This window comes from Cibotium barometz, chromosome 16, assembly GCF_041138505.1.
Source record: "Cibotium barometz isolate CiBa-2024 chromosome 16, ASM4113850v1, whole genome shotgun sequence".
Lineage (NCBI taxonomy): Eukaryota > Viridiplantae > Streptophyta > Polypodiopsida > Cyatheales > Cibotiaceae > Cibotium > Cibotium barometz.
This window is the reverse complement of record NC_141061.1, coordinates 56,218,019-56,290,107: the sequence shown is the minus strand read 5'-3', so window position 1 is coordinate 56,290,107 and position 72,089 is coordinate 56,218,019. Positions and strand designations below refer to the sequence as shown.

Here is a 72,089-nt window from a genome sequence, read left to right as displayed (position 1 = left end):
AAGCTTTAAACTTATTACCTCTACCTTATACCCGTTTATGCCATTCACTTTAGGGGGGGTTGTTAGCCCTTCGCCTCAAGAATTCCTAGTGTGAACAATCTTACTCACATAGGCACTTTTTACCCTGTGTTGGTAGGAGGTTTTTTCCCGTGTGAACACACTCTAGTGTGTTGGGCACATTAGTATCTTTATGTTATGTTGTGGTTGAGTAGAGAAGAAGAAGATAGAAAAAAATTCAGCTATCCATCTCTCTTGTGTCTTGCTCTCTCTTGTGTGTGTGTGTTTGCTTGCTAGGTTTTGAAGCTCTCCCTCTCCCCCACATTCTCTTTATGGTATCAGAGCCTGGTTCGTGTGAGAGCTAAGGAGGCAAGCAAGAGGAAAGAACAAGCAAGGAAGGAAGCGATATTACACGGGTAAGAGCACCATCATCTCTTTCCCCTTCTTGGTTTAGGTACAACACCCCCTCAGTAACTCTGGGAGCTACACATCCCCAATTGAGGAGTTGTCTTCATACCTTAAGTGTGCATAAGGTATGTGAAGGATGCCAACTTGGTGAGCAGGCCAAACATGCTTTCCCACATGAAAAGCATGTTAGCGCAATGCCATTGGATGTCATACATTTAGATGTATGGGTACCGACCAAGACTGCAACAATTGTAGATTGCAGGTACTAATGTTACATTCATTGATGACCACACTAGGAAAGTGTGGGTTTATTTCCTCATGAAGGAGAAAAGTGAGGTGTTGCTCACTTTTAGAATTTAAAGCCTTGGTCGAGAAGGAAAAATGCATGCAAATAAAATGCCTAAGATGAGATGGTGGGGGAGAATATTTATCGAATGAGTTTAGCAATTTCCTGAGGAAGCAGGGAATCAAGAGGCAGTTTACGTGCAGGTACACTCCACAATAGAATCGTGTTGTAGAAAGGAAAAACAGACACATTGCAGAAGTGGCATGTGCCTTGATGGTGGATGAAAAGAATATGCCACATTACTTTTGGGCAGAAGGAATAGCAACTGTTGTGTGCATTATGAACAGGATACTTGTTATAGCTGTTCATGGGTATGACTCCTGAACAGAAGTTTACTGGCATAAGATCGGATGTGTCTCACTTGAAAGTGCTTGGGTTTATTACATATGTACATGTTCCTGATGAAGTGAGAACAAAGTTGGATGCAAAGGTAGAGAAATGCATCTTCATTAGTTATGGTATGGAGCAAAAAGCTTATAGATGCTATAACCCTACCACTCATGAGATGCGAGTAAGCAGAGATGTTGTCTTTGATGAGATGAGTAGCTAGTATGCACCAGTAGTGAAGGCAACAAAAGATGCAAATGTAAGAAGTGCGGATGTTGCACCACATGTAGAGCAGCAAAATCACATGTGCTGACTAGACTTGGGGAGTCCTCGAGCAATAGTGGATCCAATGTTAGCCCATGGTCAGGCAGGTTGAGGAATGATTCAGGTACACATGTATCATAGAAATGGAAGAAAAAGGTAGATCAAACTTTGTGCCTAATCTGTCAGCAGGTCACTCATATGTGGATGGTGACTCTAGTGGCTCTGAGCAGAGCCTTGATGAGGAGCTTGGCATTTTGTCTGTGGTTACTCTTGGTGTAAGAAGAACCAGGGCTGTTTTGAGGACACCTCGCAGTGATCCAGGTGTACGCAGGTCTACGAGGGTTAGATACCTTGTTGATAGGTTGAGATATGATGGATATACAGCCCATCATTATGTTTACATGGTAAAAGCAATATAGGAGGCTGAGCCCAAGCAATTAGAAATAAACAATGGAAAGATACCATGGATGAGGAGATGGTAGCATTGGATGCAAATGCAACATGGAAGTTAGTGACTTTGCCTAAGGAAAAGAAGGCAATTGGATGTAAGTGGGTGTATAAAGTCAAGCACAATGCTGATGTTTCAGTGAGTAGGTACAAGGCAAGATTGGTTGCCAAGGGCTATGTGCAGACTTATGTCATAGACTATGATGTGACATTCAACCCAGTTGCAAGAATGGCAACCGTGAGAGTTGTCGTTGTTGCTATGGTTTTGTAGAGCAAAGGGTTGGCCTTTACATCAAATGGATGTAAAGAATTCTTTCTTGCATGGTGATTTTTAAGAAGAAGTGTACATGATGCAGCCACCTGGTTATGAGAGTGATTGAAAGATCCCTGTCCCCTCCGTGCAATGAATCCTGGGGTGCTAGCAGCTGAAGTAGCACTTCTTCCGCGGGGCAAGATCCTTCACTCGGGGCCTCGCCCACAAATATCTGGACAAGAGACTAATCCCTCGGTTCTTCCAAAACCGAACCCGAAAAAACTTCCCTCGCCCGGAAAGCACGTGCGATCCCTCCAGGATATTTTTACTCTAACATAGTCAAGAGCCTTAACTAACTAAACTGATCTGACTGAACCCGTAAGTATCATAGTTAGATCAAGGAAAAGACTTGCACTTGGATCATAGAGACCAGCGCTTTTCTCCTCATTGAGAGGCACAACCATTGATTCTTTTCCATAGAACAATTTTTATCTGGGATTTACTTCGTCTATCGTACCATAATAGAATTGAGTGTCATTTTAGGGATCCATCAGTCCAACCTAACCCCATCCAGTCCTGTGGGTTAGCCAACCACCCAACCACTGTAGTGATGGGATCCATTTAAGAATTTGGTTAGGTTTTGTCCCGGGTACCAGGGAAAAAATTTCTTAGACCCCTTAGCCAGATATTCATGCAAACTTAAAACTAGTCACACCACTTACACACCTAATATGAAATTGCCTTTTTCACAGATTCAGCTGTCTTTAAAAGAATCATTTAACGAAACTATAGTATCACTCATCATAACCCTCCAAAATATCTGGTTGAATCCTAATTTTCAATTTTTCCTTCATCGATGTACCTATGGCATCATTGGCAACCAGAACGCTCACCACCTGTCCACTGATTTGAGGGCCTTCTCGATAGTTCCTAGCTCATAGTACCTGGCAATATATTCACTTATAAAAATCAAAATGGAATCTCCGTTGAAGATCAGCAAGATCAACTAACAGATCCATATAAAAGAGACAAGGTCAATCAACCAGATCCATGCCCGAATTCAGAAAACAACTCTTCTCCTTGTTCCCATATCTTCCACGACGTACGTGTGGGTATCTTCGACGACCCAAAGCCCGAGCACCATATCAGCACCCTCTACAAGTCACCTAGCACTTCACTCATAGGCCGCTTCCTTGGTCACTCATCCACCATACCAGAAGCTCACCATTTAAATCAAACCGAGGCTGGTCAAGACCTCGGCGGACCTTGATACGCGAGACGTCCTCCGTTGACTCTCCGTCAACTATTGCAACGTTAACAGTTACCTGTCTCCACGACCTCATTCACAAGATGGTCAAAATGCTTCCCCAGCATTTTTGACATAAAACAGTCATTTAAAAATAGGTCATAAATACAGTTTCTATTATAAGCTCTCGTCTTTCCACATCAATCCTCATTTATTTCATATGTATTCCCATTCTCATCACACATCATTTTTCATCTCATCACATCTTTCTTCATTTATCCACATCAGATCTCATCCACTCGCATCTACCCATATCCACATCTCATCACATCATATTCATTCACATCACATATCACATTTATCATTCCAATTTACATCACATCTCATTCACTCACATCCCGATTCACATGACATCACAACTCATTCATTCATAGTTCGATTCACATCACATCACATCTATTCACGTCCATCACATTCATTTACATCACATCCATTTACATCCATCACATCACATTCATTCATATCCATCACATTCATTCATTCATATCCACCACATTCATTCTCATAACCATCCCATCACATACATTCTATCCACATTACATCACATCACTTCTATCCACATCACATCTCATTCATACACATCTCATCTCATTCATCCACATCCATCCAATCATTCACATGTATGACTACTCACATCTATCCATACATTCATATATATCACTTCACATCCACATATAATCAGATCACATCACATCTCTTACATTACATCACATTCTTTCACATACACATCCACATCCATTCTTTCACATACATCCACATCCATTCTTTCACATACTCATTCACATTTATTCTTCACATACACATCCATATCCATTCTTCACCACATACACATTCACATCCATTTTCACATACACATCCATATTCATTCTTCACATACACATTCACATCCATTCTTTACATACACATTCACATCCATTCTTTGCATGCACATTCACATCCATTCTTCACATACACATCCACATCCATTCTTTGCATACACATTCACATCCATTCTTTACATACACATCCACATCCATCCATTCATTCACATCTATCTGATTGACATCACATCTCACCATATCTATTCACATCACATCTCATTTTTATGCAAGTTTTTAGTTTGATTTTCTTTTGAATACAAGGAGTATTTCTTGAATGAGTATCCCCAAAACTTCTTGATCGGAATTCTGAATTTCATACAGAATTCCTCGAATTCTATAACCTTGATCCACAGATCAAGGTTATAGAATTGATCCACAGATCAATTCGAAGGGTCTCAAACTTAGTTTCGGATTTGGCGAAAGCTTTGAGTGTATTTTTCTAAACTGGTCACACCTTCTTTCCCCAAAACTACTGAAAGAGTTTGGTCTTGGTCATAGTTTGATTCAAGGTTCGAGTTGGATAAGATTTTTCCTGATCTATCTTTCTCGAAAAGGTTTGATAATTCAGTTACTATTTTACTGAATTTCTTTCTTTGGGGTGTGTCTTTTCTCTGAGCGTCTTGGTCTGAGCACATTTTTCTGAGCATGGCCTATATTGTGATTTCGTAGACAATTTTATCATAACATCACACACCATTTAGTCATAAAACTACCCCAAGAAGATACTATATACATTTCTACCCCACAAAGATGCCGCTAACATCACACACCCTTTACTCATAAAACTACCCTACAAAGAGGCTATATACATTTAATTACATTTCTTTCCAATAGTATTTAGGGCTTATAAGATCCCTTTATTCACAAAACTACTTTTCATGTCTACTTCATTTCAACACCCTCCACCTACATCATCCATCATTCATACTACCATGATAGATAGTGATGATGAAATGATTGCAAGTCACATGGTGAAGAATTTAGGGTGCAAATTTGCATGCATCTATGCCGAAACATTTATTAGTTGCAAGGAGATACTTCAAGATTCAATTCACCATGATGATCATTTGTACACAACTCATAGTTTTGACATGCAAACCTTAATTAAGATATGACATCATTATCACATCTCTAGCAAATAGAAAAAGTTTTATGAAACCAACATGCTCAAAATTGAATATGCGATATTGAGATTAATATTCATGGTGGGTACTCACATGATGTACTAATAGTTCTTCAATATGATTACTACATCTCTAGCAAATGAAATAGGTGTAAGACACCACAAAAGTTATGCATGTTCAATACTAGGGCATCACAAGCAAAATGAATTGCTTGAAGGGAAATACTCATGTCAAATCACTAGACTCAATGCTTGAAAGGAAAAACTCATGTCAAATCACTAGACTCAATCTTCTTTACTAATGTCATCCACATAGATATTGCGATGATGCCTTCTCTCTTTGATGGGAGCATTGAATGCAATGTCATTACACATCATCTCAGCCATAGCACCTGCATAAGAAGGCAAAAAGCTAAAATAGATTAATCAATATCAATGCCTCATTGATAATAATATTCTCCAACCAACAAATAAGTTTAAAAAGATTAAACACGAGAGTAACATACTTACTAGTCGTCTGGAAGATTAACAACCATTTCCACATCTTCGGAATCATTTAGAGTCCCATAGTTGCTTAACACATTTCCCTTTCCTTTCTGTCCATCCAAAAATGGTTGCAATATAGAATTGCAAATGTCAGGATCATTCTCAATAGATAAGCATGCTCTCCCAGAATGCACGCATGCTTTTTGCATAGAACCAGTCCCAGCACCTAAGTCCACCACATGTCCAGAAATTGGACACAAGAACTCCAAGAAGTACAACATCATGCATGGAGCCTTCTCCAATGCACCTCTCCATGGAATACTCTCTCCATGTTTTATAGTCTGCTCACTTGTTGGTAAATAATGATGAAACAAACTACTTCCAAAAGCAATTCCCAATTTGGTACCAACCACGGAAGCATTTCCAGGATTACAAACACAAGACATACCAGCCCGATGAAGAAGGCATAAAACCACAACATCCACCTAAAGATAAGAAAAGAATTAAACATATACTTAGTACAAGCCATTTCATTATATTCTTTCAACAGGTCATTGTATGACAATTGTCTCACCTTATGATCAATACCACCAACTTTGATTGTGCAATATGCATCTAAGCATTGCATGTACATTTGACATGCAAACTCCAATCTACTGATCCTAGCATAACGCTCAACCAAATGAAGAACATGAGAAGCACACATAACTAGGATCCAGCCAGAATCTGAAACAACTGTGGCCGCTACTAGCAAGGAGTAGCGTACATGGTCCTCTGTTAATAAATTCCAAGATGGAGATGTGGAATCCTCTACTCCAAGAGCTTCTAGCTGTGTAGGCAGATCAATAATGACAAAATCTACAGCCCAAGCAACACTCTTACCATTTCTTGTTTTTCTTTCACCTCCAAGACCCACAAAGTATTCCTTCATGTCTATATAGGCTTGTGTGAAGTTTGAGACAGACAATTGCTTCCCAAACTCGACATAATCATAGAACCAAACCTTGCAATGTGAAGCATCACATGTGCCACTCTGATTCAAAGTTAGAGAGGTCAATGGAATGTACAAAAAGCGGACAGACCTATCTTTCCATTTACATCCTATTAGAATGGGTGTAGACTGCAGTACCTGCACATCTGTACCCACACCACATATGTAAAGACACAAAGTGATAACAACATATGTTACACAAACAAATAATAGCCTGAAAAAAGATCAAGAGAACTTACCATTATTAGTACCAGGATTTTTTGGTGGCCTACCACCCTTCTTTAGTTCCATACTTGAATCTTTGTCCTTTTTAGTCATCTTCTCAAGTGTTTTTTGAACCTCAATGACTGCATCATCCTCATGGACTGAATTTGAGCTTGATGAACCCATCTCTCCCTTTTTATGCTGTGCGTACAGCTCTGCCTCCTCCTCGATGCAACATCCTTTTTTCATATCGAGCCACCAACGGGCAGTTCTTTCTCTCCCACTCAGAGAGCACTTGCTTCCCTTCTTTTTCTATCATGTTTGGAGAGTACATACAGAATTTTAAGTCCTGAATTTTTGTCCATACTCGACATATGGGCAACAATTTTTCAATCTTACCAACAGCTTTTAAGGATTGCAAGAATCTGCATACAATAAGAGTCTTAGTACAGAAGCGAAATACTTAAGGATGGATTTTTAATTGAAAAGGAAAAAACATGTATTGCTTACCTAAACACCAATCGTCGAGATGCCCTCATCATCTCCATTTGTCCTGTTGCAGCTGTAGCAACAGTCATTGAATCCTTTAAATCTTCATAAAGTTCAAGTCTGTTCATTGCTTGTATTTCCCCAAAATACTCTCTCAACGTAGGATCTTGAGGAAGCACAAAGCTAGCTTGTTGACTAGCAACCAAGACCTGAGAGAGTAACCTCTCAGATTCACAAAGCAATTGATCCATCCATGCCTCTTTTGCCATCCACTTTATGAATTCTCTATCAGCTTTTGGCATCCCATAACTTGTTCTCAAATTTGAATCTGACCCTAAGATTCTGAGGGTTGCTAGTTGTGTCTCCTTTGAGACTTTTGCAATGGAGATGTTATACAACTTTTCCAATGTGACAATGGATGATTTATCATCAAATGGGAGGCTCCACAAGATATTAAACCAATCTTCACCATTTGTTGGTTTGACAATAGACAGAATCTACATATAAACAGTACATGCAATCGTCACACTCAACTGTATTTTTTAATCATACAATACATGCATATCCCATACCTTGATCATTTTGTAAACAAAGATCATATGACCAATCTCAAAAAACACTTGAACACTTTAAAGAGTCAACTTTATGTTAAGAATCATTAAATTAACCATACCTTGATCATTTTTCGACCATACTTGAGATTCACATCCTTTCGAATACTTTTAAGTGATTTCTCCATATCAGCAACACTCAAATTTGGCTGAAGTTCCTTTAGCTTTGCCTCATAATCTTGCTTGTATAGTGGCTAAAATATATTCCAAAGAGATGAATGAGTACAATGAATTAGTTAGTTCTAATTTAAAAGACATCCATGACAAATGGTATGAAACTTACTGCAAATACCATTCTCCCTAGCATCAGAGATGTCAAAGGATACCAAGTACTTGATCCTTTACTGCTTTCATTTGCCCTATGCTTTTCAAGTGTCCTTTTTTCTTCCTCAGAAAAAAGTGATAAGTACTCATTCTCATCACATGAACACATTGTCTTCGTGTTGAACAAATAATCCTTGAGATTTGTTTTAATAATTGCTGTTTCATTAAGGCTGAAAAATAAAAAATACATAGCTTCAAACATATTAAGAATTGTTCACAAAACCCTTAAAAGCTCGAAAAAAGGTAACACATATAAGTAAGAACTCGCACTTACAGATTGAACCTTTGAAGAGCAGCTATTAGCTTCATTTCTGTTTCTTTCTCTGGAGTAATAAAACTTGCTAAAACTCGAATATGCCATGCCTTTGATGTCTTGAATTTCTCCTCAATTAGAGACATCCATGCAACAGTACGGTGATTCCCCTCCCACACAAAAAACATCTTTCGAGACAAAAATGACCAATCAGCATCATCAATAATCTGTGCCTCAAATTCTGCATTTACATCCCTCCAACAAGAATCCCATGATTGTTCAATTTCATCTGTCACCTCTTGTGAAACACCATCCGAAAGTGTTGTAGATAAAATAAACATTCCTTTCTATTGAATATATTTTTCTGCCTCTAGAGCTTGCTTTAGGCTATCCATATCAGTTCGTAGGCCTCTCACTCTTGTGTTTACAACACAACGACATAATGGGATCAAGGGAGCAATCTTTCCAGGATTGATTGCAAGAGATTCAATAACATCCTTCCCTTGGCCAATATCAAGTGCAGCAGGAAACTCTTGCTCAAACTCCTCATCTAGTTGTTTATCCTCTTTCTTTCTCTTCTTAGAAGATTCCTCCACAATTATATTAGTGTCTTCAAAGTCTTCCATCTCCTTATCCTCTTCAACTTCAATTTCAACCTCTTTTTGAATCTCTAAATTTGGTGTAGATTCCACTTGCAAACTTCTCTTGCTACTTGTCCTTCCACCTCTCTTGCCTCCTCGTTCTCCTCTTCCACCTCTCCCCCTCCTCTCAGAAGTTCTTAATTTTACCATCCTGCCAATGTGACAAAGATGCATTTAAAAAAAGAAGTCATCACATGGCATAGAATAGACTTACAAGGTCAATTAAGTCCCAGCATTACTTCAGTAGCATGCAAAGAATTACCCCCCCTCCTCTCAGAAGTTCTTAATTTTACCATCCTGCCAATGTGACAAAGATGCATTTAAAAAAAGAAGTCATCACATGGCATAGAATAGACTTACAAGGTCAATTAAGTCCCAGCATTACTTCAGTAGCATGCAAAGAAACCCCAAGAGGCTTCAAAATAGAAAATACCTGAAGCTTGATCGTGATGCTGCTAATTGAAGTTGCACTTGACGAGATGATGGGGCTTGAGGAGACTAGCTGGACAACAAAAGCATACAAGAAAAAGTTATTAAGCATACAAGAACAAGTTATTAACCTTAAAAGCGTACAATCATACTTGTAAATCTAAGAGATGAAAGATCACTAAACTTTTGATATGCTTACATGTTCATAGATATGAGTTGTGGCTTCTTGTTTTGGACAAAACTCATGTATATCCTCCTCGTCTCAAGCACCCTAAGTAACATGTATGGTATCTCTCCTCAATCTACTTATATATGCTAAGCCCAAAATCCTTTGAGGAGATCTACACCCCCATATGCAATGTTATACTATCTTACAAGCTACCGGGCATCTAGGGTCTGCACCCCTAAGTAACATGTATGGTATCTCTCCTCAATCTACTTATATATGCTAAGCCCAAAATCCTTTGAGGAGATCTACACCCCCATATGCAATGTTGTACTATCTTACAAGCTCCCGGGCATCTAGGGTCTGCACCAAAAATAGCTCTCCATGGGGAGGCCACCATGTAAAGCTCAAATGGGCCAATAGAAAAGCCTGAGACTTGGAACTCCAAATGGAGACTCAATTTGGTTCTTAGCAAGATAGAGACTTCAACATAAAGTGTCCCTACTCTCTATTCACAAGGAAGGGCGACAAGTTTGGGTTTTGACTTGTCGGACTTTTGGATGGAGTTTTTGTGGAAACCATGGCCAACCATTTAGGAGTAGTGAGTGAAGATGGAGAAATGCCTGGATCACCAATTTACCAAAACCAAACAAAGTATTACACATACTTGAGGCCCTAATAATTATGGAGAGAATCAACAAAAAAGGGGGGGTATCTTACTTCAAGAAGGATGGATAGTTCTTTGTATCCTAAATTTAAGGACTCTTGTTGTCTAATGTTACATCAAGGTTTTTGGAAGATCTACATACCACGCCAAAGAACACACATAGTAGTTATATGTGTAAATGGCTAATTACATGTAGAGACCAAATTTATTTATTTTGGGGATGTATTTAAAATCTTGCTCTTGGTCGGATTGCTAGGTGTTCTCAAGGCATTATTCTAATGGTCTGCTTTTCCCATGGTTTTGCTGCTGTAGGGCATCAGAGAGGAAGAGTCACACACCACCACCATACAACTTGGGTCATCATTAGTATTTTGGGTTTAATGTTATGCATTATGGATTTTTAGGGGAGAGGCTATATAGGAAATGTTTTGCTGAGCTCGTCACACACACCCAATTCTTCTGCGTAGTATACTTCTAAGAAAAAGGTCAAAAAACATTTACTGAAAACATTGTAAATAAAGCACTAGCCTTATCATTTACTGAGGACAGCGATGGCAGAGGCGGTGCTTCTAAGAAAAAGGTCAAAAAACATTTACTGAAAACATTGTAAATAAAAACATTGTAAATAAAGCACTAGCCTTATCATTTACTGAGGACAACGATGGCAGAGGCGGTGGCGGCTTCCAACACGCGGAGGAGCCTCTTGCTTGAGTGCCGGAATGATGGAGTCCGAGAGTGGAGAGCAGCAGCGTGCCTTCCACAGGTGTAAGAGACGCCGTCCACAGGTTGACGTCGAGGGAGGCAGAGCAAGGGCGAGGGCGAGGGCGAGCGAGGTTCTTTTGTAGCTTGTGCTCTAACTACTGTGGCGCTCTTCCTCTGCTAAGCCGCAACTTCTCAGTCTTTCTCACTTCTGCTGGCCACCTTCTGATGATGCTTCCCTGTGCACACTATTGCTCACGATGGTGATGTGTCGCCTTACTACTACGAAGCCTTCTATCTGCCCCGTAGGAGCCCGTCCTTGTTGCTCACAGGCCTTCTATCTGCTGTAGGAGCTTTTGCTGCACTGTGCACACTATTGCTCACGATGGTGATGTGTCGCCTTACTACTACGAAGCCTTCTATCTGCCCCGTAGGAGCCCGTCCTTGTTGCTCACAGGCCTTCTATCTGCTGTAGGAGCTTTTGCTTCCCTGTGCACACTATTGCTCACGATGGTGATGTGTTGCCTTACTACTACGAAGCCTTCTATCTGCCCCGTAGGAGCCCGTCCTTGTTGCTCACAGGCCTTCTATCTGCTGTAGGAGCTTTTGCTGCACTTTGCCTTTCTTTTTTCTTTCTGCACAGTACTATTAGAGTTACAGATGCGCTGCTTGTTCTGCCCAACAACACCCATGCTAGAGATGCATTGCTTGTAGGCCTTTGCTTGGGTGACGTTGGCTTAACCTGGTCAAGCACGTCAATCTCCCACAACGGGAGTCGGTGACGACCTAGGCTCGTCTACACGCTCGTCTACACGCTCTCTAATGCGGGAGGCAGAGCAAGGGCGAGGGAGGCAGTTGACGTCGAGGGAGGCAGAGCAATATGTATACAGCGATGCAGAGCAAGGGCGAGGGCGAGGGCGAGGGCGAGGGAGGCAGAGCGGCGTTGAAGATTGAAAACGAAAGGCCACAATACCCCTTTCGTCGACGAAAGGGGTATTTTGGCCTTTCATTTTCTTTAATTTTTTTAAGAAAATGAAAGGCCAAAATACCCCTTTCGTCGACGAAAGGGGTATTTTGGCCTTTCATTTTCTTAAAAAAATTAAAGAAAATGAAAGGCCAAAATACCCCTTTCGTCGACGAAAGGGGTATTTTGGCCTTTCATTTGCATGAGGAAAAAGGTGGGCCACCCCCAAACGATGCCAAAATTAAAGGATACCGTCTTCTTGTTATTTGTGTAAGATTCTCATGATTTTCTCATGATTTCTCATGCAAAAAAACAAAATGGAAAAAACAAAATGGTTGTTTGAAGTTTAAAGTCGATTTTTCATAGGGATATCAGTTCAAGTTATGGCATTTATGAAGTTATGGCATTTATGGTTGGTGAAGTTATGGCATTTATGGTTGGTGTTTAAGAGACTAATGAGGAGAATTAAGACAAATGTTTTTTTTTCAAATTTGGGGCTCCTTTTTCCTCATGAAAATGAAAGGCCAAAATACCCCTTTCGTCGACGAAAGGGGTATTTTGGCTTTTCATTTTCATGAGCCCTTAAGAAAATTTAAAGGCCAATATACCCCTTTCGTCGACGAAAGGGGTATTTTGGCTTTTCATTTTCATGAGCCCTTAAGAAAATTTAAAGGCCAATAGATCCGTTTCGTTAAAGGCCAATATACCCCTTTCGTCGACGAAAGGGGTATTTTGGCTTTTCATTTTCATGAGCCCTTAAGAAAATTTAAAGGCCAATAGACCCCTTTCGTCGACGAAACGGGTCTATTGGCCATTTATTTTCATGAGAGCCTAGAGTACAGAGAGACACGAGGGCACGAGAAAAGTGGGTCGCGAGTCATCACGAGGGCGAGGGCGGCGATGGCCGATCCAATCCATAATTCATCCAAGGGCTCTCATGAAAATGAATGGCCAATAGACCCCTTTCGTCGACGAAAGGGGTCTATTAGCTTTAATTACAATCTATGCTACCAAACTATGATGTTAATAGGAACCATGACTTATAATGATTATCATACGAATTCGATTGCTAATGAGAATGCAGCAATGATGAGTGATCATTTAATTAAACATCATTACTGTGTGAGGTTGATAATTTTTCATAATTGTGAGGTTGATAATTTTACTGTGTGAGGTCCACATACAATTAAATATTTTTTTGATTAATATTCAATTAATGATAGACCCCTATTGGAGAGAATAATTAAATATAGAGGCCAACGAAAGGGGTTTATTAACCTCTATATTTAATTAATGGTTCATGAAAGATAGAGGCCCATAGACCCCTTTCGTCGACGAAAGGTGTCTATTGGCCTCTACCTTTCATTAATAATTGATGAAAGATAGAGTCCAATAGACCCCTATAATTTATATTCAAAAGGTTAGAGATGTGCTAACCAACCATTTCTTGTTCGCCACACTTATAATTTATATCTATCTATCAACTTTATGTAGCAATAATGAAATGTCATTGCTAGCGAGAATGGCTTGCAGTAACTCCCATACGTGTCAAAGAAAGGTTGGGGATTAAAAGGTCTAAGATTCCATGGTATTATAGTATTGTTGTTAACAAATGATGGCTAAAATTTACATCATGGTTCAGTACCATTGTCACACTTGTGCCGACTTTCACAAGACCTATCTTACAAAGTTGTGAGTATAAACAATGGGCAGTGTGTGCAAAGCATTTGTGAGCATTTTTTCTTGCGGTAGACTCTTGTTTAAAATGAGTTCTTGAAACGAACACTCTCCTCTTGATCTCACCCTTTGGACTTCATCTCATTAAGTTGCACAGCTCAACCATTCCGTTCTTATGGAATCTGTCACAATTCAGAATGAGGATAGATCTTTGCATATGTTTGTTCGCACTTCCATAGGTAGAGGAGTGTTGTCAGAGATGGTGCTTGCTAGCCATTTTCAATTCACACTTGGGTCCATATCTGTCCATCAGCACTTTGGTGATAATGGGTCTGATTTGACAATGGAGCTGCAATACGAAGTCCATGACGATGGATACAAAATGTTTCACCTTGATGCGCAGTTTGGTGATATTTTCACCGTGAAGGGAAAAAGATTCAAGCTTGATGACAATGAACTTCAGAAGACTCTAGTGCACGAAAACAAAAAAGATTTCTACTCTGTTTGCAACAAAAATGATAAGGCAAGGAAACATGATTCAGCTAGCAACATTGAGAATGACAAACAACATAGTGTCATTGAGATTATTATGCAACTACCTATAAAGAACAGATTGCGTGAGGCCTATGAGAAGGTTGGAATGCGCGTCACTGTGGATGAGTTGCCTTCTACTTATGATGGTGATGTTTTCTTTGAGCTACCAGCTACTTCAATGAAACATCGCACAAAAGGTACGGAGTCAAAATTTGATGGTCATGTTTGGAGTGATCCTGTTACAACAAATATAGTATTTCCTGGTGTGGTTCGTAGAAAGGAATGTGGAGGTCACCTCCGTTGTATAAATGCAACTTGTGGTTATAAAGAAAGAATTGGGATAGAGAATGAGACACAATGGGATGGGAGATTGATTAGAGTGGCCCCAGCAAATGTGTCAATTGAATCATATGGCTCCTTATCATGTATACATTGTGGTCGTCCACCAATTTGCTTAGAGAGATGTTACTGTGAAATGTTACTCTGCATGCCAGAATGTAGAGATGGTGTGAATCTTACTCGTGCAGTCATACACCATGGCCATCATAATCATCCCGTTGGAGATGGTTTGACTAGAAGAACAAAGGATGCCATTAAAACCAAAGTTTCTGAAATGGTGAGGGCTGGTGGTGCTGTATGCCCTAAAGGGATACAAAATATAATTGTCCAAGACATTATTCTGGAAACTTTATTGTCTAAAAATGTGCAAGATGGGATTAAGATGTCGGATGTTGAGCTACAAGATTTGCTAAAACAATGTGAACCTTTGCTTGACAAAAGAAGGTAATTACCATAACATTTGTTATTGCATTGGTTTATTAAATTATGTTATCACAATGAATATTGATCAACTTTATGTCTGTGTAGATTATCAAGATGGATTGAGGAGAGTCGACGTGACTCTCGACCTGTGTCAGATGGGCTAGATGGAATTTTATACTTGAAAAGACATTGTAGATATAATTATTTCCAAAGTGTAGTGTTTCCTGGACAATTGCAACATAGTTCATTCAGCAGGTGTCATGTATTTAAAATGTCTACCCAAGGTTCTGGTTCAGGGGTTGATTTGGTAAATAAAATGAGACCTGGAGGAGAACTGGGTCATTGTTGGGTGTTGTTTGACTTTGTGAAGCGAATGAAAGATTGGACTACCATGGCTTGCCATGTGTATAATCCTTTTATCCAAGAGTTGCAAACAATTGCAACTTGTGACTTCAAGGTGGAAGATACTGACGCACAAATTCTATTTTGGGATACTCTCAACAAAGTAATGGTTTCAGAAGGGTTTGACAATGCTGAATTCAAAGGGTTCATGGCAGATGAGGCCCAAGCCAACTGGAGAGCTGTACGTGCCACTTTCAATGGTGGCCCTGACAATATAATGGAAGGGAAAGAGCATTCTTGCTTTTTCCATTGGGAGCAAAGTCTTCATTCCCATGCAAAGGCATGTATAAAAGTTGGCAGCCAAGAGGAATTTAAAATCCGATGTAGACGTTGGAAGGATGCCTCTACAGAGCAAGCTGCAGAAGTCGAAATGAGAAGCCTAAGGGCATGGTGGAATGCAGGCCATGCAAGTGACTCAGACTTGCCACGGCTTGAAACTTGGTTTGCATGGTGGCATGCTAGGATTTCCCATTGGGGCCACTACATTATAGAGGTTGGTTTTGTATTTCTCTTGAATTTTTTTTGTCATGTTAATAATGTAATTTTGCCATTACAATATCTCTGCAGAGTATGTCAGATAACGAGAAGTACTTGATACCTCGAACAAATCTAGCAGAGTCTATTCATGGTAGTTGGAGGGCTGGATTGAACCATGTCAAATATGTTGGTCTCTACAATGACTCTATTAGTGACCTCTCAAATGCAATTTTACAAAGCGCTAGATACACATCTTTTTTGAAGGGCCAGTTTATCGGAAGTGGGCCGAGTCTGGAGACCTTAAAAAAAAGATCTTTAAAATCTCGGATTGACATTAGTGCCAAAACAGTTGTTGATCTAACAAGTGATGTTGCAAAGGAAATGGGTGTTGCATCTGAAGTATGTTTTAATGATGGAGATGACAAGACTGTGCGAAGGAAAAGGCCAAAGTCAATGCCTTCAAATATATGTGAGGATGATAGTCACCGCCCTGAGTACAGTTATGCAAATAAGAAAAGATACTCCATGTCTTCAAAATCTAGTACTAAATTTGCAACAGAGAGTTTTGAGGATGATGATTCCAAGAGTGTACAAGAATATGAAGTGCATGATGCAAATTGGGCATTACGAAGAGTTCCTATAACAAGCCAAGTCCGTTGCCAGGCTTGGCTTGGACAAGGAGGAAAATGTAACAAGCTTGTCAATATAAAGGATCGTGAAAATCGACGTGGAGTTGTTGCACCATCATTCTTTGGGAGGATTCAAACACCAATTGGAGTGCGCTCCCAAATGATTTGGTTTTGTGGAAATGATGTAACCCACACGTGGAAGCCATCAACTAGCATTACAGGTATTCCAGGACCATCACCAGGAAGGTGGAAGGTTCAATCAGGAACATCCTTGACAAGTGCAGAGATTGCCAGGTTGACAAGCTCAGGGTTTGTCATATTAGGAGTGTCAACTCCGATGGTGGGTGCAAGTTGTGCTTCACCAATTCAAGCCCATGATGAAACAATAGTATTGCATGAAGATCGACCTCGGCGTCGAGATGGCAAAGCAATCAGATGGCGAAACAAAATCTCCAAAGAAATGGAAGATAGAATTCAGAGGTCATTGGTCATGAAATGCATTGTTAAGGACGCAACAGTCGTGAAGGCCATGGAGCATGCTGAGTTCATTGTTTCTACAGAAGGATCAATGCAAAAAGGTATTGAATACAAGATTGACATTTCTCCATTTCCTTCTTGCAATTGTGAAGACTTCATTGGACGATCCCGCAAATTGGATGCCTATATTCCATGCAAACATATTTATTACATCTTCCTTTCATACCTTGGATTGGATAGCAGAAATAATATGTTTGTTCACCAAGCCACCTTGAGTAAAAAAGAGATATTCCAGGCATTGTCCCGCATGCCTTGAGGTTTAGTTTTTGGAGACTGTACTTTCATGATGGTCAACAAAAAATGGAAGGGCTATTATAATAATCCTTTTTCCATAAGGATTTTGAAGCACAAAAATGGTATTTTTTTGAAGACTGAACCTTCATGATGTTGAATACAAAATGAAAAGATATCTATAATAATCCTTTTTTCCATGAAGATTTTGAACCACAAGAACAATGTTTTTGGGGCCTTTTGCATTTCTCCTTGTGTAAATTTTTGGTTTGTTTCTCTACTTGTTGATAATTGTGGCAAGATGCTTTGTAGGAAACTTATTTGAAATAACATGAACTCAACACATCTAGTAGTAGCAAAATACCAAACTATGAGTGTAAAATATTGACTTAAAATTTGGCTATATTTGTTACATTTCCTTTTGTACCTTGGATTGGATATAAGAAATCCTTTTTTCCATGAGTAATTTGAACCACAAGGATAGTGTGCTAATTATTCTCCACTTGATAATTGTGGTAGGACATTTTGAAGGATGATTTTACATCACAAAAGTTTGAACATGTCTTCTATGTGATAAATCATGTCTTCATTTTCATTTGCATAGGTGGAAAACTTATTTGAAATAATGTGAGCATGTATTGGAAAATACAACAAATAGCAAAATAGAAAATATTATGAGTGTATTTGACTTAAAATTGGGCTATATTATTTACATATTAACTTATATGGATAGAAAAGATAATATTTTTGGTCACCAAGCTAACTTGAGTACAAAAGAGATCTTCACAGCATTATCTTGCATGCCTCAAGGCCTGGTTTTTGCAGATTGCACACCTTCATGATGTTGAACAAAATTTGAAAGGACTCTTATAATAATACTTTTTGCAGATTGCACACCTTCATGATGGGAAGCCTTGTAGGATGATTTTACAATCACAAAACTAGTTGTTGTGGTTTATTAGTTTACAAGGATAACCACTTCTTTTATTGTTTCTTTAATTGAGCAATATGGACCCTTCATTTACAAAACGGTTTCATAATCATGGCCTCATTTCATGAACTTCAAGAGTCAGAAAACTTGTTTAGTCAGAAATGAGGATATCCATTTCTTTTCTTAAGCAATATGACCCCTTTATTCACAAAAGGGGTCCATACACTTGGATTGTTTTCATAGACTTTGACACAAAAAAACTATGTACATTCTGATCCAATTTGCTCAAATGCTCAGATGGTTTTGCTCAAAAATTAGAAACCCCCCTTTCTTTGAATATTTACTTAATTCATTTCTAAATTAGTTACGAATTCCAATGAGGAATAGATTAACCATTTATCTCAATATTTCAAACTCGATAGATTTCTTGAATTCTCTTTTTTTAATCCGTGTGAATATAAAATTATAGAAATTTCTCTCTTAGAGTATTTAATTATTCATTTATCAAATACTCATAGAATTTAAGAGAATTCTAATTTTGATATAAAAATTCTTTATACATCTATTTATGCATATAAAAATCAACTTCAGTGGGAATAACACTTTTATAAAAAAATCCTTTTATGCATCTATTTATGCATAAGATCAAATTAAATAGGAATAACACTTTTAAAATAAAAAGAATTTCTTTATGCATCTATTTATGCATAAAAATCAATTTTTATAAGAATAACGCTTTTATAATTAAAAAATTCCTTTATGCATGTTTCTATGCATAAAAATCAAATTTAATAAGAATAATACTTTTGGTAAAAAAACATTTCTTTATGCATCTTTCTATGCATAAAAATCAAATTTAATAAGAATAACACTTTTGTAATAAAGAAACTCCTTTATGCATCTTTCTATGCATAAAAATCAAATTTAATAAGAATAACACTTTTGTAATAAAAAAAATTCTTTTATGCATCTTTCTATGCAAAAAATCAAATTTAATAAGAATAACACTTTTATAATAAAAAAAATCCATTATGCATCTTTCTATGCATAGAAATCAATTTTAATGAGAATAACACTTTTGTAATAAGAAAATTCCTTTATGCATCTTTCTATGCATAAAAATCAATTTTAATGAGAATAACACTTTTGTAAATAAAAAAATCCTTTATACATATTTCTATGCATAGAAATCAATTTTAATGAGAATAACACTTTTGGTAATAAAAAAAATTCCTTTATGCATCTTTCTATGCATAGAAATCAATTTTAATGAGAATAACACTTTTGTAATAAAAAAAATTCCTTGATGCATCTTTCTATGCATAGAAATCAATTTTAATAATTAATATCAGTGAGCCATGCATATTCATAGGTGAATATGTACATGGAGTAATTAGAATATTTCTTTTAGATGCAAAAATGGTGAAAATTACTCTTTTGGAATAACATAAAAACAATCTTTCTTTTCCACAAAATTCTAGAAAATTTTGCCATAACCTCCTTTCTATGGCTGACCATTTCTTATTTTTATCAATCTTTATTTAACTTAAATTAACCCAAATTAGATTTATAGAACTGTATTCTACACAATTTTCTAAATTCAAGAGAGTAAACAATAAGAAGAGTTTAATTAATCCTTTAGTTAATCTTTCTATGATTGAGAAAGGTTGGAATATAAAGAGGAGAAGGGGGTGGCCTTTTTATTAAAGGCATAGCATTTGAATTTAATTCAACATCTGCAAAACACAAAAATTAAGAAAACCATAGATTCTTTATTAAACAAGTAAGAAAATTAGCTTACATGGAGCTTGTAAGCTCTCCTTTAGCTTGAGGGATTGAGGGTTCTACTCTTGTTTGAAGCAAGAATGGCCACCAATTCACTTTGGATAGGACTAGGCCAAAAACAATTGAATTATTAAAAAAATCAATGTAAATGGCTCACGCGACAAGAGCAGAGTAATAGTGCATAAACACCATTAAGCTTTTACAAAGGAGGAGACTTCTATTTATAGAAAAAAGTGAGCCTCTAACCAAGCAAACTAATTCTAGAATTTTCCAGATCAGTTTGGTCAATTTTTGACCATTTTTGGGTTAGTTCAGCTTACCTTTTGGATCTAGTTTTAAAATAGGAGAGAGGAGAGATGAAAATATCTCATTTTATTGATTAAAAATTGGGGGTAATGATTAGAAAAAGGTGCCTACTTCATGAGAAGAGATCCCCACATTGAGGTATCAAAATTCAGTTTTTTAATTGTTTTCTTTGGTCCTTAGTCCACTCTTCATCTTATGTGAGCATTTACTCATTTTTGGAGGGTTTTTCTTATATTCTTCAATTTATCTCCTCCCTACATTTGGATTATTCTTATTGGTCCATAAGAACCTTAATTGGACCATAATCCAAAAATTTATGAAAATCTGGACCCTTAGGCTAAGGTCCTTTATACCTACCTATTTTCAATTAATTCCAATTGCACATTCGAAAGTTCTTTTTGAATTTCTATTTCAAGGGAAACCATTTTAGACACTAGGAGGATTTTTATATCCAAAAATATCTCAATTTTAAATTACCTCTCTCTAGACATTTTCTCTCTCTAGGCCAAAACAGGATAAAACTGGATCTTTCTTTTATTTCAGAGAGGGGAATAATTATAAGATCAGAAGGGGAGGTTCTTACACGTGCACACCTTAAAAGCTGGAGGGAGGAATCTTACATCCTATCCCACTTAAAAAACGCGAGATGTCCTCATCTTGCAAACTAGAGGACAACTGTTTCCCTTAAGATCTAACTCATTCTGGGGTTCCTTATAGTCTGGTGAACCCAACATAATCCTGGGATAAAGATCCCTTATATAGAACTCATCATCAGATAACAATTCATTCAGATCATATCATTCATATCCTTAACACAATAATGGTCCATTAGACCGAAATTTTCATCTGAACATTCCTCCATGGGAATTTCAATTATACATGTTTTTAATTTGTCATCCCTTAACTTGTTCCACTGGGTCAAGTGTTAATAGTAGCAATCTGTCAGCACAATCCACTAATCTCATAGTGATTTGCTAAAGTCATTATCGTCATTCCAATTACGAACATCATCACAGGGACTCGTCCCATTCATCCTCATTGTGGTTTTCCTTAGCTTATCGCTTTTCAACCAAAATTCAAGAATCATCATTTTTTTCAATCAGAATCCAATTCAACTCATTAGTTCTCAACCAAAATTTTAAAATCATATCAACCACATTCGAATTCATCATATGGATAGCATTTTTGCTTATAATTTCAAGGTCTTAGATTTACTTGTATATACTACCAGTAAAGAGCTGCAGTTATACCCTCGGTATATACAGGTAGTTACGGTCCTTGGAATTTTAAGGTAAATACCATCATGTCTAGGCCCCTCAAGCAAGTCAGGGATTCTATACAATTGCGGTACTTCCATTTGAAGACCCAATTACCTATTTATGAATCTTCATGATGCTGAATATTAATTTGTATAAATTACATCACACAATTACAATCTTTTACTGCTACTGCATAAATTTTTGACATTTCTGATTTCTCGGTTGATCCACTTTAGCCAATTTGCTCTGATACTAGCTGCAAGATCCGTGTCCCCTCCTCACAAACGAATCATGGGGTGCTAGCAGCAGTGGAAGTAGCACTTCTTGCGTGGGGCAGGATCCTTCACTCGGGGCCTCGCCCACAAATATCCGGACAAGAGACTAATCCCTCGGTTCTTCCAAAACCGAACCCAGAAAAACTTCCCTCGCCCAGAAAGCACGGGCGATTCCTCCAAGATATTTTTACTAGTCAAGAGTCTTAATTAACTAAACTGATCTGACCGAACCCGTAAGTATCATAGTCAGATAAAGGAAAAGACTTGCACTTGGATCATAGAGACCAACGCTTTTTTCCTCATTGAGAGGCACACCCGTTGATTCTTTTCCATAGAACAATTTTTATCCGAGATTTACTTCATCTATCATACCATAAAAGAATTGAGTCTCATTTTAGGGATCCATCAATCCAGCCTAACCCCATCTAGTCCTGTGGGTTAGCCAATTGCCCAACCACTGTAGTGATGGGATCCATTTAAGAATTTGTTTAGGTTTTGTCCCGCGTACCAGGGAAAAAAGTTCCCACGCCCCCTAGCTGGATATTCATGCAAACTTAAAACTACTCACACCACTTACACACCCAATATGAAATTGCCTTTTTTCACAGATTCAGCTGTCTTTAAAACAATCATTTAATGAAACTATAGTATCACTCATCATAATCCTCCAAAATATCCGGTTGAATCCTAATTTCCAATTTTCCCTTCATCGGTGTACCTATGGCATCATTGGCAACCAGAACGCTCACCACCTGTCCACTCAAGGCCTTTTCGATACTTCCTAGCTCATAGTACCCGCCAATATATTCACTTATAAAAATCCAAATGAAATCTCCATTGAAGATCAGCAAGATCAACTAACAGATCCATATAAAGAGCCATGGACTCATCCAATGAGGACCAGCAAGGTCAATCAACCAGATCCATGCCCGAATTTAGAAAACAACTCCTCTCCTTGTTCCCATATCTTCCATGATGTATGTGTGGGTATCTTCGATGACCCAGAGCCCGAGCACCGTATGGTCAGCACCTTCTAGGATCCTTCGTAGGTCACCTAGCGCTTCACTCATAGGCCGCTTCCTTGGTCCCTCATCCACCATACCGGAAGTTCAGCATTTAAATCAAACCAAGGTTGGTCAAGACCTCGGCCGCGACCTTGCTACACGAGACGTCCTCCGTTGACTCTCCTTCACAGCTATTGCAACTTCAACAGTTAGGTCTCCACGACCTCATTCACAAGATGGTTAAAATGCTTCCCCAACATTTTTGATATAAAATAGTCATTTAAAAATAGGTCATAAAATACAGTTTCTATAACAAAATCTCGTCTTTCCACATTGTTCCACATCAATCCTTATTTATTTCATATGTATTCCCATTCTCATCACATCATTTTCCATCTCATCACATCTTTCCTCATTTATCCATATCAGATCTCATCCACTCGCATCTACCCATATCCACATCTCATCACATCATATTCATTCACATCACATATCACATCTATCACAATTTACATCACATCTCATTCACTCACATCCCGATTCACATGACATCACATCTCATTCATTCACAGTTCGATTCACATCACATCACATCTATTCACGTCCATCACAGTTCGATTCACATCACATCACATCTATTCACGTCCATCATCACAGTTCGATTCACATCACATCTATTCACGTCCATCACATTCATTTACATCACATCCATTTATATCCATCACATCAAATTCATTCATATCCATCACATTCAATCATTCATATCCACCACATTTTTCTCATAACCATCCCATCACATACATTCTATCCACATTATATCACATCACTTCTATCCACATCATATCTTATTCATACACATCTCATCTCATTCATCCACATCCATCCAATCGTTCACATGTACGACTACTCACATCTATCCATATATTCGTATATATCACTTCACATCCACATATAATCATGTCACATCGCATCTCTTACATTACATCACATTCTTTCACATACACATCTACATCCATTCTTTCACGTACATCTACATCCATTCTTTCACATACATCCACATCCATTCTTCACACACACATCCATATCCATTCTTCACATACACGTTCACATCCATTTTCACATACACATTCACATCCATTCTTCACATACACATCCATATTCATTCTTCACATACATATCCACATCCATTCTTCGCATACACATTCACATCCATTCTTCACATACACATACACATCCACATCCATCCATTCATTCACATCTATCTGATTCACATCACATCTCATTTTTATGTAAGTTTTCAGTTTGATTTTCTTTTGAATACAAGGAGTATTTCTTGAATCAGTATCCACAAAACTTCTTGATCGGAATTCTGAATTTCATACCAGAATTCCTCGAATTCTATAACCTTGATCCACAGATCAATTCAAAGGGTCTCAAACTTAGTTTCGGGTTTGGCGAAAGTTTTGAGTGTATTTCTCTAAACTGGTCAGACCTTCTTTCCTAAAAACTGACGAAAGAGTTTGGTCTTGGTCATAGTCTGATTCAAGGTTCGAGTGTCGGATAAGATTTTTCCTGATCTATCTTTCTCGAAAAGGTTTGATAATTCAGTTACTATTTTACTGAATTTCTTTCTTTGAATATTTACTTGACTGATTTCTAAATTAGTTAAGAATTCTAATGAGGAATAGATTAATCATTTATCTGAATATTTCGAACTCGATAGATTTTATGTATTCTCTTTTTACAATCCGTGTGAATATAAAACGATAGAAATTTCTCTCTTAGAGTATTTAATTATTCATTTATCAAATACTCATAGAATTTAAGAGAATTCTAATTTTGATATAAAAATTCTTTATTTATGCATAAAAATCAACTTCAGTGGGAATAACACTTTTATAAAAAAAAATCATTTTATGCATCTATTTATGCATAAAATCAAATTTAATAGGAATAACACTTTTAAAATAAAAATAATTTCTTTATGCATCTATTTATGCATAAAAATTCAGTTTTATAAGAATAATGCTTTTATAATATTAAAAATTTCTTTATGCATCTTTCTATGCAAAAAAATCAAATTTAATAAGAATAACACTTTTGTAATAAAAAAATTCCTTTATGCATCTTTCTATGCATAAAAATCAAATTTAATAACAATAACACTTTTGTAATAAAAATTTTTCTTTATGCTTCTATGAATAAAAATCAAATTTAATAAGAATAATACTTTTGTAATAAAAAAAATTCCTTTATGCATCTTTCTATGCATTAAAATCAAATTTAATAAGAATAACACTTTTATAATAAAAAAATCCTTTATGCATCTCTCAATGAATAGAAATCAATTTTAATGAGAATAACACTTTTGTAATAAACAAATTCCTTTATGCATCTTTCTATGCATAAAAATCAATTTTAATGAGAATAACACTTTTGTAATAAAAAAATTCCTTTATGCATCTTTCTATGCATAGAAATCAATTTTAATGAGAATAACACTTTTGGTAATTAAAAAAATTCCTTTATGCATCTTTTGATGCATAGAAATCAATTTTAATGAGAATAACACTTTTGTAATAAAAAATTCCTTTATGCATCTTTCTATGCATAGAAATTAATTGTAATAATTCATATTAGTGATATCCATGCATATTCTGTTGGAATTAGGGTTGCAGGAATGCACACACAACTTCAAGAAGATGAGGAAGCTTGAGCACAACACAGTAGTGTATTATGAGTGCCAAAAATGAAAGATAACTAGCCCTAGAAGATAATGGGCGTATATACAATGCACGGGGGAAAAAACCTCCTAGTGAGGGAAAAAGTGCCCCGGCGGTCCTAAGTGTGTTCACACACATCACTACTATAATATGGTAACAAATCCCCCCTGGAGTGATGCGGTGAACAAGAGCTAGCACTCATGTATAGGGAAGTGTCTAGCTATGTGGACGAATCCACAAAAGGGAGTAAGCCCAAAGCTTTGCGAAAAACTTCGAACTTCTCACGAGGCAGAGCCTTTGTGAAAAGGTCTGCAAGGTTATCCTGTGTTGGCACATAAGCCAAACTGATCTCTCCTGCAGAGAGTCTCTCCCTGACATAATGGTAGTGCACCTCAATGTGCTTCGTACGAGCATGGAACACTGGGTTCCGCGCAACTGCCAATGCGCTCTGACTGTCAGTGAAGATGGTGGTGGCAGATGGCTGCCCAACACCCAAATCAGCCATAAGGCGTCTGAGCCACACACACTCAACCGTAGCTGTGAAAGCTGCCCTGTACTCAGCTTCACAACTAGAAGTGGCCACAGTAGGCTGCTTCTTGCTCAACCATGATATGCATGAGCTTCCAAGCATGAAGCAAAAACCACTCGTGGACACGCGTGTGTCATAACAACCAGCCCAGTCAGAATCTGAAAAAGCATGTAAATCTGGCGGCAATGATCCCCCCTTGGGATAAAACAACCCAAGATGCCGAGTACCACTCAAATAGCGAAAGATACGCTTCACTGCCTGCCAATGCTTAATGCCTGGGCTATGCATAAATCTGCTCACCTGTGAGACTGCAAACTGAATGTCTGGCCTCGTAATGCATACATAAATGAGGCAACCAACAGCTGTCTGATAGAGTGTGACATCAAAGTGATCTCCAGCATCATGAAGACTCAACTTCAAACCTGTCTCCATTGGAGTAGCAATAGGCTTGCAGTCTTCAAGGCCAAATCTCCGCAACAATGTTTCAATATACTTTGTCTGACACAAAGCAATACCTCCATCACACTGCTTAAATTGCACCCCCAAATAATGATGCAAATGCCCCAAATCTGACATCTCAAAAGAGGCATTCAAATCAGCCTTAAAATCAGCAATATGACTCTCATTTGGTCCTGTGAGCAGCATGTCATCGACATAGAGAGCAATGATTAGATGTACACCATCCACACGTTTAGCATACAAAGTGCTTTCTGTTGGACTATTCTGAAACCCATGTGCAGTCAAATATGCATGTATTTTTTCATACCAAGCTCGTGGAGCTTGCTTTAAACCATATAAAGCCTTTTTTAACCTGCACACTTTGTTTTCCTGCCCTCTTTGAACAAAACCATGAGGCTGCGATACATACACCTCCTCATGCAAATCTCCATTTAAGAACGCAGTCTTTATGTCCAGCTGATGTACATTCCAACCATTATGAGCTGCTAATGCACAGATGCTACGAACAGTGGTCATACGACATGTGGGAGCAAAAGTCTCATCAAAATCAATGCCCTTCTCTTGAGCATAACCTTTTGCAACAAGCCTAGCCTTATGGCGATCCACTGTGCCATCAGGCTTACGCTTCAATTTGTATACCCACTTAGTGCCAATGGCCTTCTTGCCAGGGGGCAAGTCACATAAAGACCATGTACCATTCTTCATAATAGCATCGTATTCTGCTTGCATAGCAGCCATCCAATTTTCTGAACTTTGTGCCTCATCAAATGAAACAGGCTCACTTTCATCGCACATACTAGAAATAGCCAATGCATAACAATCTGACGCATAAGAGGCACCATGAGAGCCAGAACGAGTGCGACTAGACAAAGGGGCATCCAACTTGCTGTCACGCAAAGTCTGCACCAGCCATCTAGGCATGTTTCTAGAGCCCTCAATCTCTTGTCTCTCATCCTCAAGTGCATCATGCACATCTGCATCAGATATAGGCTGATCTGCGCCATCATTTAAAACCTGCATAGGCTGAAAAACTGCCTCATGAGGTATTGCACTTGACTGTGCACCACTGAAAAGAGGCAACAATGTATCATAGACATCACGTGAGCTGATATCTGTCTCCTTAGTACATGAAACCAAGGGCTGAACTGCATCTTCCACAAATACAACATCACGGCTAACCAAAATGCGCTTTGTCTGTGGATGATACAAACGATAGCCTTTGCTCTCAGCACTATATCCAACAAAAATACATTTGACAGCTTTGTCATCCAATTTTCTGCGATGTTGCACAGGCACTAATGCATATGCCAGGCAACCAAAAACACGTAAATGGCCAACAGATGGCTTGCGGCCATGCCAAGCCTCATATGGAGTGACAACCTGTAATGCTTTGGTGGGACACCTGTTTAGTACATAAGTGGCACACATGACAGCCTCAAGCCAAAAACCATGTGGTAGACTTTGACTCTTAACCATACATCTTGCCATTTCCATGAGAGACCTGTTTTTTCTCTCAGCCACACCATTTTGCTGTGGTGTATACGGCACTGTACATTGGTGTTTTATCCCACGCTCAGCCAGAAATGCATTAAATTCTGAAGACATATACTCCCCCCCTCGATCTGAACGGAGGGTGCCCATCTTACTTTCTGACACATTTTCAGCCATAACCAAAAACTGTTTGAAGCACAAAAACACTTCGGACTTTGCCTTCAAAGGATATACCCATGCATGCCTGGTAAAATCATCAATGAAAGTCACGAAGTAAAGGTAGTTTCCAAATGATGGAGTTTGCATGGGACCACAAACATCACTGTGAACAAGCTGTAATCTGCGTTCAGCTCTCACTGTTCCATCTTTGGGAAAGGAAGCACGCTGCATTTTACCCAATATGCAGCCCTCACAAACATGCTTGACAGGTGTCTCAAGCTTAGGCAAAGAAGACACCATTTCAGATTTCTGCAGGCGCAGCAAACTTGCAAAATTCAGATGACCAAAACGTGCATGCCACAGTTTTGCATTTGAAATAGCCTGCGTATCCATAATAGCACATGCTGAATCCTCTACACATTTGCCGTCCATATTGAGCTTATACAGCCCTCGACATAGTGAACCAGATGCTACAATGATGTCACCACAAGAGAGATCATGAACAGTACATCTGTCATCCACAAATTTTACAACCAAACCTGTTTTGGCAAATGCGGAGACTGACAGCAAATTCTTTTTGATCCCTGGCACATACAATGCATCAAAAAGTGTAAAGGTGTTGCCATTTGCAACATTCAACACAATCTGTCCAACTCCTTCAACGGGATAAGAGGAGTTATTGGCACAAGTGACAGTATTCCCTGTGGGAGCAGACTCAAGGAAAGTGAATAAACTGCGCTGCGAGGTGATATGCTTAGTGGCACCACTGTCAAAGTACCATACATCTGAATCTACTGCAGACATACATGTGTCATGCAAAGATGGGTCATAACTGCACTGCGCATTGAATGCCCATTCTGTATCTAGCACAACATTAGCAGATTCATTGTTAGAAGGAGAGGCATCTGCAACAGCCATACCAGCCTCTTTCTTCTTAGCCTCTTTCGCAGCCAGCTTAGGACACGCTTTGATGACATGATCATTTCCCTTACAGTACTTGCAAAATGTCTTCTGTTTGTCACCCTTCTTCTCATCTTTGTCTTCCTTCTTTGGTTGCGCAGCATTTGCAGATTTCTGCTTACTAGAAGAAAAGCCTGCTTTACCTTTCCCGCTTCTCTGATTAGCAACGAAAGCTTGATCTGCGACACGCATAATATTCCTGTTTTGCCTTGACTGGTCTTCTTGCAGCAAAACAGAAACCAACTCCTCAAATGATAAGGCATTGGGATTGCCTTTCATCATCAAGCGAAGAGTGGAAGCAAAACCCTGATAAGAATCTGGTAGACCATTCAAAACAGTCTGCACAAGTGAACTGTCTGACAGGATTTCATCTGCAGAAATGAGCTGCTCTTTGAAATCCTTGATCTTTGTCAAAAAGCTATCCATAGAATCACCTTCGTTCATATGCTCACTCTCCAACTGTTTTCGGAGGTAAGCAACACGAGCCTCATTTCTTGCCTGATACAATGTGGCAAGTACATCCCAAGCATCCTTAGAAGTCCTGCAGGAGCGAATATGTGGGATAATGGTACGTTTGACAGACAGCGCAATCAAGGCATGAGCCTGCGCATCTCTACCATCCCAACGAATCTGCTCTGCTGAAAGTGGTGGTTCTCGAACAGCTGCTACAGCACTTGTGCCTGCACCATCATCAACAGTACCTGTTTCTGATGTGTTTGCAGCATTCCCAACCACAATAGGACGTGCATCAATACCCTGCACAATGTTCCATAACCCCTTTGCTACCAATACATGTCGCATCATATATGCCCACAATGGATAGTTGGTGCCATCCAACTTATCCTCAGCAGCCAACATGCGGAATACATCATTGTTGTCAGCCATGGCCAATGACTGTACTACTAGATGTAAATGCTGTCTGTAAGAGGTAAACCTGTATAAAATCGACCTGTGCTATGTAGCACAGCCCAAAACAGACGAATGGGCACCTGTCCTGCAGATTTTAATCTTGACAGAAAATCTGCACAGTAGGACGATTTTGCCTGCGCAGTACTTGGAATGCAAAAACGGAGGGCGAAATGACCTCAGATCAAAATTCTGAAATGTCCAAGCCCTACGGGCTCTCCCACGGCATATACTAACCTGCAGTCGCTCGTGAAACCTCGTCGCAATCGGAGGAGATGAAGCGGCAGGTGCCGGTGATGCTGCCCGGGAGGAGGAAGCCTGCTCTGATACCAATTGTTGGAATTAGGGTTGCAGGAATGCACACACAACTTCAAGAAGATGAGGAAGCTTGAGCACAACACAGTAGTGTATTATGAGTGCCAAAAATGAAAGATAACTAGCCCTAGAAGATAATGGGCGTATATACAATGCACGGGGGAAAAAACCTCCTAGTGAGGGAAAAAGTGCCCCGGCGGTCCTAAGTGTGTTCACACACATCACTACTATAATATGGTAACATATTCATAGGTGAATATGTACATGGAGTAATTAGAATATTTCTTTTAGATGCAAAAATGGTGGGAATTACTACTATTTTGGAATAAGATAAAAACAAACTTTCTTTTCCACAAAATTCTGAAAAATTTTACCATAACCTCCTTTGTATGGCTGACCATTTCTCATTTTTTTATTCTTTATTTAACTTAAATTAACCCAAATTAGATTTATAGAACTGTATTCTACACAATTTTCTAAATTCAAGAGAGTAAACAATAAGAAGAGTTTAATTAATCCTTTAGTTAATCTTTCTAGGATTGAGAAAGGTTGGAATGTAAAGAGGAGAAGCGGGTGGTCTTTTTATCAAAGGCATAGCATTTGAATTTAATTCAACATCTGCAAAACATAAAAATTAAGAAAACCATAGATTCTTCATTAAACAAGTAAGAAAATTAGCTTACATGGAGCTTGTAAGCTCTCCTTTAGCTTGAGGGATTGAGGGTTCTACTCTTGTTTGAAGCAAGAGTGGCCACCAATTCACTTTGGAGAGGATTAGGCCAAAAATAATTGAATTATTAAAAAAATCAATGTAGATGGCTCAGGACAGGAGCATAGTAACAGTGCATAAACACCATTAAGATAGTCCACTAAGTCTTAACTTGGAGAAAATTTCCTATTTATCGACACCTTGACAATGTAGAGATTCAAGGATACGATTCATAGGTAAGACCTAGTCCTATCCCGCAGGGGGAGCGTGATCTTCTAAAAATCAAATCACCCATAGGGTAATTGATCATAAATTGGGCAACTACCAGACTTGATTTCTAGAGGCAACACTTTTTTTCTCATCCATGCAAGGCACAGCCGCCCGCTGGCCTAGTCTTCTAGAATAGAGTTTCCTAAGAACCTATTTATCTAGCATAGGGCTTTCACTTAATCTATTGGAAAGCTACCTGAGTAATCGGGTCCACCCGTCCATAGGATGGTGCCGTCGGGGCATTCCATCCTCCCACTTTCCACCCTACTCATGCGTCAATTTATTTTCTAATTAATCCTACCACACTATTTGACATAAATAAACATGTTCCTTAATTAAGGCCTTTTTCACAAGGTTTGTTAAAACAACCTTTTTCCACAGTACAATAATGCCAAAGACAAGATTTATAAAAAAGTTTATACATGAATCAATTTCGTACAAGCCAAACTGGCTCTCTTATTCTTTTCCTTTATACTGTGGATGATCTAGAATTTGACCTTCCATCCTCTACATGCTGGGCAAAACCCTATGGGACCATACACCTCATCGTCAGGGTCGCTGGGTGAGGACTCAAGCCGGCCTATCGCCCTCTCAGGCTCTATCGCTCGATCCTCCCGCCCCTCAGAGGGATGTCTGCACACTAGGGTGGGCTTATTCACTGCACTAGCCTGGGCCCTTAGAACTAGACAGCATCATAATCTCTCGCCTCAATCAGCGAACGTTATTCTCCCAATGGTATGAGGGATACCTTGGGTCATTCCCGGGCTGTGCTAAATGAACGCCACCCGGCTACACAAGCACGGAACGGAGTTAGTGTCGCCGAGCCAGGAAAAACTTGCACTCTTTAAAGATAACAATTTCAATGCAATTTCTTGAATACAGCATCACACAATTCGTAACTTCATACAATTTTATGTCATTATTTTAAAAGGAAAAGATACACATTTATTAATACTAATATTAAAAAAACTCTTCTTTAAAAGATAACCAAACTAACCTGGCCACCATTTCTTTGAGGAGCTTGTAAAGGGAGGGTTGGAGTCGGGAGCATCTTCTCTAATATCGTTGTTGCGCGCTCCTTCCGAGGTAATATTTTGACGTTTTTGGGAAGGGGCCATCTTGGACGTCGTCTTATAGGGCTCGCTGTCGTGGTCGAAACGCTCCAGTCGGATCTCAATTTTGAGATCGTTTGCTCACCGCATGAGCAAAAGACCATAGCGTATGAACCCTCTCTTAAGGCTAAAACCTCTTACTAAAGTCCACGCAAATGGGGGGAAATTGTGAGATGTCCTTAACACAAAAACGTTTTGCTAAAGGGGAGAAGGACTGAGGGCTACTGTAAGTCTCTTCACACGGGGGGGAGAAGAGTTAAGGACACTACCTCCTAGTAAGAGGGGGATGGAGGAAAATTGCCTTATCTGAAAAGTGGCAAATGAGGGGGTGTGGAGAGGGGTGGCTATACTATAGCAAGAACACTGCACAGGGATAGATGACGGTATGGACGGCGACACAACAGAGCATATGCTACGCAGAAATGCGTGTTCTCACGGAGCACCCCAGGGGTTTATATAACTATGGGGTACGGGTACGGGCACTATGCAAAGCAAGGACGAAAGGACGGTGTACCAGTAAAGGCTGTGGATCAGTGGCCTACATGGCTCAGGGAAAAAGGTACAGTGTCGATTAACAGGGAAAGGAGTGGTACGCATGTACCTTATCTGTTCTGGGGTAGCATGGGTGTCCATGTAGTGGTACGTGTGGACCACACAGTGGGCGGCCGTCCTTTGGTTCTTGTGCGGCCATGGTACGGGCACCCTGGTAAGTGTGTACGGTCGAAATTTTGGAACGGGGTCACCAAATTTGGGACATCGACCTCGATTTGCATGCCAGACCGCCCCGAGGGTGAATATTTTTTTTTTAAATCCGAAAGGTTCTCTTGGTCGTTGGGGTGCAGACCGTTCATCAAAATCGGACGCCCGGTCGTGCATTTATTAAGGTTTAAAGGTCGTCGCTTTTTAACTAAAAATGACTGAAATTTGCGTATAAGCTTGATTCGGTGTCCGTTTTGGAAGCTGTAAAATCCTATATTAGGGTAATATCGTGTACAGATTCCAAATTTGGACTCAGAATTTGAAGATTCTAAGTAGAAATGACTCATTTAATAAAATCATTGATTTTTATACCATAAAAACTCATAAATTTTTCTATTACATGGACATTTCTTTATTAGTGAAGATGGGTATGTTACATCCTTCCCCCCTTAAAGAAATCGAGATATCCCCATGAATTTGGGATAGGGCCTTTAAGAGTGTAGCTTCATCTTCCCAAGTTACATCCTCTTCAGGGTAATCTTTCCACTGTACTAGATGTTCTACAAAGAGTTCTATTTTGGACTTGCCTTTCCCTAGAATCTATGATGCTACTGGGCTGTAATTCAAGAGCTCCTTGAGTAGGGATTACAACTTGTTCATCATCAAGAATATGATCGAGGCTAGGTACATAAGGTTTTAAAAAACTTACTTGAAATACATTGTGGACTTTGATATGGGCTGGGAGTTGGAGTTTATAGGCACTTTTACCTAGACACTTGATAACTGTATAGGGACCACAATACCTAGGGCTGAGCTTCTTATATTTCCCAAGTGATAGAGAACTTTGTTTGGGTCGCACTTGTAGAAGAACACTTTGTCTCCTTCCTTGAAGATCCTTTCAGACCTCTTGGTGTCAGCATAATGCTTTTGTCGATCTTGGGCAGGTTTAATATCCTTTTGGATTGCTTTGGTTTGTTCCTCTATCTCTTCGAGCATTTTCTTGGATGCCTTGGCACTCAATCCCATGCATCTGGATTTGCATTTAATGACCTCACATGCATGGTTTCACACCATAGGCGTGCCATGGCACGACAACGTGTGTGTGTGTGTGTAAATATGTGACACACACACACACACACATAAATAATATGTGTGTGTGTGCACGCGTGCTCACAAATAAATTATATAATTGTTGAATTACATGTATACATATACACGTATAATCATTTTATTACTTAATTGTTTACAGATTTAAATGATTTACTAGAGTTTGCACAAGTTTTTTTCTTTTCGGGCGAATGAAATTATCGAAAGCATGCTTAAAACTTTAATGCTGCATTTCTTTTTCAAATAAAGGTTGCTTACATTAAGAGATTAGAGAAAGAAGTTAGAACATATAAAGAGCTCTAATAGGCACAATATTCTTGGAAATGATAGTCTCTCTTATCATCAACAGATCCTGAATTGCTTGACTCATCTGGTTCACTTGTTTATCTTTAGCTTTGTTGTGAAGTTTCCCTAACTGTGAGTCTAGATCCTTCAGCCTCCTTTGTATGTATATTTCACCTACATAAACCAAATTCTCTTTCAGCCAGATGTTGTTAGTAGGATTGCTGTTAAACATGACCTTAAGTCATGTAACCAAATACACCACAGCATTTGAGTTCTCAAAATTGCCCAAACATCCATGGTGCACCCAATGCTATCTCCTAGTAACAAAATTTTCTAGCCTAAGGAGTAACCATTCCAATTCTAAATGCATCTGGCCAAGGCATTAAAGCACATTTTTGCAAGGGGACAGTGAATGAAGATGTGCATGTCATCCTCCAACTCATGGCATCTGTGACATTTCCCATCTCCAACATTTTTTATGAGGGCTTTTTGTTGTGTCTAAAGGGCTCTGTGCATGATCAGCCAAGCCAGGCAAAATTTCATTAGAGGAAGATTGAGGTCTATAGGGGCCGTTTAAGATGCCATGTGATTAAAAGGTTATTAAGGAAAAGGACCAATCATGTGATGCCATGTATACAAAAATGTTGGGTGATTAAAGGTGGTCAAAAGATTCTCTAGAAGATGCCTTTTTGTACTTTTCATTCCCAAAAAGTGGAGGGAAAAGTTTTTGAAATTTTGGACATCCATAACTTCTACATATGAGCTCAAAATTTGTCGGAGATTAGAGATCCAGAACCTACTCGCTGAGCTCTTTCCATAGATATGTCACATGATATGGTTTTGCCCACTCAATTTTAAATTCAATTTTGGCGGAAAACTTTGAAATTCAAACTTGGAATAAGAAGGTATCTAAAGTCAAAGAAACTTAACATTTTAACAAAAAGTCACTAAAATCATAATATGGCAGCTTAAAGGGCCCATATAGACCTCAACCTTCTCCTTATGCTTAGGCTCCACATATTTGTTCCACAGCTTCCCAAACAAAAAGTACCATTGAGATTTGTCCATACATACTCCCCACCATCTCTTGTTAAGTTTGCAGTGAATAGGGGGTCCACATGTACAAAAAAGGCTCGCGGGTATCGTTGCTGTGCAGAGGCTGGCGAAGATAAGGTAGTAGCCGCCTTGTTCGAAAAAGGACAGTGGGTTGGTGATTCTAGGAGGACTGCTTTGCTGGGGAGCCGGGTCCAGAAGTAGGCGACGGCCTTGCTGGCACTGCAGAAACTAGAGGAGAGGCACAGCTACAGCGGGAAGTGAAGAGGGGTCAGCTCTGGGTGGAGTTGCAACAGACAGAGGCGAGACAAGGTACAAGTTGCCGCCTGGAGGGAGAGGCTGCTGCTGCAGGTAATCGCCTAGGGACCGGGAGACAGTGGAGGCACTGTGAAGACAGACACGCCAAAGGGAAGGTTGGCGAAAGGACGTCGACTGAAGGTAAAGTTGCCACTTCGTGGTGTGAGGTGGCTGGCGGGTGATGCTGCAGAGTTGCAGCGAGAAGGTTACAGGTTGCCGCCAACGATGTGAGGAGGAAGAGCGGGAGGAAGAGCGGGCTGGTGAAAATGAAAGTGGAGAGCGTGAAGTGAAAGCAGCCGCCTCGTGTGAGAGGGGGGCCCTAGTCAAAGTAAGGTGGCCGCCGCGCAGTAGAGGGCTCTGGTGAGTGGCTAAAAGCAGAGAAAAAGAAGGCATGGTAGCGGCCTTGAACGAGAGAGAAGGCTGGCGCAGAGGCACAACAGAGGAGATGCTGTGGGGACATGCAGAGTGGAGGCCTTGTGAGAGAGTGATCGCCTCGTCATGGTGAAGGAGCTCTGGTGATTCTGAAGAAAGCTGGATACAGGCAAAGCGAAGGCTGGTGTGGGCCTTGGGTGATGTGGCTTGGGCTAGTGTTTGGTTGGTGCTAGGAAGCTGCAAGGTTCTGGTGGTTGGTGAAGCTGCTGGTCTCGACACACAGAGAGTGGGAGTTGCTGAAGTTGAAGGTTTGCTGGTGTGGGCGCCTTCTGAAGAGAGAGTAGCTGGTTTTGTGTGGGCGACGATTTGCAGGCAGAGAGTGGATGCTGACCAGAGAGAGAGCCTTGGTTTTTTGTGTGTGTTGGATGCAGTAGAGATGCTGATGTGTGGGCTAGAGACAGTGGGGCTCGCCTACAACACTTGGCAGGTAGTAGCAACTGGACAGAGAGTAGTCGAGCTACAGAGGAAGTGAAGAAGGGTTGCTGGTGGGGCGCCCTCTGAAGATTGCAGAGACCGGGAGACAGAGGCTTGGTTGTCAGACGCAAGGGTGAAATTCCCTTGGCAGTAAATCCTCGCCAGAGTCTTGGTCTTTGGTGTATTTGCTGAGTTGTACATGGTTGGTGCTTTGTATGTTTTTGCTGGATAATCATCTCTTTATTGGGGTTTTGAGCTGTCTTTATGGCGTGGGTGGGTGGTGAAGAGTGAGGAGTGTTCCAGCGCCGGTGGCTGGTGGTGCCCCCGTTGGTGTGTGTGTATCCCAAGTTTGGGAGGTGAAGAGCTATAGAGGGAGGGTTTTCTTTCTTTTTTTCACCTCACAGCGGCAGCTATTGTGCTTTTTCTGCAAACTCAAAGCGCTAATCCCAATTCCCTGTGATGGGCTATAGAAGTCCCAAAGCAATGGAGGCAATGGGAAATCACTCGTGTGATTGGACCCTCCAATTTGCACCAACCAATTTGCACCAATTTGCACCTTTTTGCACACTGTTTCTGTCACTCAGAAAAAATGGGAAGTACCTTCATTCGTGTTGTTCCCTAGTGATGATGACTCGAAGAAGATCTAAGCTCAGCTTCAATGCTTTCAATGTTGATGCAATCAACTCCCTTCACAATGCACTCACCACCACTACTTTGCTCTTCACACAAAGTCTCTCTCACATAGAGATTACCTTCTTCTAATGCTCATTCACACCCATAATGGGTGCCCCACTAAGTGATAATACCTCCCTTAATCTCTTATTGTGCCACTCACTAGAGAATGAGAGAAATAGATAAGATAATGATCTCAAGGTAAGACTCACAAAGAATGTTATGCTCACATAGAGACCTACACACAGTTTTGACACCTTCTTCTTCACTCCAATGTGCCACCCAATGAAGTGATGAATCAGCCCCAAATGCAACAAATACAACAAAGATATTCTCACAAGGAATACCTTTCAATGATAGAGAATGCTTCTATCAACTCAATGAGCTTCACTCATACACCCACAATCACTAAGATGTTTCGATCAACTCATGAAAGATTACACTCCCATGGAAAGGAGCTCTGATACCATGTTAAAAGACATGGTGTGAGCTTAGTTATTGAATGAATCACGAAATACACAAGATCGTCATATAATCAATCTCACACCACTAAAGCAACACATGCCACCACTTAGATGTTAATGAGATGTAACCAATAAGCAATAGAGTATACTCAAGGTTACCACAAATGCATCACATAGACATATACCAATGGAAAATGCAAAGATGAGAGTATTTCCACAAACGACCACTTAGTATATTGATCACTAAAGCAAGTACACAAAGCATGGAAACTATACTCTCTACTTAGCTCTCTCTAGCTCTTCTTGTGTGAGTAGTAGTCCCTGAATTTATACGCTCATGAGAGGGAGGCATCTAGGAGCCCTTGATTATCTCCATCTTCCTAAGATTTCTCACACCAGACTCACCTAAAAGGTGATGCCCCAATCAAAGGAAGATAACTACTAGACCTACACCCAATTACTTTAGTAATTGAGCCTTCTAAACTTAGAACAAGCCACTCTAAGGTATCACTAAGGAAATCACACTAAGAATGGATGCTAGATCGCATATTTTCTAACAAGGAATTCAAAGACTTGTAACGAGGGAGTAGCTGAGAATGAAGAGGTTAAGGGTTGATTTGGAGTACTTCGAGAGAGGAGGTAGCCTGATAATGACGGCTGGGGGACCGATGTTGAGGGTATATCATTTGTATGGACCATGGGCTTTGGTTGGGGAGGCAAGGGGTCGTCGTGAAGTTTTTGCTTCCTTTTCTCCTATCCAGTGTTCATGGTGGAGGTCACTTTGGGCTTCCATTGAAGGGTTGGTAATAACCGCAGAGAGTGACAAGAGTAGGGAGTTGGTGCCTTCGTGATTTGGGGACCCAAATTGGCAATTTCCCTCATAATAATGTTGAGCCTAAAGTAGAGGTTTTGGGATCCACCGAGAAGTTGTTGTTGGGCAATGCTTAGGGTGTGAGTGAGGATAGGTTGGCTTTAGGGAGCATTAGGGCTGGCGTTTGTCCTGTACCCTATGGACTTGGGGTTGTCGAATTAGTTGCCTATGAGAGGAACAAGGAGCTTGGGTTGCCGGTATATGAGGATGCGAAGTGGATCGTCAGGGGTTCCATAGAGTGAAAGTACCTTCATAATACCCTTGCGCTGTGAGAAGCCTTTTAGGTACCCACTATTGAGAGTGCTTGCCCTGTGTGCAGTTGTTAGTGTTGTTAGGAGGGTTAGTGTGGTTAGTTTTGTGGGGGGAGAGCAACGGTGGTGGCTTTTGAGAGTTCGGATTGGGCTGCTGTGCCAAGTGGGGTAGTAGAGAGGATATGTGAGGCAGTGGTGTGTCTGGGGGTGGGAAGCGACCTCTTTTTAAGTGGTATGGATCTATGTGGATTGGAGGGTGGAAGGACGGTGGTGAGTGGAGGAGTAACTTCTTGGAATGAGGGAGTAGCGGTGGGTATGGGTTCTTCGTCTGTCATGAGGATTGTAACTTGGCCTAAGGCCAGATGTAGGGTAGTCGTCCTTGCATCCCAGTCTATGTTGCACTGGTTGTGTCCCATCCAACCTCTTTCGAGAAGAATCTCTTCATGCATGGTTACTACTACAGGCAACACAAAACTTTCCTTCGAAGGGATGATTTCCAATGTGGAACAAAAATTCCCCATCTGTACCTCTCCTTATCCTCCATTGCTTATTCCTTAGGTGGCCAAGACCAAATCCCACATTCACATTAAACAACTCGATGTGGCCAGTGACATAGAGTCCAACAAAGACTCACAAGGTGCCTATAAAAATTTTGCTGAGGCAAGGTAGTCGTCCTTGCATCCCAGTCTATGTTGCACTGGTTGTGTCCCATCCAACCTCTTTCGAGAAGAATCTCTTCATGCATGGTTACTACAGGCAACACAAAACTTTCCTTTGAAGGGATGATTTCCAATGTGGAACAAAAATTCCCCATCTGTACTTCTCCTTATCCTCCATTGCTTATTCCTTAGGTGGCCAAGACCAAATCCCACATTCACATTAAACAACTCGATGTGGCCAGTGACATAGAGTCCAACAAAGACTCACAAGGTGCCTATAAAAATTTTGCTGAGGCATTTTACTCTCCCATGGCACCCAAGTCTCGACCTCAAACCCCATCAAATAAGGACCAAATTGACCTTCCATATACCATTTTGTAGGTTCACCCTATGAACAAGGCCCTAAACATGAGGAAGCTCCTCATCAACGCGACCTTTCCAGCCTCTTAGCCTTCCTTTCTTCCCAAATCCAAATGCCCATTGGAAACTTGTTAAAAGAAAATCCTAAATTTAAATGACCTCAAGGATTGGATGGAACAAAAACTATAGGCTTTCGTAGAGGAGAGAAATAACTCAGATTCCTCGGATGAATTTGAGCCCCATCATCTTGAACTACTCCATGAGCACAATCCACAACCCAAAGGCACACCGATAATTCGAGTAAATGCGATGGGCCACTACTTTGAAGGTGATGACACAAACGCAACCCTGCCCATTTCCTATGATGGACATGCGGTTAGAGGCATCCTAGATGGGGGTGCTGTCATTAGCATCCTCACAAGAACGTGCTGGGAAAACTGGGGACAACCACCGATGGATCCCACCCAATTGAAGATATGGCTTACGAACGGGACATCTACACATCCCCTTGGCTTAGTGAAGGACCTCAAGATTATATTTAGTAACATGACCTTAAAACACACATTTGTAGCCATGAACTTTCGTCACGGCGGCAGCTATGATAGCATCCTGGGAAGACCCTTCATGAGACTGACACGACTAGTCCATGATTGGGACACAAATCGTGTCTACCTCCGCAAAGGGGATTAAACGCTCAAAGTGAATTTACATACCTGGTAGACACATCCCATGATCAAAGGTCCCTTCGCCGAAGACTCTGTGTTCATAGCCCGGACCAATGATCTCTTTGTTTGTAAAGCTTGTCATCAAATCCTTGATGACACGTAGGAGCCAGACCCGAGTCGCTCCTGTCAATGAAGACAAAGCCGACCATGACTGAATGAAAATACTAACTACACTTGATGCACTCCCAGATCGCAAACTTGGAACGCAATTTGTGGTCCCAACTGACTAGTATCTTCATGATCCCTACCAAGCCCTTGCCTCGCTTAACAACCTGAGTGTAAGCGTAGCTCCCCAACACAAAACGACAACCCTTCGGGTATGGTTAGATTTTCCCTTTGGCCGAAAGACGCAAAGAAAGTGTGCCTTGATATCTCCCATAGCTAGCCACAATCTTTTGCCATGGGAAACATGGATCTCTCTAAGCAAACCATCTCTTCACAGTGCCCATGCCAAAATTCAACTGCCTAGTGAGTAATGTATACAAACCCTTGGGTCTTTTACACAAACGGTACATATTGTCTCTAACCCATTAGGTTGTAAGTTTTATGTGGTTTCCACAGTTGAGACCAAAGAAGCAATCATCCTTGGCAGGAGCTCGGTCAAGAATGCCACATGTACAATCAACTCAACTGATAACACAACTACCCTCGAGCTTCCCAAGGGCAAGGTAACGATGATCCTCTCGGATGGGGAGTGCACAACATCCGACCCTATCCCAACACCAATATCCCAACACCAACTGCTTCCACAAAGGATACTCTCTCATCCCCAAAAACTGGTAAGTCTTCCATTGCCCTCGAACTACCACCAGCACTAAACCCACCAAGAATATAGATTGGACTCCTGATTGAGAATGATCTACAACGGTGGTAAGCCCACATACAGTTGGAGTGCAAATTTCATGTCATAGATGCAAAAGCACTTCAAGGCTGGATTATAATTGCAAAAGAGTGAATTGATGCCACTCACTGCCAAATCAATTGGCGAGAAGAAACGACCACCATGATAGTTAATGAGACAAAAAAGCCACAGTCCTCTTATGTCCCCAAGAGGAAATCATCCACATAACCTCATCCTCGACTGCCCTCCACACTCCAAGTCCCATCCTCATCACCAGCAAACTCCCCTATTACCACACCCCATGCCTCCCCAAAGCTGGCCGAAAGGGCATTGTCGACACCTTCCACAATCAAGTCTCGTCGTCAACAATCACCCTCAACTCTACATCCTCGACCACCTGCACCGCAAGCATCCCAATCTCTTACCATTATCATGACAATCAATGGTGGGTGCCCAAGAATCTTCTTTCAACTCAAGAATTCTACGATGGCTACATAGAACTCTGGATCCCAAAACGGCCATCTCAGAAACCCAAGCGCACAAAGCAAACAAAGCCAACAAAAACCAACCCTAAGCCAAAGCTTCAACATTGGCTAGTCCCCGACCGTCTACTATGAGCACAAGGCTACTATGAAGGCAACACTCGCCTTTGATTATCCAAGAACGCTGCCTGTGCTCATCCCTCACAACTCCCCAAGGAGCTGTGACAAAATACCGAACACGCGAAGGTTAGGCAACCCCAAGCACAGCGAGGCCAACAATGATGGGTGCCTAGCCACGTGCTCAAAGCTCAAGACTTCCATGAAGGCAACACACACCTATGGCTCCTAAAGCCACAATCCAAAGCCTGTCTCCTCAGCGTTGGCAACTTACTCGCAGCTCAAAGCCTCGTCGACAAAAAACCAAGAAACCTCATCAACTGTGCGGGCCCCGCTCACTTGACAACGATGGGTGTCCAAACATCTCTTAGAATCCCAAGGCTTGAATGATGGAAACTCCATCATTTGGATCCCACAGCATAATCCACAAGAGTTGGCCCAAACCACACAAACCAAGCTCGGAGTTGTCCAATCGACGCAGATGATTTAGCAACCAACGAGGAAGTAAGTCTCCACTTCATTACCTAAATCCTATGGACTTGCCCACACACCAAACAACAGCACTCAAAAGCTTAATTTGCACAATCCTTTCAACCAAAAGAGCCTCATCCGCAAAGCTCCACCCCGCCCCTCAACTTCATCACTACACCAAGAAACAGTGCCACAAATGTCAAAGCTTATACAGCCCCTCAAAGCCAACCTCAAGTGTAAGCTCACAAATCTAGCCAAATGGGCTAATCAATACAAAACTCTCTTTTGGAGTGCTAACCAATAAACACATGTAATTCAAAACCCACAAGAGGATTTTTTTAAAAAAAAGAAAGACTCTCTAGGTGATTAGGAATGCCTAAGTGATTAGGATCATGAGCACACTTTTTGCCCTCGCCCATGCACAGCACCTACAATTCTCACAGGATTATCATATGCGCACATACCGCACAAAGCCTCCGCATCGACGACAGCCATCCAGATACGCCTCTGGAGGGGGAAACTATGATGGACGCAAGCCTGGTCAATGGTACGACCCATCGCCTAGAACTTCTTAATCACCCCCGGTTCGCCTGAATAACTGTGCTTCATGTTTAAATCAATCCTACCCATAACTTATTTTTATGCTACCTTAGCTTTGGACGCCAAATAATCCAAAGTAGCTTTAATTTTCGTACTCAAAAGCTGCTATCTCTATGGATGCTCGGCCTCAACTACCACTCTCATCAATATAGGATCCCAATCCCATGCGCTACAATGACAGGAGAAGCCAAACCACTAAAAAAGAAAGAGAGAAAAACAACCCCCAATAAATCAACACCCACGGGAGCAAAGATATCCATTAAGGTATCTTGACGAAGACACTATAGCTACATGTACATAGATGGATACTTAATCGCCAATACTCCACTAACTTCTTTCCATCTTACTACCCCCCCCTCCCAAACTCCCTCTCATTTCCGAAGAGACAAGAGAACCATCCAAGTGTGACACTTCCCAGTGTGCCTCGACACCTTCTTACCGATACGAGGGCGTGATCGAGTTAACCACACGCAGTTAACACATTCATGGAACAACTATGTCCGTACACTTATGTAATGGACACCGACACTATATTGTAAATCCGGTCATTTTATATGAAAAACGTCCTAAAGATGCTCCCAAATCTTGAGCTTCGAAGGACAGACAAGAGAATCTCAATTAGTTGACCAAATCATAAAGCCTTGCAACTATGTCTTTGGCACCTCGAGTCACTTACTCCAATGCGGCCTAGTGAAAAAAGACTTGAAACTATAAAAACCAATTTCTCTTGTTTGTAACTTATTCTCCCATTTATGCAATAGAAATGGAATGCTCTCTCTCTCTCTCTCTCTCTCTCTCTCTCTTGCAACTCTAATCTACCATGTGTAATGTGCTTAAGATCAAGGTTTGAGAGTGAGACTAATCACTTGTTCTCTCTTGCTTCCCTCGTGCTTGAGTGATAAGATTATCACTGCAATCGCCTTTTGCGAAGATTCCACATGATCTTCGCGAGAGAGGTTGCACCACCCATTGGATTAGCAATGGCCTCAATGTGACGAGTGTAGGAGGATAGCAACAACGAGCGGCTACAACGAAGCTCTTGAGCATAGCTTGAGCTTGACAAATCGGTAGTTTTCCACGACACGTTAGGATAAGCTTAACAGAGAGACAAGTGAGATGGATAGAAAACACAAGTAAAGCATTAGAAAGCAACTACCTTAAGAGAAGCAAGTAAGAGCTACGAGCAACAAATCAAGGCACCCATCATATTGAGCAAATGCTCAATTGTTATTAGATAATCTCAAACAATGAAGAACAAAATAGAATAAAGACTCAAAGCTTTGTAAAAGAGACTACCCTCCATGTGAAGCACATCAACACACATTGCTTCCAAAGGAAAAATAACGATTTTCAATCTTATATTGAACCATGAACGCAAAACCCTTCACATCCATCAACAAACAAATTCTTGACTCAACTCTACAGACCTCCTAGGCTTTTGACATATCATGCCTTCATTTTGCCTAATGGTATGATCTACTACAATACTCTACCTATATCTATCTCTCTCTCTCTATATATATATATACAATACTCTACCTATATATATATATATATATATATATATATATATATATATATATATATATATAGAGAGAGAGAGAGAGAGAGAGAAGCATAGGGCTTATTCCCTCTGTATGTACATACACATATATACACATGTACATCTATGCATACATGTATATCTATGTACACACACACACACACACACATATGTATGTATGTATGTATGTATATGTACGCATATATAAATATATATATATATATATATATATAATGCGCGCGTATATACATATAGAAGTGTGTGTGCCCAAGCACTTGTTTGCGTATGAATATGTACACTCGCAAATTTGTATGTATATGTATAAGTGATGTTGGTTAAGAAACAAGATAAAGACCTTGATCATTGGATGTGCAACCTCGTGAGTTATTGCACCATTGATAATCATTCAACTAAGGGTACTTCCCCCTCTCCCATGCAAAAAAGCTCCAAGTAAACCATCTAAGCATCATCACCATGTCTTCCTTCAATGCCACCAACAAGGAGTTCACATTGCAAAACTTGCAACATCAAAACGACATTGACCTCCTGCAATGAGAGAATCTCACTTTCGAATGTCTCACAAGCTAAAGTAGGCCATCACATTACTATGTACTTGAGAGGCCAAGTTAGCAAAATATCCTCACTACATTCAGAAATAAGTAAACTTCCCCATCAAGTGAACATACCAAGCGTCAATTTTAGCTCATATTTAATCTTGATGGCATCTGTCAAGCTCTTAACTCCTCAAAAAGACCTTTAAATTACATAATGCATTTGAATATAGTGTACATGAAACATTACATAAATATAATCAGAAAGAAACAACTCATTTCAAAGTTTTAAAAAATTGTATATACTAAAAACTATTTGCTAGGACAACCATTTCCATACCGTACTAGAGCAAACCTTTCCATGAGTTGAAAATCACACATGTAGGACTAAATGCAACGATATTTACCATTGAAGCATTTACTTTCAAAATTTAAAGCTCTTGCTAGTAGTCAGATCAAACATCAAGACCAATCCAAGGCGTGGTGAATGTGGTGGTCCATGATCACCCCACAACACTGTCGCAAACAAACATGAGCACTTCGTGAAAAGAAAAACGTGATGCCTCATAATTCTCACTCTGTCCTTCTGGCAATGCCTTGAGATTCCTTACCCTTGATCTCAGTTGTTGCTTGAGTGATCCTCTGAGGTAAAATTTCGATTATGCATGTAAATCGAGACGATGGACTACAAGGACAATGATACACATAGGTATGCAAGTGAGCACCCATGATGGATGTTGAGGGCAATGAAACCAACATTAGAGGTTACTTTGCAAGGACAGGGATTTATAGCAGAAAGGTTATCTTTTTGTGGTCATAGGCATCATCTAGAGGAGCAGGCAAGTTGAGGTCCAGAAAAGGTATGGAGGGCTCACTTTCAAATGGAGAGGTCTGCTTTGTCTCTAGAACCACAGAAGAGGAAGAATCACAATCACTATGATATCCAAAGGGCTCATCTCTCGGGTATAAAAGGTTTTCTTGTGTTCTTAGAGGAATGAGACCTGCTTTCCTCCCACATCTTTTCCTCCTCTTAGAAGCTACAGCTGGGTCCCCACCAACAGGAGGGCCCAAGCAGAGATCTTCTGCTGGTAAGATCAAACCCTTCTTACTACCTTCTCCTGCATAATTTCTCATGGCCTTAGGGCCACTGGATGACTCCACGGTACTGCTATGGCTTGTGCTTTGACTATCATTATATGAAATAGGAAAATTGGTCTTGGCTTTCTCACCTCTCAGAGCCCGTGCCGCAGCGTCGTAGGCGCGCGCAGCATCTTCGGCAGTGTCAAATGTGCCAAGCCATACCCTGGCCTTCTTCACAGAATCTCTGATCTCCGCTGCGAATCTGCCCCAGGGCCTCTTTCTGACGCCTCGGTAGCGCCGTTCCGTAGCCAACTCCGTTGCAGGCGGAGCCATCGCTATCACAGCAGCCGTTCTGGTAACAGCCGCGCCATCATTTCTGCGGAAAACGGCTGCATCGTCTCCAAGAAACCCTAATCCTTCACAGAAATTCGGAATAGGGAGTGATAGCATAATTAGAGTATCTGCTATTCGTGTGGTAGAACTAGGCGAGAGATCCACGTCCGCCAAAACTTGCAGGGGGGGCTGGCCTTTAACTGTGTGTATGCTAGGGCAAAGACGGAAAGATCTGATCGGGAGCAAAGGAGGTGGTCTTGCAAGACTTGGAAAATGAGAGCAGGGCCAGATCAATAATACAGAGAGGCGATGGAAACAAGGAGGGAGGGGGGGCAGGCACAAGAGCACCAACAGCGAGACTCCTGTGCTAATAACGATGAGCTGTTGCCTTCCCCACAGCCATAGCCACAGCAAGAGGGAGCCCCCGCCGACCCACCTGCCGCCCACGCTGGCTTAGGGAAGGGCAAAGTTAGACTTCTCACAACGCGTTCTTTCATCTTGGGCGGTTGTGGGGGCGCTTGGTAAAAAATACGATATATGGCACATCAGCAAATGTATAAACGCTCATGGAAACCTTGAAAGCCTAAAGTAGAGTGTTAGAGTTGAATCAAAGATGATGGAATTAAAGTTCGTTGTTCGTGTTTTTTGTTTTTCTAGCCAAGGTCAGGGGCGCTATCCTTGGACTCGAACATAGAAAAACTTTTGTCATTAACTTTGCCAAAAGCGGTTTTGTTACACCCTTATTCACTCGAATTTGGGTGTGCTATTAAGCACCTTAGGATTCCCTTATCCACTAAAATATGGATGTGCTATTACTAAGCACCTTAGGATTTTGATAACCTAAGGTTTAAAAAGACATTATGACATCGCCACACCACCCTTAACAACCTTGCAGATTGTCCTCCCTCCATGTGCCAGTAATGCTCCTCTACTCACCTCCACCAACTTGTCCCTCCACCAACTTGTCCCTCCACTTGCCTCCAGTGCTCTGTTACCCTTAGCATCCTCTCCATGATATCCCACCCTAGTTCACAGCCTCTCTAATGCAATCTTACATCACCTAGTCCCTCCACCCCTTTCTCCTCCCACAACAGCAATCCACAATAATAGCAAAGTCTGCCTAAAAGCAAGACAAAATGAGGTTCTCAACTTTGATAGGAGGGAGGGAGGGAGATATATATATATATATATATATCAACACTCTCAGCTACCTTTGTGTGTGTGAGAGAGAGAGAGAGAGAGATTGATGTTAACGTCCACGATAGGCCAAATATGACATATGGGAGGACTGGCGCAAAGTGACTATAGACGCATACATACAATCAAGGATTGAGGGTTAGTAAAAAGGAAAAACCTAATTTGATCAAGGCTTCAATTAAGAAAAAAAGCCATGGATGGAAACTACTTAGTTCTATTCAGCTATAATTGGTTGAGTAGTGAATGACTGCCTTTTTGTCTCCATTTTGTGTGAAAAAGTTGAATCTTAACATAGAGAAACCTTCCCATGGGCTTAGTGTGAAATGAGCCGACGCGGGTGGCAAGGAAGAGAAAACCTATTTGATAATCAAAAACCTTAAATTTAGCCTTGTCATGAATGAAACCTCTCATAAATTTCAGGTATTACCCCTAGGAATTTATGATGGAATCTTGGAAAGTTATTGGCTCTCACACCAAAGCAAGCATATATTTTGTGGAGTCAAGGGATTACGACTTTTAGGGATGAATCCTTCAGTAAGGCTCAAGTTCAAGGGAAGCGAGCTCACTCACCCTTACAGGTAGTGAAGATATGCCGATTGATTAAGGGATTGAAGAAGGGGAAGATTATTTATGCCATCAAGCTCAACAAGCTTGACACTCCTTGTGAAGAATATGAACTAGATTGACTTAGTGATTATGAACTAGATTAGTGATTGTGCTCATGTATTTCCAGATGAACTCACCACTCTCCCACCCCACAATGAAGTAGATCATGAAATTCTTGACTCGATGTCAATCGTGTAACAAAGAGAGCCTATTAAATATATATATGCCTGAAGCGATCAAGTTGAAAGATCAACTGAAAGCTCATAGACCAAGGATTTATATGACCCAGTGTATGTCCATGAGGAGCTCCTATTTTATTTTAGAAGAAGAAATATGGTTCCCTTAGATTATGTGTAGAGTATCGAGGCCTTAACCAATGTACTATATGTCCATGAGGAGCTCCTATTTTATTTTAGAAGAAGAAATATGGTTCCCTTAGATTATGTGTAGAGTATTGAGGCCTTAACCAATGTACTATTAAGAATAAGAACCCTATGTTGAGATATCGAGCTCATCTAGTGAGGCGGTGGACACTGATGACCCGCCTGGGGGATAGGCCCCACACTTACACCACTGGCATGGTTGGTGAGATCTTGGGTGATATGCGGCCAGTGGGATGACAGGCTGTGTGACAGCCATTCTAGAGACTGGCATAGTTATAGCGCCAGCTCATTTAGTCGGGTTCACACTATAGAGAACCCGTGTATGTATTGGTTGAGTACCTTTCATATTATGTGTACTCTTATCTTTGTATATGGTGTGTTGAGTGTTGAGAGAAGAAGAAGATTTTCAGCCTCTCACCTTGTGTGTTCTCTATTAGGGTTTTGTGAGTGTGTGTGTGTGCTTGCAAGAGCTCAAGCTCTCTTCCCCCCTGCATCTTTTCATGGTATCAGAGCCTGGTTCGTGCTAAGGACTGAGCTGCAAGCAAGAGAACCACAGGAAGCGGTACGAGGGTAAGAGCTTCAACTACTCTTCCCTATTGTGTTGGTGACTACACCCTTGTCAGGAGCTCTACGGGAGGCACCGGCAAACGGTCTCTGATTGAGGAGCTTTCTTCACGGGAGTAAAGCTATAGGGCAACTATATAATCCTATCGGACTTAGTTTTTCAGGCCGAAAACGCGTTTCGGGCGCGTCTAGTCCTCCGTTTTTCAGAAAGCAGGCGATTTCGAGCATTGCGGGTAAGTCATCGCGATTCTCTGCAGAACTCTGTTTTAAGAACTACAGGAAGACAGATTGATTGTGCAGACACTGTGGGTGCTGCAAAGAGGTCTACAGTTGCCATTGGGTGTATGTATGTGCATTGAAGTCACTGGTTGTGACATTTGAGAGTACTACATTACCGCTGTGTAGAAAATACAGCATTTGTGTTGAAAAACCAGAGTGCAGTTTCTGGTAAAATTGTGTGTTTGGCAAGATGTCAAATGATGGGATAACTCAGATTGTGGCTGAGAAGCTTGACAAGAATAACTTCCATGCTTGGAGGTTCAGGTTGACGAATTTCCTGATGGGAAAAGGCTATTGGAACTACATAGAAGGTGAGCATGAAGAGGCACCGGAGATACCGGATATAAATCCGACTGCTACAGATGTGAAAGAGTTTAAAGACTGGAACCAAGGAGCTAGGAAGGTTATGTATTAGCTTTCCATTAGTATACAGGACACCATGATTGGGCACATTCAGGATGCCAAGTCCCCCAAGGAGGCGTGGGACACCTTGGTAAAGCTTTATGAAACAAATACCAAGGCACATAAGATACAGTTGAAGAATGAACTTCATACTGTGGAGAAAAAGAGCATGTCTGTGAATGATTATGCGTTGAAGATAAAGGGTATTGTGGAATCCCTTGCATCTATTGGTGTGTCAGTAGATGATGATGATAATGTGGAGGTCTGTCTACGTGGTCTCGGGCCACAATACAAGGCGTTTAAGACGTCCATTCAGACTCGGGAAAACATTCCCAACTTTACAGATTTGGTGTCTATGCTGATTATCGAAGAGAAGAACTTGGGTGAAGACCAACAGTCTTCACAAAGCAAAAACAGTTCAGAGCAACAGGCGTTTTACACGAGTTCAGGAAGAGGACGAGGTAGAGAAGGCCGTGGACGCGGTCAAGGAGGTGGCCGAACAGGTAATCAGAATTATGGTCAGCAACAGCAACAACAACAGTCCCAGAATCAACAACAACAACAACAACACGCAGGTGGAAGAGGCAAATTCAGAGGCAGGGGGAGTCAAAGAGGCCCTGGAAATTGGCAAAGGTAATATAATGATGCACGTGAATGTTATTATTGTGGTAAGCCTGGACATGTGCAGTCAGAATGTTATAAGAAGCAGGCTGACATGCAAAATGGAAAAGTGCAGCAAAACAACTATGCATCCTCAAGCAGAAATAATGAGGATAATGAAAGGTTGTTTGTTATGCAGCATGTTGTGAATGCCATGTCTGAAAATGTTGATGCAGCACAAAAAAGATAATGTATGGTATGTGGATTCAGGCGCTTCGAACCACATGACGAGTCATGGGGACTGGTTCAAGGAGATGAAAAACCCGGAAAGACCAGGTTTTGTGGAAACAGGGGATGACACTGCTCATCCAATTGCCCACATTGGAGATGTGCCATTGTCTATGCAGGATGGCAAAGTGAAGTACCTTGCAGATGTACTTCATGTACCGAACATAACAAAGAATCTGGTTTCAGTTGGCCAGATGATTGAGCAGGGTTTGCAGGTTCTGATGGGTGTTATGTTGAAGATTTCAAAGACAAGTGCAGGTTGGTTGCAAAAGGCAACAGAGTGGGCAGAATGTTTACATTGAATGTAGACATGCCTGAAATGAGTGCTGCGATGTTTGCAAATGGTTCAGGAGTTGTTGCAGACACAGACATATGGCATAAAAGAATTGGACATGTAAATGTGCAGAGATTGAAGTCTATGCAGACAAAAGGAATTGTGACAGGGCTGCCAAAATTTAAAGTGGAAGGTATGCAGAAAATATGTGAAGCATGCCAATTTGGGAAGCAAACAAAGCATGTGTTTCCACGTAATAGATATGTGAGCAAAAATGCACTAGATGTTCTTCATTCAGATGTATGGGGTCCTACGAAGACCATATCTATGGGAGGCTGCAGGTATTATGTGACTTTCATTGATGACCACACAAGGAAAGTGTGGGTATATTTCATGAAGGAGAAGAGTGAGGTGTTCACTCACTTTCAGAATTTCAGAGTTTTGGTTGAAAAGCAAACAGGGAAATATGTAAAGTGCCTAAGGTCAGATGGAGGGGGAGAGTACTTCTCCAATGAGTTCTCTGAATATTTGAAGAAGAATGGTATTCGGAGACAGTATACATGCAGATACACTCCGCAGCAAAATGGAGTTGCTGAGCGGAAAAACAGGCACATTGCTGAGATTGCGCGAGCATTGATGGAAGAGAAGAATATGCCGCATTGCTATGGGGCTGAGGCTGTTTCTACAGCAGTATACATCATGAACAGGACTCCAACTGCAGCCATACATGATGTAACTCTAGAGGAGAGGTTTACTGGCAGAAAACCAGATTTATCTCATCTGAAAGTCTTTGGATGCATTGCATATGTGCATGTGCCAGATGAGCTGAGAACTAAGCTGGATCCGAAAGCTGAAAAATGTGTGTTTATTGGATATTCCCTTGAGCAAAAGGGATACAGGTGTTATAACCCTGCTACACGTGAGTTGAGGGTAAGCAGGGATGTTGTCTTTGATGAGATGAGCAGCTGGTATGCTGCTGAAAAAGAAACTTTGGGGCTGATGTGAGTGGAAGTGTGGTTGCACAGAATGCAGGTCAGCAATCACAGTCTTTGAGTGGACCAGCAGAGTCCTCATCTAGTGGGTCTATTGATAGACCATGGAGTGGCAGGCTGCGTCATAATACCAGCCCTGCAAATGTGATTAGTACATCACGTAAAGGAAAAGAGAAAGTGGTTGAGCCCCTTGGTATGCCTAACATTTCTGCAGGGCATTCTCATGTTGATGGAGAGTCCAGTGGCTCAGATATGAGCCTTGATGAGGAGCTTGGGATCCCAGCTATGAGAACACCTGGTGTAAAGAAGGCTATGAAGCCATGAATGAGAAGCTGCGAAGATCTGGGAGAGTGAAAAATCCTGTGCAGAGATTTACCTATGATGGTTATGTGGCACATCACTATGCATATATGGCAAAGGTTGTGCAGGTTGTAGAGCCCACATGCATTGATGAGGCTGTTGGAAATGTGTGTTGGGAGAAAGCTATGGATGAGGAGATGGATGCACTATATGGAAATGAAACTTGGGATTTAGTGCAATTGCCTGAAGGCAAGAAAGCCATTGGATGCAAGTGGGTGTACAAAGTTAAACATAACAGTGATGGAAGCATAAACAGGTACAAGGCTAGATTGGTAGCCAAAGGATATGCGCAGACATATGGGATTGATTATGAGGAAACTTTCAGCCCAGTTGCCAAGATGGCAACGGTGAGAGTTGTGATAGCAGTGGCTGTATCAAAGCAATGGTCTTTACATCAGATGGATGTAAAGAATGCATTCTTGCATGGGGATTTGCAAGAAGAGGTATATATGTTGCAGCCACCTGGTTATGAGGATGAGGGTCACCCCGAGCATGTTTGCAGGTTGAAGAAAGCCTTTTATGGCTTAAAGCAAGCACCAAGAGCATGGTCTGACAAGATTTTTGAATATCTTGTCACTATTGGCTTTCATGTAGCCATCCAATGCAGATTTCTCATTGTATGTGAGACGACATGGTGATAGAGGAGTTGTGCTTGTTGTCATCTATGTAGATGACTTGATCATTACGGGGGACCATGATGCAGAGATCTTTGATGTAAAGATCTTGCTTAGACAGAAGTTTGAGATGAAGGATCTGGGGGAGCTCAGATATTTCTTGGGCATTGAGGTGATTAGGTCACCACATGGTATTGGATTACTGCAGAGACAGTATGGCTTGGACATGTTGTCCAAGTATGGTATGACAGGCTGTAAGCCTATTTCTATGCCATTGGATCAGAATGGCAAGTTGAGTGCAGATTCAGGAGAGATCTTGGAGGATCCTACTATGTACAAGAGCATAGTAGGAAGTTTGATCTACATGACGATCACCAGACCAGATTTGAGCTATGCTGTTGGGTTGGTGAGTCAGTTTATGCAGGTTCCACGGAAACCGCATTTGGATGCAGTGAGACGCATACTGAGGTATGTGAAGTCTACTTTGCATTGTGGACTATTCTATGAGACTGGGACAGAGATATGTGTACATGGGTACACAGATGCTGATTGGGACAGAGATATGTGTACATGGGTACACAGATGCTGATTGGGCTGGTAGTATCTCAGATAGAAGATCTACCCCAGTGGATTCATGTTTTCTTTGGGGAGTGCTGCTGTGACTTGGAGCAGCAAGAAGCAGCCTACGGTTGCTCTATCGAGTACAGAGGCCGAGTACAGAGGAGCTGCTATGGCAGCATGTGAGGTAGCTTGGTTGAGAAAGCTACTTGCAGATTTGGGTCTATCAGTGGATAGACAAGTTGTCATTTTCTGTGACAACATTAGCAGTATACAGTTGGCCAGGAACCCAGTCTTTCATGCTCGTACAAAGCACATAGAGGTCCACTACCACTTCGTCAGAGAGAAGGTCTTAGCAGGAGACCTTGACCTTGTTTATGTCAGCACAGAGGATCAGGTAGCTGACATCTTCACCAAAGCATTGGGTATAGAGAAGCTCCGCAGATTCAGGGCTTCGCTTGGTGTACATGAGATGGAGTTGAGCTCGAGGGGGAGTGTTGAGATATCGAGCTCATCTAGTGAGGCGGTGGACACTGATGACCCGCCTGGGGGATAGGCCCCACACTTACACCACTGGCATGGTTGGTGAGATCTTGGGTGATATGTGGCCAGTGGGATGACAGGCTGTGTGACAGCCATTCTAGAGACTAGCATAGTTATAGCGCCAGCTCATTTAGTCGGGTTCACACTATAGAGAACCCGTGTATGTATTGGTTGAGTACCTTTCATATTATGTGTACTCTTATCTTTGTATATGGTGTGTTGAGTGTTGAGAGAAGAAGAAGATTTTCAGCCTCTCACCTTGTGTGTTCTCTATTAGGGTTTTGTGAGTGTGTGTGTGTGCTTGCAAGAGCTCAAGCTCTCTTCCCCCCTGCATCTTTTCACCCTATACCTCACATTGATGAACTTCTTAATAGACTTCATAGTTCTCGTTACTTCACTAAGATAGATTTAAAATCAAGGAATTATTAGATCAGATTAAGGAAGAAGATATACCCAAAACTTCTTTCAACTCTAGATATGAGCATTATGAGTTTCTAGTTATGCTGTTTGGATTGACAAATTCATCAACAACCTTTAAAAAATTAATGATCGATATATATCATTGACAAGAACAACTAGATGATTTCATTCTAGTATTCTTTGATAATATTCTTGTTTACTCTAAGAATGAGTTTGAACATGAGAATCATAGCCAGAAAAGCTTTAGAGATCTTACAAGAAAATTAGCTTTATGCTCGAAAAAGCAAGTGTGTATTCTTTGCCAATAAGCTTACTTACTTGGGATTTGTAGTGATTGAGAAAGGAATCACTCCTGACCTAGAAAAGGTTGGAACCAAGGTTAAAACCATCATCCATTGGCCGATCCCGAAGTCAATTAAGGAAGTTTGAGGATTTTTGGCATGAACTCACCACTCTCCCACCACATTGTGAAGTAGATCATGAAATCATTCTTGACTCGGTGGCAGTCCTCCCCCAGTCTTGTAGCAAAAAGAAACTATAAAATGTATATACCTGAAGCGATCAAGTTGAAAGATCAAATGAAAGCTCATAGAACAAGGATTTATATAACCCAATGTATCCCCATGGGGACCTCCTATTTTATTTCAAAAGAAGAAAGATGGTTCCCTTAGATTTTGTGTAGACTATCAACGAGGCCTTAACCACTGCACTATTAAGAATAAGTACCCTATACCTCAAATTAACAAAGGTCTTGATACACTTCATGGTGCTCATTAGATTTAAAATTAGGGTATTATTAGATCATGATTAAGAAAGAAGATATACCCAAAAATGCTTTCAACTCTAGATATGGGCATTATGAGTTTCTAGTTATGCTGTTTGGATTGATAAATTCACCCGGCAACCTTTAACAGATTAATGGTTGACATATATCGAGAAAAATTGGATGAACTCATTATGGTATTCTTTGACGATATTCTTGTTTACTCTAAGAATGAGTTCGAACATGAGAATCATATCCGAAAAGCACTAGAGATCTTACGAGAAAATCAACTTTATGCTCAGAAAAGCAAGTGCGTATTCTTTGCCAATAAGCTTACTTACTTGGGATTTGTGGTGATTGAGAACTGAATCACTCCTAACCTAGAAAATGTTGAAACCATCATCCATTAGCCGATCCTGAAGTCAATCAGGGAAGTTTGAGGATTTTTGGGACTAACACAGTAGTGCCATATTTTTGTGAAAGACTATGCCAAGGTAGCTGCTCTGCTTACTGGAATGCTCAAAAAGGAATTTCCTTTTAAATGGACTTGAGAGCATCAAAGTAGCTTCGACAAGCTAAATGTCATTTTGACAACCTTCCCTATCTTAAATCTTCTTGACTTCTCTTAACCCTTTGAGGTAGTAGTAGTAGACGTGAGTGGGCAGTCTATTTGTGGTGGTGTTCTAATACAGGATGGTCACCCTGTAGCCTATGAATCTATGAATCCCACGATGGACCTATGGCAACTCATCTAGGATATGATAAAATCTACACTTTTGAAGGAAAAATTTTCTTTTGGTGAGCTAAAAAGGATATCTTGAATTATCTCAAGAAATGTTTAGTTTGTAAAAAAGTCAAAGGAGAAGAATCAAGTGACCTGGAGCCCTTCAACCCTTAGATGTGCCCTAAATAAAATGGTAATGTATCGATATGGATTTTGTCATCAAAATCCCTAAGTTTCAGGGAGTGTAAGATACTATTGGTAGTAGTTTGATGTTAAAAATTACGAGGATAGGAGGAAATGTGACACAACAACCAACACATCTATTGAATGAACAAGTTAAAACTGAATCAACATTATTTATATTTTTGAAACATATGAGATATAAGAGTGATAAATTTTGACCCTAATCTGTGAAACTCTAATCCTATTATTAAGGATCTCAAATAGCTCCAGATCTGACAATTCATCTAGCGTTGTGAGTGTTAGCTCAAGCTACACGCAGTAGGTGGCTTCTGCTTACTTTCTTGTTTGCTTTAGTTCACTATCGTTCATTATTCGCTTGTTGCATACAAAATAGGATTTATAATGATCCAGGATGAGCAGTTCATCACTGATAGTAGACGGGTTGTGCTTCATCTATGCTCTTTGTTAAATTAATTAACACCTCCTACTCCAAAAAACATCTTAAAACTTCCTAGAAATCCTATGCAGCAAAACTCTAATCAAACAGGTTCCAAGTAAATAAAACTAACCTTGTTCCACTGGAAAACTTCACAATCCTCAAATTCTAGAGTTAAAATGCCAACAGGATCTAATTGTATTGACTGACCCCAAATTTTACTTTTTACAGTGAAAAGATGTAGGGAAGAAGAGAGCTTGAGCTCTTGCAAGCACACACACACTCACAAAACCCTAAAAGAGAACACACAAGGTGAGAGGCTGAAAATCTTCTTCTTCTTCACACAACACTCAACACACCATATACAAAGATAAGAGTACACACAATATGAAAGGGTACTCAACCAAATACATACTAGGATTCTCTATAGTGTGAACCCAACTAAATGAGCTGGCGCTATAACTATGCCAGTCTCTAGAATGTCTGCCACACAGCCTGTCATCCCACTAGCCGCATATCACCCATGATCTCACCAACCATGCCAGTGGTGTAAGTGTGGGGCCTATCCCCTAGGCGGGTCATCAGTGTCCACCGCCTCACTAGATGAGCTCGATATCTCAACAATCCCCCTCGAGCTCAACTCCATCTCATGTACACCAAGCGAAATCCTGAATCTACGGAGCTTCTCTGTACCCAATGCTTTGGTGAAGATGTCAACGACCTGATCTTGTGTGCTGACATAAACAAGGTCAACGTCTCCTGCCAAAACCTTCTCTTTGACAAAATAGTAGTGGACCTCTATATGCTTTGTGCGAGCATGAAAAACTAGGTTCCTGGCCAGTTGTATACTGCTAATGTTGTCACAGAAAATGACAACTTGTCTCTCCACTGATAGACCCAAATCTGCAAGTAGCTTTCTCAACCAAGCTACCTCACATGCTACCATAGCAACACCTCTGTACTCGGCGGCCTCTGTACTGGATAGAGCAACCGTAGGCTACTTCTTGCTGCTCCAAGTCATATCAGCACTCCCCAAAGAAAACATGAAGCCACTAGTAGATCTTCTATCTGAGATACTGCCACCCAATCAGCATCTGTGTACCCATGTACACATATCTTTGTCCCAGTTTCATAAAATAGTCCACAATGCAAAGTAGACTTCATATACCTCAGTATGCGTCTCAATGCATCTAAATGCGGCTTCCGAGGAACCTACATAAACTGACTCACCAACCCAACAGCATAGCTCAAATCTGGCCTGGTGATCATCATGTAGATCAAGCTTCCTACTATTCTCCTATACATAGTAGGATCCTCCAAAATCTCTCCTGAATCTACACTCAACTTGCATTCTAATCCAATGGCACTTAGATAGGCTTACAGCCTATCCTAGCATACTTGGACGGCATGTCCAAGCCATACTGTCTCTACAGTAATCCAATACCATGTGGTGACCTAATCACCTCAATGCCCAAGAAATATCTGCGCTCCCCCAGATCCTTCATCTCAAACTTCTATCTAAGCAAGATCTTTACATCAAAGATCTCTGCATCATGGTCCCCCGTAATGATCAGGTCATCTACATAGATGACAACAAGCACAACCCCTCTATCACTGTGTCTCACATACAGCGAGAAATCTGCATTGCCTACATGAAAGCCAATAGTGACAAGATATTCAAAAATCTTGTCAGACCATGCTCTTGGTGCTTGTTTTAAGCTATACAAGGCTTTCTTCAACCTGCAAACATGCTCGAGGTGACTCACATCCTCATAACCAGGTGGCTGCAACATATACACCTCTTCCTGCAAATCCCCATGCAAGAATGCATTCTTTACATCCATTTGATGTAAAGACCATTGATTTGATGTAGCCACTGCTATCACAACTCTCATTGTTGCCATCTTGGCAACTGGGCTGAAAGTTTCCTCCTAATCAATGCCATATGTCTGCGCATATCCTTTGGCTACCAATCTAGCCTTGTACCTGCTTATGCTTCCATCATCATTGTTATGTTTTACTTTGTACACCCACTTGCATCCAATGGCTTTGTACACCCACTTGCATCCAATGGCTTTCTTGCCTTCATGCAATTGCACTAAATCCCAAGTCTCATTTCCATAAAGTGCATCCATCTCCTCATCCATAGCTTTCTCCCAACACACATTTCCAACAACCTCATCAATGCATGTGGGCTCTATAACCTGTACAACTTTTGCCATGTATGCATAGTGATGTGCCACATAACCATCATAGGTAAAACCGTAAACCTCTGCACAGGATTCTTCACTCTCCCAGATCTTCGTAGCTTTGCATTCATGGCTTCCATAGCCTTCTTTGCACCAGGTGTTCTCATAGTAGCTGGTATCCCAAGATCCTCATCAAGGCTCATCTCTGAGCCACTAGAGAATGCCCTACAGAAATGTCAGGCATACTAAGGGGCTCAACCACTTTCTCTTTTCCTTTACGTGATGTACTAATCACATTTGCAGGACTGGTATTATGATGCAGCCTGCCATTCCATGGTCCATCAACTGAACCACTAGATGAGGACTCTCCTGGTCCACTCAAAGACTGATTGCTGACTTGCTGTGCAACCACATTTCCACTCACATTAGCCCTAAAAGCTTCTTTTTCAGTAGCATACTAGCTGCTCATCTCATAAAAAACAACATCCTTGCTTACCCTCAACTCACGTTGTGAAGGGAGGCGGAGAGACACGGAACACCTCTATAGCAATGCCTTTCCACAGTTCGGAGTACACACCAACATCAAGAAAAAGGGGCACCAGTCAACTTCTCAATGAGCTGACACAACATTTAACATCTCAAGCATGAGACTTTGTCTCTACCCTCATTCAATTTTTCAAGCAACTGGGGGAAGCCTACATACATTTGATCAAGACATGCAAGGGGAGATGGGCACATCAACATCTGCCACCCTTTACTCCATTGATACACATGCATATAGGGGTGCACCCTTATTATGAAATAGGCTCACGGCCGTAAGCAAAATGATCACCACAGAGAAATGGTGAGAGAACCACTTGCCATAGACAAGGTTACATTCCATCAAATATGAGCTTTATGCAAAACTTCAGTTTCCCAAGAAAAGACAATATCAGTAAGTAACTTCAATTCTCCCAACCTGGCAAGCAGTGTGTGGCTGGAGACACAATCACTTTATGGTCTTCAGTCTGTTTGTTGAAGAAGCACACCACCATACATACATGTTCTCTCAAACAAAACCAGAGAACTGTCTTTCTCATACACATGAGCTTCCCACAAAATCAGAGACTTGGTTATCATGTACATGGGTTTTCCAATGCCACAAACTGGTGATTCCTCATATATATAGGAGTTATTTCACAAAAGAAAAGAGAACACAAAAGCTGGCCAGCCGTCACTTTACATTGCATGGGTTGTCATCATGACAGAGATCCGCACTCTCAAGGCGTGGCACCTTCTCTTCATTCATACAAGTGGCGTTGCAGCTTCTCCTCCCCTCCCAACTGGAATGCCATGGGCTGTTCTGAGGGTACTTCTCTTCAAAGAAAACGAGCTCGTCTCCTTTCTCTCTCAAACACAGAGAGCAGCTTCTTACTCATAAGGAAAAAAAAACACACGGCTTTCACACCTTGAATACGGTGCCTTCTCACACAAGGCTACGCTTCTCCCCTTACTCACATGGGCTGCGCTCTCAAAGAACATTAGAATTACAGCTCCCCTTCACACACTGGAAACTACAAGCTCTTCCACACTCTTATAATCCTGGACTGCGCAGCTCTCATTTACACTCGTGGGCTGCAGAAGGTTACGTTTCCTCCTCTTCTACAAGCATGGGATGCACACGGGTACTGCGCTCTCAAAGAGAAACCAGAACACATGCTCTCCCTTACACACGTGCTATGCAACCTCTCTGAGCTTTAGAGTAATGAATTCTCCCCCACACCCACTCTGCGCTACAGCTACCCTTCCTCTTTCCTACTCAATGAGCTGCGCACATGTACTGCGCAGCTCTCCATAGGGTCTTAGAAAAGCTGAGCTCTCCCTTTCACTCTTTGAAAACACTGAGAGCCTTCTACATACTCATAGAGAGTGCAGCGCAGCTCTCTGAAAACCTTAGAGCTGAGCTCTCCCTCACACACTATAAAAACTATAGCAGCGCTCTTCCACGCCCATGGGCTGCGCCTAGAGCTTTGAAGCTGCGGGTAACATCTCTACCACCCATCAGCTGCGCAGCGTTTCTAAGCATTTAAGAGGCGAGCTCTCCACACACTGAAAACTACGCTGCGCCTTCTCACTTCTACACACCTGGCCTGCGTTTTAGAGCATTAGAATGGCAAGATTTTCCTACTACAGTTCCCCTTGTACACATTAGCTGCGCCTCTCTCTGAGAGCTACAGAACACACAGCTCTCCCCACACTCTTTAAACACTATAGCCACGCAGCTTTCTCACACAATGGGCTGCGCTCTTTTTCATTAGAGCTGCGAGTACTACCTCTACTTTTTTGAGCTTGCTCCCCTCCTCTCTTTATACACCAACGTGCGCTGCCCATTCAACCCAAGAGTATTATATTATTCATAATACGCCAACGTATGTCAGAGAGCTCACCCCACCTTCACGCGGCACCCTTTTGAATTTTGAGGCTAGTTGAGGAATTTTTGAAACCATCCAAGGCCACCTTCTATTTTTAGCAAGCCTTGTATTTAATTCCATGGTGACTCTTGCATTCAAGGAAGACCTTGCACCTTTTTAATAACATCTTGTGGACCACAAATACCTTGTTTCCCATGAAATGCCAAGGACCGGTACTGTAGCTGACCTCCTCTAACGGGTCCCTATCCATTTTTTAAAGAAATGGAGCTTTGCATGCTCACATTATTTGTCAACATCCTTGTCCACATATGATAGTGCTAAAACCTGCCTTGTGAAACTGATTCTCATCTCACACTCCTTCCATTTCTTATTTATCAAGGTAAACCAATAACTAACTATACACATAACATATTTTTGTTAGATCCGTTCACATGTGGCCTTATACCCCCTTTGGCCCTTGGAGATGGACACCCTTTATTTGTAATTGCCATGCATGAGTGTGTACATATGCCAAGAAAATATTACCAAAAAATACCTAACGTAGTTTGCCCATCCCCTAGCCTGCTAGATCATTCATGGTCAGCAGAAAACAGTGTTGTGAGACTCAATGCATCTGATATTACCATGTTCTCAAAGATACTGCTTTTCACTTCTTCAATTCTTTCATCCTTGTCTACCATCATCAGTCGTGCATGATATAACTTGAGACGTAAACCATTCACCCTTCATACATGTGGGGTCCCATCAAGGTCAGCCAATTGATATGTGCCATTAGCAAAGCAATTCATTACTCTGAAGGGCCCCTCCCATTTCACTTGGAACTTCTTTTGAAAGGTTTTATCCAGCTTACTATTATAGCGTAGCACCAAATCACCTTCCTCAATACCCTTCTTCTTAATCTTCTCATTTATCTTTTTCAATGCCCTATTTTGCATCTTCTCATAATGTTCCAAGGCACTCATCCTGTCCAGCTGAACCTCTTTACCCTTTACTCCATTGATACACATGCATATAGGGGTGCACCCTTATTATGAAATAGGCTCACGGCCATAAGCAAAATGATCACCACAGAGAAATGGTGAGAGAACCACTTGCCATAGACAAGGTTACATTCCATCAAATATGAGCTTTATGCAAAACTTCAGTTTCCCAAGAAAAGACAATATCAGTAAGTAACTTCAATTCTCCCAACTTGGCAAGCAGTGTGTGGCTGGAGACACAATCACTTTATGGTCTTCAGTCTGTTTGTTGAAGAAGCACACCACCATACATACATGTTCTCTCAAACAAAACCAGAGAACTGTCTTTCTCATACACATGAGCTTCCCACAAAATCAGAGACTTGGTTATCATGTACATGGGTTTTCCAATGCCACAAACTGGTGATTCCTCATATATATAGGAGTTATTTCACAAAAGAAAAGAGAACACAAAAGCTGGCCAGCCGTCACTTACATTGCATGGGCTGTCATCATGACAGAGATCCGCACTCTCAAGGCGTGGCACCTTCTCTTCATTCATACAAGTGGCGTTGCAGCTTCTCCTCCCCTCCCAACTGGAATGCCATGGGCTGTTCTGAGGGTACTTCTCTTCAAAGAAAACGAGCTCGTCTCCTTTCTCTCTCAAACACAGAGAGCAGCTTCTTACTCATAAGGAAAAAAAAACACACGGCTTTCACACCTTGAATACGGTGCCTTCTCACACAAGGCTACGCTTCTCCCCTTACTCACATGGGCTGCGCTCTCAAAGAACATTAGAATTACAGCTCCCCTTCACACACTGGAAACTACAAGCTCTTCCACACTCTTATAATCCTGGACTGCGCAGCTCTCATTTACACTCGTGGGCTGCAGAAGGTTACGTTTCCTCCTCTTCTACAAGCATGGGATGCACACGGGTACTGCGCTCTCAAAGAGAAACCAGAACACATGCTCTCCCTTACACACGTGCTATGCAACCTCTCTGAGCTTTAGAGTAATGAATTCTCCCCCACACCCACTCTGCGCTACAGCTACCCTTCCTCTTTCCTACTCAATGAGCTGCGCACATGTACTGCGCAGCTCTCCATAGGGTCTTAGAAAAGCTGAGCTCTCCCTTTCACTCTTTGAAAACACTGAGAGCCTTCTACATACTCATAGAGAGTGCAGCGCAGCTCTCTGAAAACCTTAGAGCTGAGCTCTCCCTCACACACTATAAAAACTATAGCAGCGCTCTTCCACGCCCATGGGCTGCGCCTAGAGCTTTGAAGCTGCGGGTAACATCTCTACCACCCATCAGCTGCGCAGCGTTTCTAAGCATTTAAGAGGCGAGCTCTCCACACACTGAAAACTACGCTGCGCCTTCTCACTTCTACACACCTGGCCTGCGTTTTAGAGCATTAGAATGGCAAGATTTTCCTACTACAGTTCCCCTTGTACACATTAGCTGCGCCTCTCTCTGAGAGCTACAGAACACACAGCTCTCCCCACACTCTTTAAACACTATAGCCACGCAGCTTTCTCAAACAATGGGCTGCGCTCTTTTTCATTAGAGCTGCGAGTACTACCTCTACTTTTTTGAGCTTGCTCCCCTCCTCTCTTTATACACCAACGTGCGCTGCCCATTCAACCCAAGAGTATTATATTATTCATAATACTCCAACGTATGTCAGAGAGCTCACCCCACCTTCACGCGGCACCCTTTTGAATTTTGAGGCTAGTTGAGGAATTTTTGAAACCATCCAAGGCCACCTTCTATTTTTAGCAAGCCTTGTATTTAATTCCATGGTGACTCTTGCATTCAAGGAAGACCTTGCACCTTTTTAATAACATCTTGTGGACCACAAATACCTTGTTTCCCATGAAATGCCAAGGACCGGTACTGTAGCTAACCTCCTCTAATGGGTCCCTATCCATTTTTTAAAGAAATGGAGCTTTGCATGCTCACATTATTTGTCAACATCCTTGTCCACATATGATAGTGCTAAAACCTGCCTTGTGAAACTGATTCTCATCTCACACTCCTTCCATTTCTTATTTATCAAGGTAAACCAATAACTAACTGTACACATAACATATTTTTGTTAGATCCGTTCACATGTGGCCTTATACCCCCTTTGGCCCTTGGAGATGGACACCCTTTATTTGTAATTGCCATGCATGAGTGTGTACATATGCCAAGAAAATATTACCAAAAAATACCTAACAACGTGTAGCAGGGTTATAACACCTGTATCCCTTTTGCTCAAGGGAATACCCAATAAACACATATTTTTTAGCTTTTGGATCTAGCTTACTTCTCAGCTCATCTGACACATGCACATATGCAATGCATCCAAAGACTTTCAGATGAGACAAATTAGGTTTTTTACCATTAAACCTCTCCTCTAGAATTACATCATGTATGGCTATAGTTGGAGTCATGTTCATGATGTAAACTGCTATAGAAATAGCCTCAGCCCAATAGCTATGCGGCATATTCTTCTCTTCCATCAATGCTCGCGCAATCTCAGCAATGTACTTGTTTTTTCGCTCAGCAACTCCATTTTGCTACGGAGTGTATCTGCATGTAAACTGTCTCCGAATACCATTCTTCTTCAAAAATTTAGAGAACTCATTGGAGAAGTACTCTCCCCCTCCATCTGACCTTAGGCACTTTACATGTTTCCCTATTTTCTTTTCAACCATAACTCTGAAATTCTGAAAATGAGTGAACACCTCACTCTTCTCCTTCATGAAGTATACACACACTTTCCTTGTGTGGTCATCAATAAATGTCACATAATACCTGCAGCCTCCCATAGACATGGTCTTCGTAGGACCCCATACATCTGAATGCACAACATCTAGTGCATTTCTGCTCACATTTCTGCCACATGGAAATACATGCTTTGTTTGCTTTCCAAATTGGTATGCTTCACATATTTTCTGCATACCTTCAACTTTAAACTTTGACAGCCCTGTCACAATTTCTTTAGTCTGCATAGACTTCATTCTCTGCACATTCACATGTCCAATTCTTTTATGCCAAATGTGTGTGTTTGCAACAATTCTTGAACCATTTGCAAACATCGTAGCACTCACTTCAGGCATGTTTACATTCAATGTAAACATTCTGCCCACTCTGTTGCCTTTTGCAACCAACCTGCACTTGTCTTCAACAACAACCATCAGGGTTAAACCGAACCTGCAAACCCTGCTCAATCATCTGGCCAACTGAAACCAGTTTCTTTGTTATGTTTGGAACATGAAGTACATCTGCAAAAGGTACTTCACTTTGCCATCCTGCATTATGAAGTCCATTCTTCAACTGTATCTTTCGGGCCTTGGTATTCATTTCATAGAGTTTTACCAAGGTGTCCCACGCCTCCTTGGGGGACTTGGCATCCTGTATGTGCCCAATCGTGGTGTCCTGTATACTGATAGAGCGCTAATACATAACTTTTCTGCCTCCTTGGTTCCAATCCTTGAACTCTTTCACATCTGCAGCAGTCAGATTGATCTCCGGTATCTCCGGTGCCTCTTCATGCTCACCTTCCATGTGTATCTTTCGGGCCTTGGTATTCATTTCATAGAGTTTTACCAAGGTGTCCCACGCCTCCTTGGGGGACTTGGCATCCTGTATGTGCCCAATCATGGTGTCCTGTATACTGATAGAGAGCTAATACATAACTTTTCTGCCTCCTTGGTTCCAATCTTTGAACTCTTTCACATCTGCAGTAGTCAGATTGATCTCCGGTATCTCCGGTGCCTCTTCATGCTCACCTTCTATGTAGTCCTAGTAACCCTTTCCCATGAGAAAAGTTATCAACCTGAACCTCCAAGCATGGAAGTTGTTCTTATCAAGCTTCTCAGCAACAATCTGGTTTATGCCATCATTTGACTTCTTGCCAGACACACAAATTTACCAGAAACAGCACTTTGGTTTGTCCTGCACAAACTGCTGTATTTTCTGCAGCGGTACTGTACTACACTTAAATGTCACAACCAGTGGCCTCAATGTGCATACATACACCCAATGGCAACTTTTTGACCTCCTTGCAGCACACACAATGTCTGCACAACCAATCTGTCTTCCTGCAGTTTTTAAACAGAGTTCTGCATAGAATCGATGACTTACTCGCAGTGCTCTAAATTTCCTGCTTTCCAAAAAACGGAGGTCCTAACGTGTTTGAAACGCGATAGAATAGTATAGTTTCCCTATAGCGTTACTCCCGCGAAGAAAGCTCCTCAATCATAGATCGTTTGCCGGTGCCTCCCATAGAGCTCCCGACAAGGGTGTAGTCGCCAACACAAATAGGGAAGAGTAGATGAAGCTCTTGCCCTCGTACCGCTTCCTGTGCTTCTCTTGCTTACAGATCAGCCCTTAGCATGAACCAGGCTCTGATACCATGAAAAGATGCAGGGGAGAAGAGAGCTTGAGCTCTTGCAAGCACACACACACTCACAAAACCCTAAAAGAGAACACACAAGGTGAGAGGCTGAAAATCTTCTTCTTCTTCACACAACACTCAACACACCATATACAAAGATAAGAGTACATACAATATGAAAGGATACTCAACCAAATACATACTAGGGTTTTCTATAGTGTGAACCCAACTAAATGAGCTGGCGCTATAAGTATGTCAGGCTGCTGTCACATAGCCTGTCATCCCACTGGCCGCATATCACCCATGATCTCACCAACCATGCTAGTGGTGTAAGTGTGGGGCCTATCCCCCCCCTAGGCGGGTCATCAGTGTCCACCGCCTCATAACATACAGTGCTGTCACCCTAGAACTTCCAGCCTTCTCCAACACAATGGGAAGCAATAATCATTGGGTGATGACTGACCTGCAGAAAAGAAGAGACATACATGCTCAACCTCAAAGATAGCTAAATTGCAAGAAGGAATAGATTGGACTCTCTCTCTCTCTCTCTCTCTCTCTCTCTCTCTCTCTCAATCATCACCCCACAATCTTACACACCTCCGCCATAGCCACATTTCTATCCACCGCCAGACCCCCTATCGGCACCATGCCCCAAAATGATTGGTATGACGAGGAATGTTGCACAACACGTGAGTCTCTCTCTCTCTCTCTCTCTCTCTCTCTCTCTCTCTCTCATCACCACAATCTTACATACCTCCATCATAGCCACATTTCCATCCACTACCCGATTGGACTCTCTCTCTCTCTCTCTCTCCCTCTCTCATCACCCCACAATCTTACACACCTCTGCCGGCCATAGCCACATTTCTATCCACCGCCAGACCCCCTATTGGCACCATGCCCCAAAATGATTGGTATGACGAGGAATGTTGCACAACACGTGAGTGTCTCCTATGCGAGGTTAGAAAAGGCCAAATCTAAGAGCAAGATGTTCACAGGATTAACAATACACAACCACATGTAAGAAATGAGCACATGTTAAAGAAAGAGTCGAACAACGAAAGCATTGCCATACCCAGATTCACTCACTCAACTTCCAAAATTTCCTTCTAGTAGATGGCTTCAGCAAGCCATACAACAACAAAAACATAGTGGCGAGGTTATAAGAAATGAGGAGGAGGAGGAGCTTGCGTATGGTTGTGATTACAATGTAAGTGAGTTTTTATATGTACACAAGAAACCATAAGACATAGTCTTGTATAAGTTTTCATTCTTGGTACACCCTCTTTGAAAGAAGAGACAGTGGAACCTCCCAATATATGGTGCATCTGCATATGAAGTGCTCCTCTAACTAGACCTCCTTCTGGCATATAGTGCCTATCCTCTCCTCACGAGGTATCTGCATGGCTCTCCTTATCTATGTTCTCATAGTGCGATGACACCCGTGAAGATTGGCCCACTGCAATCTACATGTGGCATGTATATGTCAAGATATGTGGCCCTCAAAGGTGTGAACTGCAACAAGGGTTGGAAGAAAATTTCAGAGAAACACCTACCCACACCATTACATATCCATTCATAAGGCACACATATGCACGATCCCTGTACAAAGTACTAGATTAGCCCCCCCATCTCACCACCATCACATCCACACCCCATCACATTTTTCACACCCACCATGGTTTCTCGAGCCATCCGGAGACTCAAGGATAGTAGATCACACGACCACAAGGGCCTCTTGGCAAAGCACATCTTCCATGTAGAGGAAACTGTGGCACCCCTCCTGGACCATATGTTCAACCGGGCTCTTTCGGAAGGCTTCCCACCAACCTGGATAGCCCATATCATCACACCCATCCATAAAGCCAGAGATCCCATTGACTCCGACAATTATAGGACTATGATTGGCCACACATTGGCCAAACTTTATGGGTCAGTACTTGAGGTGGAGCTCATCACACTGTTGCAAAGAGGTGTACATGGGCATGCGGTCATGCTATAGAGACTAGACTGATGAGAGGGTATGCTTCTCTTGCTCTCATGGAGAGAGAGCACTTGCAGGCCCATTTCCAAGAGCAGAGCACCAAGATGTGACTATGTAACACCTTGGCCACTTTGGCATTGATGTATGGAGCACCCTTTTGGGCACGCGACCTCACAACGGCCAAATGGCCAAATGGCCAAAGATAGAGAGGCCTCAAGTCATGATGCTCTCCTGTATGATATGCAACAAAGCATCGGTCACACATGATATTATCCTGGTAGAGTTTGCTATGCACCACCTATGGTAGTAGAGACACTCTTCCAAATAGTCACCTACATTCACAGGATTAGTGTCATGGCCCCCTAGAGACTCCCAAGGCTCTCCCTGAAATCCTCCCAGCAAATGGGCACGAGTCATGGTATAGCCAAGTATGCACCTGTTTCATGAGGGAGGGACTCAGGGATGGATTGCCTCCCACCACTCCAATATGACCCGAACTTCCCACTCATCGTGCTATCTTAGGATGATAGGAATCGGGTGATCAAATATGATTTATTAGGACTATACATACAGGATACCTAGATCACAACACATGAGCCTCTCTCACACAAACATCAGTACTACATGGATACTTTCATGAGGCTTAAAGAGGATGTTTTCAATGTGATCAGGTAGGAGTGACTAGAATTTTGTAGCTAAATTGTGGCAGTAAGGTCAGCTATGTAGAATAATCTCATGAGACGATGGTGACCTGTAATTCCTCCTTTGTTGTAGGGATTGATTTCTATCAAACAAGCAGCGCATCTGCAAGGCTTAGGAAACCTTAGAATAGTATGAATCTTGAATCTTTTAATATCTTCCCTTAAGATTAGCAACATCTTTGAACCTTTGTTTAGAGAGTTGTCTACAAACTGATTCAGTAAGTTGACTCAAATAGCCGATTCAGTTAGCTGATTCAAAGAATTGACTCTGACAAACTCTATAGGTTAGAAGCTAACTTCAGTAGCTTCTTTAGTCAGCTTATTCAGTTAGTTGACTTTGATAGCTAATTCAGTCGGTTGATTCAAACAACTGACTCAGACCTATAAAAATGAAAAATTAAAAAAATGTTTATTGTGGAAGACTATTGAGCCTTCCCTTGCTCCAAGTACAGAACAACTTGTGGAGCCTTCCCTTACTTTTCAAACACCTTCCCTTAAGGGAAGCTACATCATGCCAAGACCAGCTTTATTCTTGAAAAAGAGCTCTTTGCCTAGGGCTTTAGTGAAGATGTCTGCAACATTCTCTTTGCTATTACAATGCTACAACACTGTCTCCAGAGTGTATCTTCTCCCTGCTAAAATGTTCTCTGACTTCAATATGCTTTGTCCTTTGATGCATGACCGGATTCTTAACTAAGGCTTCAGCTTCTATGTTATCACAAAGAATAGGAGTAGGACCATCAGCTCCATAAATACCAAGTTCTAGTAAGCATCTTTTCAGCCATATAGCTTCACGGGATAAGGTGGTTAAAGCTTTATATTCAGCCTCTGTAGAGGAAAGGTTGATTAAATTCTACTTCTTAGAACACCATGTGTTAACCACACTGGTTAACCTTATTTTTAAGCCAGTGTGGTTAACATGGTCCATGGGCAAGGCTACTATAAATAGGGCCCTAGGTTCATTGTAGGGATCTTTTGATCATTCTTATCTTGGACACTTATATGTACTCTTGGCTCCTTTCATGGTCTAGGGATCATGGCAAGCTTAATAGCCATCCTCATGGTGGTGAGAGGTTAAATCACTTGAGCCTTATGCACATACCTTCTTTGCTACATGTGCATGTGGATTTTTTCTCTTTTCATCATCATAATCACATGGATTTGTCATATGTGTTTGATTCTCATCAAATGGATGCTAGATGTGGACTTTATGTGTTGATTTCTTTGATATTTGGTCTAGATCCATTTCAATTAGTATCAAAGCTTTGATTTTGATCCACTTTCTTGGATTTTTTAGAAAAATTTTGAGTTTTCTTGATCAAAAAGATGGAAAATGACGAGATTGCATGAATTTTGCTTCATCTAGAAAATTTTCTAAGGTTTTTTAGTGCACTAGATCAATCTTTTGGACCAAATCTGAGCACAAGACCAAATTTTAAAAGGCTGTGGATCAAATTTAAACTAAGTGTGTGGTAATTCTTTGATAATCACATTTTTACTTTCTCTTTCACTTTTCTTCAAGCTCTCCATGGCTAGGGTTCATCACACAGTAGCCGTTTCCACACACAACCTTGGGGCTTTGGTCGGGCACATCTTTAACAACACATAGAGCACCATTTTGAGGTATTTTTGAAGCTAGGAATTTTTTATTTTTCTCCCTCTTTCTATGAGCCAAGAAACCCCAGAAATGATGTTCTCAAGCTTTCATTTAGCTCTAGATCCATCATACTCACCATTTAGTAGTATCTGAGCCTTGTCTTGAGTAAAGTTTGTGAGATTCGCAAAGCTGGTAGTGATTTTTGCATGAGGAAGGGTTTTTTTTCCCCAATCAACACTTGATGCATGTTTTGAAGGCTTCCATAGCTTAGCATTACTATTGGGACCTCCAAGAAGACATTCTTGATGATTTTCATGGAGATTTTGGAGTTCTTGGAGCTTTCTTGAAGAGGGAAAAAACAGAGAATATGCTTCACAAATCTACACAAGGAAGAGGCTTTTCTTCATCAACACACAAGTTGGAGGCTTCTTGTTGGTAATTATTGATAAATTGCTACACATTTTCTTGCATTAATTGGTGGATTTCTTGAGTGATTGAACCCATTATCAAGAATTAGGGATTTCTTTAAAGAAACCTTAATCTCATGGATTAAGCTTTGATTACATGCTAATCAACTTGTCAAGAAATTCATGGAAGCCACATTATGGTCATTGTGGAATTGGCTTGATTAAGTGCAGATTGGAAAAGGGGATTACATTGAGTAATG

General features: G+C 41.1%; 1 protein-coding gene across 1 annotated transcript; it reads right to left on the bottom strand.

Moving 5' to 3' along the window:
* Positions 1 to 45,970: 45,970 nt before the first annotated feature.
* Positions 45,971 to 47,511, bottom strand: LOC147630764 (ethylene-responsive transcription factor 8-like). Its single transcript, XM_086810750.1, has one exon. It carries the CDS (start codon positions 47,119 to 47,121, stop codon positions 46,378 to 46,380), a length of 744 nt encoding a protein of 247 aa, XP_086666876.1. The 5' UTR covers positions 47,122 to 47,511; the 3' UTR covers positions 45,971 to 46,377.
* Positions 47,512 to 72,089: the final 24,578 nt, after the last annotated feature.

Excerpts from the sequence above, each read along its gene's own strand:
- LOC147630764 (XM_086810750.1), bottom strand. The coding sequence starts at position 47,121 with ATGCTATCACTCCCTATTCCGAATTTCTGTGAAGGATTAGGGTTTCTT.